General features: G+C 39.4%; 3 protein-coding genes and 1 long non-coding RNA gene across 4 annotated transcripts; 1 reads left to right on the top strand and 3 right to left on the bottom strand.

Annotated features, from left to right (window-relative positions):
• Window positions 1-5,975: 5,975 nt before the first annotated feature.
• LOC104430160 (UPF0481 protein At3g47200) lies at window positions 5,976-9,071 on the bottom strand. Its single transcript, XM_010042949.3, has 2 exons — window positions 8,600-9,071; window positions 5,976-7,468 (listed from the first exon to the last, which is right to left on the bottom strand). The coding sequence occupies exon 2, from the start codon at window positions 7,414-7,416 to the stop codon at window positions 6,076-6,078; it is 1,341 nt and encodes a 446-aa protein (XP_010041251.1). The 5' UTR covers window positions 7,417-7,468; window positions 8,600-9,071; the 3' UTR covers window positions 5,976-6,075.
• Window positions 9,072-37,961: 28,890 nt separating this feature from the next.
• On the bottom strand, window positions 37,962-52,995 carry LOC104453474 (UPF0481 protein At3g47200). The gene is made up of 3 exons (XM_039317265.1): window positions 52,835-52,995; window positions 39,128-40,268; window positions 37,962-38,183 (listed from the first exon to the last, which is right to left on the bottom strand). The coding sequence occupies exons 1-3, from the start codon at window positions 52,993-52,995 to the stop codon at window positions 37,962-37,964; spliced, it is 1,524 nt and encodes a 507-aa protein (XP_039173199.1).
• A 1,780-nt stretch (window positions 52,996-54,775) lies between these two features.
• Window positions 54,776-57,010, top strand: LOC104430259. Its single transcript, XR_722579.3, has 4 exons — window positions 54,776-55,223; window positions 55,354-55,482; window positions 56,223-56,328; window positions 56,584-57,010. It is a non-coding gene; the product is annotated as an uncharacterized LOC104430259 (long non-coding RNA).
• A 5,966-nt stretch (window positions 57,011-62,976) lies between these two features.
• LOC120295747 (UPF0481 protein At3g47200-like) lies at window positions 62,977-64,335 on the bottom strand. Its single transcript, XM_039317250.1, has one exon. The coding sequence runs from the start codon at window positions 64,333-64,335 to the stop codon at window positions 62,977-62,979; it is 1,359 nt and encodes a 452-aa protein (XP_039173184.1).
• Between the last annotated feature and the right edge of the window lie 7,754 nt (window positions 64,336-72,089).

Here is a 72,089-nt window from a genome sequence, read left to right as displayed (position 1 = left end):
GAGGCATATTCAATCTTAGGTAATGGAAGTGGCCCTTCTGTGGAACAAAACCCAAAATTTCTAACGTTTTACTTATGTTTTAGTAACTATTGCCGGGTTCCTCTCCCACCTCTTTTCTCCCTTTCTCTCTCTACCTCTCTGAACTTTACAGCAGTTTTAATGTCAAATTTGTACTCATTCAATGTGTTTTCATTCAAAGTTTTAGCACTTTGCATTAACTACAAGACTTGCTCTCACAGGTGCCTAATCTGAGTTTCTTCAATAGATTTACATTGTCTTTGTACGGTGATGGTGTTGGAGATGTGTGCCGTCGAAAGATAAATCCGTAATTACATAAGGAGATCCTGGCATGTGCTTATCATAAATTAGTGCTATGTGATTCGATGATTGGCTACCGATCATTTTGCTTAGATGCAGTTATAGATCCGTTCTTAAAGGATGAGTCTATGATTATCTCTACCAACCACGCTTTGATAAAATGCCTTGATTTCTGATTTTTGTTTGTTTTGGAGTTTTATGGGCTTATTTTGTTACTGTGACTTTTGAGATTCATTTTTTATGTATCATTTGGTAATGAATGGAAATTTCTTTTTGATAAAAAAAAAATTATGTTTTTGTGAGTATCCATTGACATAAAAAAAAAAAAAATTCAACCAAGTTGAAGGGGGCGATGGGGCACAGTGGAAATGAAATTAGACTAGATTCGCACAATGGAAGTTGCACATCCATTGGCATGCAAAACATAGAAAGAATTCTTTCGATTCATATAATTTTTCAAAGAGGAAAACTACGATAAGTGAAAATAAATATATTTATATGCTCAAGATTGTAAACTAGTAAAGAATTCTATGAAAATAAATAAAATCAATTAGTCATAAAAAAATCATGTAAAATATTTCAAAATATTATGAAGATGATAATGGAAATAATTAAATCACAGCCTTAAATATTATTACGGCTTGCATTACGGTGTCTAGTGCAATGAGGCAAAGTTAGGGCTCAAGAGAATTTGATCGTTAAATTATAATTCTCGATATGTGATCGGTTTGATGTTTGAAAGAAGGAAAAAAAAAAAGGAGGAAGAGGATGCAATCATTAATAGTAACAATCGGGTCCCAAGGGTAGCCTTGATTCCAGTTGAATAGGTTGACTATCACTTTTACTGAGTCTACTGTTCCGCTGCGCGAGTAAAATCTCCATTATATTTTCAATATGTAAAATATGATTTACAACTTCTCTCTATCGGATCAATCATCAGTAACTCTCCAACGCAATAGCGATTTTACCATTTTCAAATCTAATGCACATTAGCGTAGCTGCAGTTCTAGATTTGACAAGCGGGCCTCTCTTAATTAATAACTTAAAACAGGATAATGATTTTTACCATGCTCGTATTATAGAGTATATTTCAAAGTGTTTAAAATTTTACACGTGAGCCCATCAGTTAATTTGTAAAACCAACAAGATAATAAAATTGATTTAGCGGACGTAAGTATACGTGTGTTCATTCATGCGTATCATGTAATTTTACCATCAACATGCATAATTATGACAAGCTTAATTGGAACGCGATATTTCATTCACAAATGCAATGATGAGCTATTTTATACCAATGAAGAATAGATGCCAATTTTTTCCATAAACAAGTCGGTTTTATAGAATAAATCACTTTTTAGATAATTTTTATAATTTTCAAAAATTATAACGTGTACAGGGCCTACTCCTATTTTGTCATGGCTGCGCAGCTCCTTATTTACGTAGGAGCTATAAACGTTTTTACAGACTAACGGCCTTTGCGGGTCTCCACTCCAAACTCATAAGAGTGACGATAATATATTAAAGTTGGCTAGACAAAATACTATTGAAATATTATTTTTAGAATGTCACGTTAGCATTAACCAATTAAAATTGGTCAAATGGACTGAACTGATACAAATGTAAAAGGTTTATGACTGAATTGGCAAAAAAATAAAATTTAAGATTGAATCGATATGATTGCAATAAATTTAGGACTTCTTTTGGTGATTTTCTCAAGCTCAAGTGATGATTGTGGATGATAATGGAGTCTTGATAGTGTAGCTGCAGTTTTCACATGAGTGAGTGGAGAGAAAGAAAAAAGAGAGAAGGAAATGGGACAACCAAACTTTACTAATTTCACTAAATTCGAAGAATTATCAAGTCCGAGTTCTCATATGGCAAACAAATATTAGCCCCTAAAATTAAATAATTTGCTTACATTGCAAATTTGTGATTGTGAAAATCTTGTGAACCATGTAAGACTCAACTTATACTTTCTTGACAAAACATGATGGGTGGTAATTGAAGCTAATAGTACTAAACGCAGGAGTTGCTTGAAGATGGCTTAGAGGGCAGCTGCCTCTCCTTTCGCTACCCGTCCAACCACCATTATAGATGACTACTAGAAAAAGGGCATATCACTAAATTTGGTAATAACGTAATGGATTGCCTCTTCACCCACTTAAGTCGCTTGCATTTAACATAAAGCCAAAAATCATGTGCAAAATTGTGTTTCCGAATGATTATTGAGATTGGATCGGTTCAATTCGGGGGAATTAATCTAGAGAATACTTTCGGATAAAAGATATGTAGATAATAGAATAGGTACATGGACCTCATTGAAAAAAATGGTATCTTAAGCTGCTATTGTTTAGTGGCTACAAAGCATGCTCGAAAGTAAAATCCAACTTTAAAAAAAAAAAAAAAAAAAAAAAAAAAAAAAAAACAAAAACAAAAACATAGCCAATAAGATACAGCATGCATATAGGCAATTCAATATTCAACTCGGAAATGTTAATCTAGACAATAATTTTGGACAAAAAAATAAATCTTGATAATACATTAGTAACACTAACCCCATTGAAAACTTAAGCTGTTAGCGTCTAGTGGCTACAAAACAGATTAGAAAATAAAATCCTATGTAAAAATAAACAAGGCAAATAAGACACGGCACATGTGTTTCGATTAGGAAGAATTATTCTATAAGTTACTTTTGGATAAAAAGAAATCGTAACGTACACGAACCTCTTTAAAGTGATGGGTCAATTCCATAAAAAAGCACGAACTTTAAGTGTTGTCCCAAATCTGGCTCGAACTTTATTTTGTCTAAAAAAAAAGCACGAACTTTAGGTGTTGTCCCAAATCTAGCCCAAATTTTATTTAAGATAAAATAAAGTAATTTTATTACAAATAGGCTTCACATCTCTATTTAACTACAAGATGCACACGCTTTTAATATCTTGCTTTAAGGCAATATAATATTCTGCTTTCAACCTAGCTTCTAACATTGCAAACAGTTTGCCAATTGTTAATTAATCTAATCACCCTAGCTATGTGCCTCATCCCTTGAAACTGAAGCTGCTGAATTATTTTTCCCATGAGAATTATCTGTAAAGTTCATCTCATTGGAAGGTAAACTTAGATTTAACATTTCCTCCAAACACTTGAATGCAGAATCGTTTTGCTATGTTGGATATTATTGCTGACGTGGAAATGCCATGTCGGATGATTGTGGAATGAGGGTTAATGGATGGCCAGATTTGGGACACAAGTGAAAATTTGTGCCTTTTTTTTAGACAAAATAAATTTCGAGCCAGATTTGGGACAATACTTAAAGTTCGTGCTTTTTTTTTAGACAAAATAAAGTTCGGGCCAAATTTGGGATAACACCGAAAGTTTGTGCTTTTTTTTAAACAAAATAAAGTTCGGGCCAGATTTGGAACAACACCTAAAGTTCGTGCTTTTTTATGGAATTAGCCCTCAAAGTGATGGCATCATAGGTGGCTAGTGCCTAGTAGCTACAAAAAGCTCTGGAAAATAAAATCATATCATACTAAGGCAAGTAAGGCCTAGAGCGGATGGGCAAATTCCTCGTGGTGCACGGATTAGTCGATAATTGAAACGAGTTAACTATCTTTTAGAATTATGTAAATGCTGAAACCTGGGACCCACATGGAGGTCCATTTTTTTTTTTTTTTTTTGTCGGAGTGGAACTATATTAGAAAGCACAGAAAGTCTGAGTACATAAGACTCAAATCCGAACAAAGTAAAGCCCATGAGGATTCCGGAGGGTTGGACAACCAATTGAAAAAGAGTGATCCATTACGACAGGCCTTTGCAAGCCAGTCCGCGACCCGATTTAGTGGGCCGGGTTTAGATCTTTGAAGCCCCACATCAGTCGCTCTTTCTCTTACCAAAAAAGAATATCGTCCTTGTAACATAGCATGGCAATCGAACCCCTTAAGCAACGCGCTTCGTTCCCCACGCCATCATCCCATATGTTCGATTCAAGAACACAACTTGGAGCGCTGGCGTCTGACGTGGTGCAGTTTATCAGAACGCCGGACTCCCCCCGCACCCCATCCCCCTCCCTCGGGACCGTGGCCCAGCCGCCAACCAACCCCCACCCTGTTCCTCCCCTCGCTCCGGCTGTCCTGTTGCTTCTGCCCCCAGCTTCAGCCAATCTGCTCCGAGGCATCGGCAGTGCCAACCCGTAGTTAACGTTCGGCTGGTTCGCAGAAGGGCCCTTGGGGGACTCGATCAAATCTGTGTTTTTTTCACCATTTTTCCTTCTTCTCATTTTTTTTTTCTTTTTTTTTTCTTTTTTGGGGGGTAGGTCTCTAAGGATTAAGCGTGTGGTTTCTTTCTATTTCTAAGTCTCACTCCACCTTTTATTTCTAGTCGTTTGGTCTTCTCCTCCACAGCAAAGATGGGTGCCATCAATTACAGATTTGTTTGTCCCAAATATCCATCTGAAGTATGTCGTCTCACTTTATACAACAATTCTGTAAACCTGTTTTTGCATCTCGAATTTCTCTAATCAATATTTCCAGTGAATTTATGCGAATTAGTTGATTGCATGCGACATACCAGAGGCAGATTAAACCTTAGATGATGGAAGCGCTGTTCTTTGGAACAAAAACCCGATTAAGTAATGGTTTACTTAGGTTTTTGGGAGCATTTGTTGATGAAAAATTACGTTGGCCAAGTTAAAGGAGGGTGATGTAATGCGGTGGAAATGGGGGCCAATGACTAGCGTCTACGGTGGCCAATGACAATCAGTGGTCGGCTGGTGTTTGGCATTCGGCAGCAGTGGGCGATGATGAAAGTGAATAATGAGAAAAGTTTTTATTTTTCACTTTTATTTCAGAAATAGAAACATTAAAAATTCAAACTTATGATTTTTGTTCCAAATCTTATTCTGAAGTAGAAATTTATTCGAGAAATAGAAAAATAAAATTGTATTATAGACGGATTTTTGTTCTAAACTTATTTTAGGGAACAGAAAAATTTTAAAAACAGAGATATAAAGAAAGATAATGATTATTATGTGCATCCTAAACTGGCCAAAAATTTCAAAAATAAATAAATAAAACCAACAACATAAAAAATACTACCTAAAACTCTTGGAAATATCAAGTTGATAAGGAAAATAAATCCAATGATGAGAGTGAATATTATCACGTCTTCCACCACGGTGTCCATTGAAGTCGGACACAGTGAAAGAAGCAATGACCTTTACGATGGGATTTTTTTTACGTGATTGGTTTGACATTGGAAAACATGTCTAGAAGAGGAGAAAAAAAATAAAATGAGAGTGAATGAGGGGGAAAATTAAGTCTAGGTGTCAACTGATGGGGCCTCAAGGACTTAAGGGTTGAGTCGTGGTGAATAGTTAAATCCCTAACACCTCGTTCAAGTCCATTTTCCCAATTCGATCCCTAACGCCTCGCTGTTTCAATGGTCCATTAGCGATTATATCTGCCTTTGAGCCGACAATGATCATGCGTCTAAGAAATCTCTATTTGTCAACTTCGATCAGTTGCGCTAACATTAAATTCTCAAGTTGGTACAGTGCTCTTCGTCAAATTTGCTAATCTATTTGCAGCGATGAAGATGTAATTAAGTTTAAGCAATCCAAAATGAATTAAGAGTACAGTAGCCAAAAGCAAAACCCGGATATGAACCACAAATTTTACTGGTCTGATTTCTCCAAACTAACTGGATGGTACATCAACATCATACATATCGCTGAAGCTGTGTCGCAGAGCCTGGTCACTACTTGGGATGATAATAAGGGTAAATGGTGAAGAAGGCCTGGATAACTGTAAGAACTAGGAGAATGAAAGCAGCAGCCGCCGAAATGAAGGACCAGGGGCTGCCAAAGTACTCGCGCTTGATTCCCGCCCATCGCAACCGCCACTTGTTCCGATGGTACTGGTTGACTTGCCTGAATACCTCGGTCAAGTAGTTCAACTCGATATCGAACTGGACATCCTTAGCAAGATCATTGAAGAACCTGGCGACCTCCTTGTCGGCCCCGAGAAGGTTCATGATTATGCCGCACTGAGACAGGGCCACTGCATCCGCCGCGGTGCCCATGAGACATCTCATGAAGACCACGTAAGTGCTGATGTGCTTGGAGCAGTAAAGGTAGCACTGCTCATAAGCCACGCAGTTGAGGAAGAAGGAACTGGTGAAAAGGTCGAGAGTCAAAGGACAGATCCGGAGCACTCCGTGATCAAACACGACGTCTATTAGGTTCTCGCTCTTCCTTGGTTCAAACTTTATCCCCACCTGAAGCAGCTGATTCGCAGAGGAAATCAGTTGCAGCAACTCTTCATCGACCTTGACCTCTGGGGATTTTTCGATGCCCAAATGGCCGACCAAGCACAGTCGGAACAAGTCGAGCAAGTGCGTGATATTGGGGACTCTGTAGTGCTTCTGGAGATGTTCCTCAGGCCATTGAAGCGCGCGGTTGAAGAACTGTAAGGCGATCTCATTGAGGGAGCGGTTGGCATCAGAAGGAGAATTGGATAATGCATAGATCTCTTGAAGAACGATGAACGGGATCTGGTTTTCAATCAGGAGGAGGTCAATCATGAGGGACGATACAATCCATGGCGTGAAGAACAAGGGGTCGTCATCATACTGTGTAATCTTCTCGGTGGGGACGCGGACGGAGAGGACGCGAAATAACTCGATGAAACAAGCATCGAGAACCATCATCTCAATCAAATCCGAGGTTTCATAATCGAGGGCCTCTGAGTAGCTATTCCGTATGTTGGTCTCCAGCGAGGCAACAGCCGTGAAGTAACCATCCAGGCCCCTGCGACCTCCGGTCCGATCGAGCAGTGTGGAGAACACTCGAGTTTTGTGCTGCTCAATCAACTCCAACTGCTGTTTCCCGTGATGGTACGGGCCAATGGACACAATCTGGGGCTTGTAAGCGTTGGGGTTGCTCTCCACCTGGCTCTTGGGCGCTCTAAAGATGTAGCAAGAGTAGGTGCCGGCCGAGGGCCTCAGAAGAGCCGGCTTCTGCTGAAACCGGTCCTCCACGCGAGAAGACCAGCTGCGCCCGGTCACCGTGATTGCACAGTGGTTACTCTCTCCGTTCATTCTGGTTTTGGGGGTTGATTCCGGCGAGTCAAGCTTTCAGGAGCCGCATCCCCTGAACATTTTTCCGAGTGGAACGTTATGCTGATGCAAAGCATTGTGATGTAATCTGCTTCAATAGACATTACCATATTGGAGGGTCGGAACATCGTGCCTAGCCCCAGTGGGTACACAAGTTCCTTAAAAAAAGACTCTTTCACGTCATTATCGTATTGTGTCAACGAAAAAGGAGTCTTACCGCTTGGCTGTGCCAGTTAAGCTCCAAAATATATTTTACATGTGTAAAATATTACTGCTGACATTTTTGTCCGATCAATCATTAGTAATTCAAACAACGATTTTACCTTGATCAAGTTGCGCATTAATAGATTGCTAAGTGCTTTTAGATTGGACAATAAAAGGCCTCTTCGGTTGTTTAGAAACTTAACAACAAGATAATGATTTTTCCACTCATATTTTACAGTAGATTACAAAGTGTTTAAAATTTTCTCAAGTGGATCCATCAATTAAACACATTAAAAGGTTAGTCATGCTACGTTATCCAATCGACATCCACATTAGCCATAACCAGCCAAAATTAGCCAAAAAGACTGAATTTGTACTATGTCAAAATTTTTAGGATTGAATTGGCACAAAGTCAAAATATTTAAGTTCTCGGAATTTTTAAATTTTTCTATTCTTAAAATAACTTTTATTCCGAAAATAGGTGTTCGGGCCGGGCCCCTGAGCCTGGTCCGAATATGGGCCAAAATCTGGTCTCACGGATTTGGGCCACAAAGAAGATTAGGCTCAAGGTACCACCGGAGCCCTTTATCAATAATGATTTAGGTCCAGCTCAAAACAAATTCGGCCCAACCTAATTTCAACGACGTCCTCTTTAAGGACGAAAGCCCAACCTAATTTCAAAGTGAGCACAACTAGGACATCACCAGGAACCGCCTCAGTCCCACTAACCCCCGGACCACCTCTATTAAACACGTTTCACAACTTCATGAAGACATTTCAACAAACAGCTTATATGCATTGAAAGGCTTGAATACAGTGATCAGCATTTAGAACAGTAACGAGGTCACGAACCATCTACTAATGACTCGGATTTCTCAGTGACTTCCACAAAAGCATCACGAATACCGTTCGGCCTTGAGTCTTACCAGAAAAGAGGGCAAAACATGGAAGGTGGTGTTACCTTGCAGAGCAGATATTCTTGACTACGATCACCAGTCCAATCAGCGCTTGGGAAATTTTGGGACACGTCGCTTGTGGGGGTGAGCACGGGCTTCGGATTCGAAGAGCTCGGTTCGAGTCTCTGAGGTCGAGGGCCAGGCCGAGGGGGGCCCTCTTCGTGGCGGCCGAACTGAGAGAGTGACAGGAGACGAAGCGGCGACGGCAAAACTCGAGGAGACGATGAACAGCGGCGAAAGGCGATCTCGAGTGAGAATCGGGTGAGGACGAGGGAGGAAAATGGTTTTTCTCCAGAGAAAGAATGCTCCGTGAAGATGGTGGTCTTCCTTCTCCGTGAACGGCAAGACCCCTTATTCCACAGCACGTGACAGCCGTTTCACACCCTCCGACGAGTCATGCACGCGGCCAAGACTGAGAGGAGGAGAGAGAGACGGCCGGAACGCGCTCTGATCCTTAATTTTCAAGTGGGCCATGGCCTACTCTGGCTGGATTTTAAAATGTCTTAACAACTCATTTATAGCTAGGGGCGAACCAGGAATATTTGGACCGAATCGAACTAGCCGATTTTGGAAGGCTCTCAAAGAGGGCGGTCCGGTTCCCGGTTCCCACTTTTGGAACCAATGGCCGGTTGGTCTAGTTCTCGATTTCAAGGTGGAAACAGGACCGATCGGACCGGTTAATCATATATATATAATTTTTTTAATAAATAAATCTTAATTCTTCCCAATTTTTCCTATTTTTCATTTTATTTTTGCCCAAAACAACAAATTTACCGATTTTGCCAGACCGATTGATCAGTCCAATTTCCAATTTCAAGACCGGTCAGTCCGGTTCCCAATCCCGGAATCTGGGAATTAGTCCTCCCGGTCCAATTCCAAGTTCCATCTAAGAACCGAACCGGACCACGGATCGAGAACCAATCGATTCTATTTATAGCCTAACCCCAAATATGTGGATAGTGCATGTCCTATTTTGATAATTCTAAAGTGTTTTGAGATTCTCTTCTTTTTTTTCTATTTTTTTTTTCCGTTTAAAGTGAGTGTTGTAAAGTGATTGCACATAATTTAAACTAAATTTATAAGTGAAAAAAAAAAAAAAAAAAAAGGCTAAAATGAGACAAGAAGACCTTTCGGTTGCCCCTCTCACTGAATTTCGGATACATGGCTGGAAAAGTTCGCCTTTATTGATTGTTAGCTTAGCTGCACGCTAAAGTTGCTGGCTTTGCCATGAAATTGAGGTTATGGTGTTATGGGTGCGGATGAAGCCGTTCAAACGTCAATTCGGATTAGGATGTTTGTTGCATTTGCTTAAAATATAGGTGAATTCTGAAGGGATCGGTGATTTGTTTAGTCTTGTACCGTGGAATGTACATTTCGTTCAGGTCGAGCCCCTCTCCCATGACCAAGAGCTTCACCAGCGTAGAGGAAGAAGAAGAAGGAAACTGAGGGGAAAGAGAGAGAGAGAGAGAGAGTTACGACAGCAGCCAGAGAAGAAATGGAACAGCCCGCGGGACCACGTTAACTTGACAATTCGGGACAACCTCTGGGCGAGCCAGGAAGAATCGGACAAGAACAGCTGGAACTCACTTTGCAAAGCAGACGCGCTAGTCAAAAAGATACTTTGCAAATTAGGGGATATGCATGATCCGGGTGGGCGGTTTCGACCTAGAACCGAAAACTGCTCGTTAAAGATTGGTTCCAAAAAATTAAAATCGGAATCCACCCATTAGTTATATGGATCCACCCAAGAATCGGACCACTGGTCCGGTTTTGTTCCTAGATGAATCCATGGAACCGACATCACAATAATAATAATATCATTATCTCGAAAGCTCCGATCTTGACGGGAAACAACTTTGGTTTTCAACCAAAATTGCTGGTTCTTCGTCACCTGACCTATTCTTCTTCTCCTCCTTCTGCAACCCTGCTTCTTCATGTGCTTGTTTTTCGCTCACCAATCGCTTGACGTTTTGTCAAGGTGCGCTTTGGACTTTTTAGCTTCAATGCCTCTCCATTTGGTTTGACTGGAGATCAACCCCTCTTCATTTGGTGCACTTTGGACTTTTTTTCCCACTTTAATTAATTTTTTTGATTATTTGATTTGGGTTTATTAATTTGTAATTTCATTTTTTTAGTATTAAAAATTAATATATTATTTTAATATAATCGGTCTGGTCCGGGTGGGCGGGTGGATGGATCTGCCCATGGAATCGGGAACTGGATCGGTACCCACTGGTTCCCATAAATTGAAACCAGGAATCGGACTGGTTCCCTCAAGAACCACCAGTTTCGATTGGTTCCGGTCCGGTTTCGCGTGGTTCGAGCGGATCCCAGTTCTTTTACACACCCCTATTGCAAACCAATGCGCTAAGAATTGTACTGAGCTCTGGTTCTCCAATAATTGTCCTCTTTTGCATGGAGGTCACCTTGTTGTACTCTGATAATTTGTCTACTGGTTCATCTTGATGGGGCAGCCCGGATATAGATGGGTATACTTTTATTCTTTCACATCAACAAAGTGACTCGGTTGGTGAGTTATTTGAAGGAGTAAAAATGAAATGTGATCTGCTTGGGCCTTTTTTTGCAGCGTTGGTTGGGTCGATTCTTCTCTCTGTGCTCGCACGCAATTCTGTCAAGGGCAACAAGAAGAGCACACATCGTGATGACCGAGTGCACTTTAATTCAATTTAATTATTTTCCCTTTCAGTCGGAGGGACCTATAATCACTTATGAAAATCTTTTTAAGTACACTTCTGAAATAATTATTTCTAGTAATATATTTCACCAGTCTTTTCTGGTGCATGGCACGGGTCTATATGCTAGTATAATGTCAACTATTAAGTTCATTTATTTCTTTTTTCCTTGCTTTTAGATACAAATATTAATTTCATGCCCAAAAAGGACTGTATTATAGAGGTAATTATAGTTTCTGTTTCAGGAAAAAAAATCAAATGAAAATTTTCTTTACACATAGAAGATTTCCGTCGCCGTCCACTCTTGAAGCTTCCTAGGATTTGCATAGACTCAGCAAAGTAGGACACTAATGATAATTATTCTATTTTTTTACACAAATTCTGGCCAAAATTATATTTTTTTATTTATATTCTCTAGATGAGTTTTTAAATAAAAATATGCGTATAGACATAAAATTTCTATTTTTGGAATGAAAATTTGTTTGATAATGGTACAAAATTTCTCCTTTCTAGATGATTGATGAGCAGTGAGGGGAGGTGATGGGTGGGCGGTTGACTAATAGCAATGGTGAGCAAGAAGAAAAGTTTGTATTTCTCATTTTTGTTTAGAAAAAAAAAAAATTGTTACTTATCATTTATAATCCAAACTTATTTCTGAGTTAAAAAAATTTTATGAAATAAAAAAAATACTTTACCAAATAGATTTATATTCAAAAATTATTTTTAGAGCAGAAAAATTAATCTGACCATAAATAGAATGGTTATCATGTACGTCATTAACAACATACCTCATTTTAGGAACAAACATAGTTTGCTTAGTAAGGCTTCATTTGGAAACATTTCTATTTCTTAAAATTTATATTCTTTTGTTCTCCGAAATAAAATATAAATAGAAATCAGTTTGATAACATCGCTTAACTTTTCTATTATTTGTAATAGAAAAGTAATTAGGGAATAGATTAGGAATAGAAATAAGAAGTAGAAAAAAGTTATTTCTTATTCTCGGAAACAATTTCTGAAATAAGTCTTTTTTTTTTCTTTTTGTTCTTTCTCTTCTAACCACTTGCCACAATGAATTAAAGAAAAAGAAAAAAAAAAATCGATCAAAAATTTAAAAAAAAAAATTGTTTACATCAAGTGCGACGTTAGCAATTTTTGACAAAAATTGACCGCAATCACTTAATTGGCGAATTGTCAAGAAGTTTGGAGCTAAATTGACTCAATTGAAAGTTTTAAAACTGAATCGACACAAACCTGATAGGTTTAAGAATTTTTTTGGCAATTTTCCTTATTTGCTAATGGAAGAGAAGGGAAATGATTATCAAGCAGAGGAGTTGCTTGAGGATGGCTGAAAGGCCAGCTGCCACTCTTTTTGACGAACCCCGTCGCATGTGCCTAGTGGCTACAAAGAGACGTTGGAACATAAAATCCCGCGTAGGGAGAGAAGAAGACAATGACATCGCGGGCCTGAGCAAGTTCCACGAAACCTCGGATAAATAAATACTCAAAAATAGTTAATTACTTGTCTGAACTATATAAATGCCGGTGGAACTTGGAACGCGCTGGCAGATCCACATTTATGAAATTATCAGTTGCTCTTTCTCTTGCAAAGGAAGAAAACTGTACTTGAGACGTAACATGGCCACCGAGTCCATCGACGAACGAAAGCAACGAGCTTTGTTACACCCACCCCACCCGGACCCCCACTCCGAGTGCAAAAACATCAAAAATGGCTATGCGCAATCTCAACGGCGAAGAGCGGCCCCGCGATCTACACCCAGCAGCTACTCTCCCCACAGAGACAGCCGTGTCCGGCCAAGCCACTTCACAAAGGTTTCTGAACGTGCCGGAGGGTTCCAAAGGCCAAGGGCGGCCCCGTGAGCTACACCCCCACGGCGCAGCCAGGTTGGGTATCCCAGCGGCGCCCCAAATACAAAACTCCTCTGCCAAAAACCAAAAGCCCTCCGGCGCAGCTGTCCCCCAAGTTCGCCCGTCCCAGCCTGCCCCCCAAAAACAAAAGCAGAAACCCTCCCCAAGTTCGAAAGTCCTGCCGCCCCCAAGCCGGCCCCCAAAAGAAAAACACCCCCAGCCCCGCCGCCATTCCCAGGTCCGGCAGCCCAGCCAACCCACCAACAACGGAGCCCCTCCGCACCCCAAGCTAGGGGTGTCAAAAAAGCCCGACCCGACCCGACCCGAACCGACCCGAACACGAACCGAACACGAAACAAGTAGTATACTTGTTTCGGGTCTTGATACTGTTTGAGACACAGACATAAAACAAGCAATAAAGATATGTTTAGGGTCGGGTAGGGTCGGAACATTGTTCCACCCGAAACACAATAACTCCAAATCCAAACATAAACAGTAAACACAAACACGTTCTCATCTTTCTCGGCTCCACCTTCTTCTCCGACGACACGACTATGCCTACGCTCACGACCGCCGGAACCGTAGCCACCGCCGAATCAGTCGATCGTTGCCGTCCGTCGACGCGCCTCCACCTCGCCGTCTCCGTCGCCACCCCTCGTCTCAACGTCAGAACCCTAGCCGCCGCCGAATCTGTCGATCGTTGCCGGCGACGCCGAGGAGGAGGACGAGTCGGCTCTGACCCCGAGCTCCGATCTGCTTCCGTGGAATTTCAAGGTTCGCTTCTCCCCGTAGTCCTCGATTACACTCTATATAGGTTTGATCCACTGCTTCTTGATTTCCTAGGTTTTCATTTTTGTTTTGTTTCCTGCGAGTTGTCTGGTTTTCATGTCGAGCGAGTGCGGCAGTTCTTGTTCTGCCGAAATTTATAGCTAAAATGATTGATGGGTCTCTCTGCGTCGTCTTCTTTAGCTTTGGATGATTTCGGGACGTCTTCTTTAGCTTTGGATGATTTCGGGAAATGGGGTGAGTCGTCTGGTGGAGTTGGATTTAGGAAGCTGAACAAGAATCGGAGAGTTGCCGTCGGATTTGTGTAATTGGTGTTTGCCAAGAAAAGAAGAGATTCGGCAGCTTGACTTATGAGAGAGCATCTTTTCTCTCTTTCCAGGATTAGGCTAGAATGAAGGAACTGCGAAGATGCTCGCGAGAGAAAAAGTGCTGCAAAATGTGCCGTCTTTTTGTGCTAATTAGGTGATGTGAGCTGTCAGGAGTACACTTGTTTCTCATGGAAATGTGATTCCTTTTTACTGGAGAGTGGAAGGCTGTGAATTGAAGTTAGATCTTGCGCATAAGTTTAAGTACCCCGCTTCTGATTTTCGTGTCTCTGAAAAGAAGCAATTTCACATGTAAGAACAAATAAGACACGACGGCTTGACAAATTAATTTAGGTTCATATCCCACATGACATGAGTGATATCCATAATGGAAGCAGATAGCGCATATTTTTTTATCGCAAACAGACTGGGATCTACAAGCACAAAAGAAAGTTCATTTTTGCAATGCAAAGGGAAGTAGTAACAGAGGCCTATATTTTCTTTATATGACATACCTCCCTGTTTATTGACTCTCCCTTGAAAGCCACATTCTACTCCTTGGCGAAACACTACCCAATCCTGACAGAACAAAGCATAGCTGAATTGTACTTTAAACAAAACAACAGACAACAGAAAAGAAGAAGAGCAGACAAAGAACTTATCATAGACTCTCACAAAACCATCAACCAATTTATTGGTACACGAGTGCTTTCTTTCGTGTTACTTCTTGATGTCTTGTTAGACTGGTAGCTGGAGTTCCATCATAATTATCTGGTATACATTGAGATAAGCATTCGTATTCTCAATGGAAGTTCCAGGTCGCGGACATCTTAATTTTGTTGTTTATGTAATTGAAGCAAAAAAGGTCTTTGTAGATAATCTAGTTTCTTTCTAGATGAAGTTGCTAAATTACTGTTTTTGTTTAAATATATTAGCCATTGTGGCAGATTCTTTACTTTGTAGATAGAGTAATGGGAAATGAATTTATAGTAAGAGGATGTATGTTGATCAGATTTACTTTGTTTGGAAGAACAGAATATTAACTAGGCCTCCTCCTCATGCGTCGATGGAGATCGACTATTAGTTTTGTCCTCCCTTTTTGGCATGTTGGTACATTGAAAACAGATATGTTTTCTTTTCCAGGTTCAAAGTGATCATTTCGAGGAGTTTTTCGCCCTTGAATTAGACAAACATGGTTATGAAGCCTTATACAAGAAAAAAACGATCAAGGTTATTCATGGACTTCTCCTTTAATGTTGTCTTAGGTTTCACGTCATTTTATTTATTTATATGTCCATTGTCTGTAGGTTTATGGTGGGAATATCAATACAATAGATGGTTGTGCTACATTTTTCACAAAGACAGGTTTTCTAATGTAAAAAAATACGAGGTAAAAGAGTTGCTGCATTTGATGTCTTCTCCATCTCTGTATCATTAGAAGCTAAAGGCTTCAATGTGTCTATGCAGGTTGCAGCAGAGTCCTTGACAGAAGCATTGGTTCCAAGCACCCAGAAGAAAGCTGCTTTAAATCGATTAATTAAGATTGAGAAGCTTCGTGATGAAGAACTGCAGCCTCAAATTCTCGAGCTTTTAAAAGGATTTAACGAACCCCAGAAAAAAAAAAAAAAAAAAAAAAAAAAAAAAAAAAAAAGAGGAAACCCAGTAACCCGACCCGAACCGACCCGAAACACATAAGACCATCTTATGTGTTTCGGGTCGGTTCGGGTTGGGTCACAGTCTATGAGCATTGTGTTTCGGGTCGGGTCGGGTAACAACAAGACCCGACCCGACCCGACCCGACCCATTGACACCCCTACCCCAAGCGGGCCCCCCAAAAACACAAACCCCGTCCCGATCCTCCTCCTGCTTCTGTCTCTAGCGGCGCTTCGAGGGATCTATGATGGCGACTCGTGGTCAACAATTAGCTGGTTCGCAGAAGGAGCCTTGCCGGATTTGATTAGGTGTATGGGTTATTTACATTATTTAGTCTTGTTTGCCTTTTTCTTTTTTCTTTTTTTGTATATTAGGCTAAGGATTAAAGGTGTGTTTTTTTTTTTTTTGGGTATCCCATGTCTTTCTCTCTACCTTTAACCTAGTGATTTGGTCTTATTCTCCACAAAATAGGTGGGTACCACTCATTAGAGTTTTGTTTTCCCAAATATCTGCTTAAAATTTGTTGTCTCACTTCATATATCAATTCGGTAAATCGATTTTGCATTTCAAATTTCTCTAATCGATCTTTCAAAAGAATATTTGTGAACTAGTTGATTGCATGCACCATACGACAGGCAAATTCAACCTTAGCTGATGGAAGTAGCCGTTCTATGGAACAAAAACCTAATTATGTAATGGTTTACTTGGGTTTTGGGGAGTATACATTGACAACAACTATATCGACCAAGTTGAAAGGGTGATGTAAAGCAGTGAAATGGGGATAAACCAACTTATATTGCACTAGATTCGTACAATTGAAGTTGCGCACACATAAACGAGCAAAACATATAAAATTTTCTCTCAATTCATTTAGTTCATCAAAAGGAAAATTACAACATATGAAAATGAAGCATATATTTATACGTGTGAGATCCTAAACTAGTCAAAATTTTTATAAAGATAAATAAAATCAAGTTGACATAAAAAAATAATATCATGTAAAAATTTTCTGAATATTTAAAAATGATCAGGGAAATAAATTAAATCACGGCCTTAAGTATTATCATGTCTTGCGTCACGGTGTCTAGTGTAGTCGGACAAAGTTGAAGCAAGCAAGTGCCCAAGGAAATTCAAACGATGAATTATAATTTCATATATATATATATATATATATATATATGAAGAAGAGGGAGAGGATGTAGTCATTAATAGTTGGGTTGTCGACCGGTGGGGCCCTAAGGGTGTTCTTGATTCCGGTCGAGTCGTCTATGACCTTTTCTGAGTCTAGTAATCTGGCTCGGGCCTAATTTAAAAAAAAAAAAAAATTAAGGCCAACCGAACTGAATGGTTTGTCCGTGCCAGCTTGGCCAAAGCCCAAATTTTGAAAGATATAAAAGATATTGTTTATGATTATGAAATTTCAAAATTGTGAAATGAATTCCTGAAAGGCTAATATAAATTTTCTTTATAAAAAAGAAGAAGAAGAAGAGAGTATAAATTTACCATGAAGTTAGAGATCCCACACTTTGGCATGAACAAGGAATAATTTTTTATTCAAATGAAATTCCATAGCGATAAACACAATATATGAAATTTATTCAAAGCTTGTTTAAGACCCTTTTCAGTCCACTTCACAATGGTCCGATTAGCGGTCGCTGCTATTTTTGAGTCAACGATGATGATGCATCTAAGACATCTTTATCTGTCAATTTCGATCGGCTGCAATAACATTAGAATTCTCTAGTTAATAGAGTGCTCTTCGTTATATTGTTGCCTTTTAAATTAAGGGTTATGGACTCGTTCCATTGCTAGAAATCTTAACTGCTGTGATGAAGATGTATTTAACTCTAAGCAATCTAAAACGAATTAAAAGGAGAGTAGCCAAAGCAAGACATAGAAATAAGGGACAAATTTTACCGGTCTGATTGCTCCAAGTTCAATTGATAGTGCTATATATATAGTGTTGCAGAGCTTGGTTAATTCTCGGAACGATAGTAAGCGTAAATAGTGTAGTAAGGCCTGGATGAAGGTAAGGACTGGAAGAACGAAAGTAGCAATGGCCGAAATAAGGACCAGGGGCTGCGGAAGTACTCGCGAGTGATTTGCATCCATCGCACGTTCCACCCATGGCGGTGGTATCGGGTCACTTGCCTGAATAACTTGGCCAAGTGGCTAGACTTGATATCAAATCAGACATCCTTAACAAGATCGTTGACGAACCTCGTGACCTCCTCCTAGTTTAGGGAGTTGAAAACTGATGCTCAAAACCGTTTTCTTCACAAAAATTTTAAAAACTCTGATTTTCGAACTCTCCCCATGATTAGTTTTGATGCAAGAGAGAATACCTTCTTTTTTTTTTTTTTTTTTTTTTTTTTCGTTTTGAATGTTTTTGATAAGTTTTGAAAAATGAGAAAATGCTTCATGCTTGTGCGTAAGGAAGAAAACCCACCTATAACTTGTGTAATCATCGACTACTACCAAGTAATACCTTTTACCTCCCAAACTTTGCATTCTTGTAGGTCCAAAGATGTCCATATGAAAAATTTTCAAAGCTTTGTTAGTACTAACAAAGTTGATGGGCTTGAATGAATTCCCTACCTATTTGCGTAGGGCATAGATTGAGCAAACTTCAAATCTTTCAAATCTAAGATCCGGTAAACCTCATGCCAATTTCTTTGAGGAGATTTTCGCTATTTGCTTGGTGCTTATATGCCCAAGCTTCTTGTGCTGGAGGCCCGATTCATCCTTGATGGAGATCGACATTGAGCATCATCAACAATTATACCTAATATATAGATATTTCCGTGTCTTCTCCCAGTAAATGACTACTTTAGATCTTTGCTTGTGCCTGAGCACTTGTCTCCTTGAAAGCATATTTTGTATCCAGCATGACATAGCTGGTTGATACTAATTAGATTATAGTTTAGACTTTGACTTTTGACAAGAGATACATCTTTTATTGTCAGGTTTCCAATCTCAACAATTCCTTTACCAATAATCTTCCTTTTGGTGTTCCCTCCAAAGGAAACACTTCCATCATTAAATCTAGTGAACTTAACAAATTTGCTTGGATCATCGGTCATATATCCCGAGCAACCACAATCGAGGTACCACTTGTTTCTCTTTTTCTTTGGTACCTACAAAGGTTAATGCAAATTCATGTCTTCTTTGGTACCCATATCTATTTGGGTCCTTTCTTGTTAGAAGGATTGGCCATGCTTCGAAAGTTCCTCCGAATTGGCTTCAAACCTTTGGAACAGTCATTTTCATAATGATCATGACTGCCATAGATTGAACATTTTTAAGAAGGTTTTTATCAACAGGCTTTACAAATTGTTTTCTAAAATGATTTTCATAGAAAACTTTAGGAGGTTTTTGCTTCTTCCTCTCTTTGTGAGTCGTAAAATCATTTTCTAAAACCCTTTTTTTTTTTTTTTTTTTAATCCAAGTTATGATTTGTTATAATATGGGATTTGCATGGACAAAATATGTTCCAAAGTTTTTGAGCCAATTGAAGATCTTTTTGCAACATCTAAAATTTCCTTTTTTAAAGAATCATTTTCTTTTGAGACAGAATCATGATTTTCTTTTGTTTGAAGAATATCCTTTTCAAGACACTCAATTTTTCTTTTTGGAAAAAAATCCTGTTGTTCAATCTTGAGTTTTCCTTCTTCAATTCTAAGAATTTTCTAAGCATAGTCTTATAATCAATATGTAATTCTTCAATGTAATTAGATATTTCAATCGAAATATCAAAATTACTTCAAATTATTCTTCAAAGTCAGATTTTTCCATGAGACAAATGTTGGCGTATTCTTTATCACTTTCTTCGCACTCAATGTCACTCCATATTTCGACCTTCAGTGTTTTCTTTGTCTTCTCATACTTGCTCTTCTATTTCTTCAGAATAGGGTAGTTTGGTTTGATATGTCCTCGCTTTTTGCATTCCAAGCAAACCGCATCTTTGTTTTCCTCCTTGTTATTGAAACTTCTCTTATGCTCAGAAGTTTCGAAGGATTTTTTTCCTTTAAACTTCCTTCCTTTTCTAGCCATTTTTTGAAGCCTTTTTACCATAAGAGATATCTCCTTATCGTCTTCGTCATTTTTGTCTAAATCTAAATCATCAGAGTCAAGATTAGATTTTAAAGCTATTGATTTCTTACCTCTTGTGTCTTATTCATTTAGACATTCTTCTTCATAGGATTGAAGTGTTCCTATGAGTTCATCCACAGAAAGAGGTGATATTCTTTGAGTCTCTCAAATTGATGTCTTAATGTTGTTCCACTCCTTTGACAACCCTTGAAGGATCTTGTTCACTTTCATTGGATCTGATATAGGTTGCCCTTGGTATGCCAATCCATTGACAATGTTAGTAAATCTGTTGAACATGTCAGTTATGGATTTTTCTAGTTTCATTTTGAAGGGTTTGCATTGTTGGAGAAGAATGTTTATTTTCATCTCCTTAACCAGATCAGTTCCTTCATATGTCACTTGCAATCTATCCTAAATTTGCTGATTCATAAGAAGAGATTCGATTATATTCAGATGAAGATAAAGAGCAATACAAAGAGTAAACAGCTTTAGTATATAGTGCTTCTCTTTTGGTTATATCCACATCAGATGAAGCTGAGATCTCGGTTTTTTGCCGCCTTCTTTCGAAGAAGCTATAGGTCTCACGCCTTTTAGAACCACATCCCACTCCAAGGGATCCTTGGATCTAATGAATGCTTTCATCTTATTCTTCCAGATATTGTAATCTTTCCCATCGAAGTATGGGGGTCTAGTATCACTGTCCTTCCATCGACTTGGCGCAATATTGCTAGTCATAGATAGATCGTTAACTCAGAAGTAGTATAGCACTTTAATAAAGAGTAACCGTTCTCTAATACCAATTGTTAGGCTAAAATATCACCTAAATGGGGGGGGGTGAATAGGTGATTCTGCAAAAATGAAAAAATTTAAATAAATATTACAACAAGACAACTTCGATAAAGTGGTCGATCTTTTACGAGTACACAATTTTACCACAATAATTAAAAGAGTAAGGGATAGAGAATTGCACACCAAGATTATAGTGGTTTGGCTTTTGCAAGCCTACATCAACTTTCCCGCATTACAACCTATACGCTAAAATCCACTAGTAAGATTGATTAGAGGTTACAAGTCTTGAGCTACAGAACATAAGTTCATGTGAACAACTCCTCACACTCTTGGCCTCTAAAAGGGTACATAGTAGCGCTCAGTAAGACGAATGTATGAGAACACAAAGCATTCTTCAGACTTTGGAATCAAAAGCTTTAATTCTCGTAAATGCAAATTCTTATTCCTTCAGCTTCAAAACCTCCTCTTATATTCCTCCTAGTCCAAGCTGACTATTGGACAAGTCTCCAAGAGAATCATCCAGCCAATCTACCCGTTGGCCTTGGATATGGTCAAGAAGATTTGATTGCTTCAAGATCGCCTAGGATGAAGCTTCCCATATGTATTTGCCACCCATACAACAAATCGGGGTTTCAAAAGTTGAATGTTTATGTTTGGAAAGAACAATTTGCCTCTAAAGGATTGTTTTAGGAAAGTTGGATTTCCAAAAGATATTAGGGAAACTTTCCTTTTGGAACTCTTCATAAATATGGCACGGAATCTGGCTAGCTATTGCACAGGTGATTTACTCATTCCTAGTTGTTTGATACAATGCACAAGAATGGAATAATAATCCATGACTCTGATTTTGATTGAGATTTTTTGATTATATTTCATCAAACTTTTCACCTGAAAACTAATTTTGATTCGAAAACAAAGTCTCTACAGTTTTGTCTATCATCAAAACCACTTAGGGAATGTTTTCTCAACAGCGCATAGACGTTCATATATTAAATTATCTCTCTCTTTCTCTTGCCAAAAAAAAAAAAGGATATTGTCCTTATAATATAGCACAGCAATCAAACCCCTTAACCGACGTCCTTCGTTCTGTGGCACCCCTCGACACAGCCCCCGATCCGCTAGGGTCTCTACAATTCGCTTACCTTTCGCTTATCCTAACAACATGTCACTCCGATACCATTTGAATTGTAGTGGGTCATAAATCATGGGGGTTTGCATCATCTCAATCGGTCCCAGCGCAATTCATATAACGGAAGCATCTCGACATCTCCATAACATGTACTCAAACTAAATAATACAATGCAATGCACACCAACTACACTTTTCATATATATAGTAGCTAATGCCGAACCACTTTTATTTACATATTGTGATGGACATCACGAGTTGGTACAACAAAAGGCCAAGGCTTTAACTAAGCTCGGCTATAACCCAAAAGAACCCGACTCTACATCAGACATGTACATTAATCCATCATCCAGTGTCGGCCATCCAAAAAATGTCATCCTCTACCAGTCACATGCTCTAATACACCTAGCCCGATGCATCGGCCGGTGGCAGCGACAGCATCCCCATCATCATCCTGTCGCGTCAAACATGCACGGATAGGAACTCCTGGACTATAGGGCCATCAGGTAGACCCACATCATACATAATGAAAACACGAACATGTATAAACATCAGACCATGAACACCAACGCAAGGGTGCTCCGAGCACTCAACCTCAACATTAGACGGTAAGCCATAAAATGTACCACGCGTGACAGGTGACATAGGCATCTCTCAATCTGAAATGTTAGTCCCCAAAAGGGGTAAGTACAATCACTCAGCAGTAAAGATCCATCAAACTACATAATACAACAGGCAGGACAACCACAATTTCATGTGAAATACACATATCATCCATGTAATCATGCTTGTATTTCCATGAGATTCATTCATCAAGGCAATTTATATTCCATGCCATACGCACATACATGCGCACGATTCATATCATCCATACAATCATGTATATATCCCCATGAGATCCATTCAATACCTTCATGATCGCATTCTTAATGCCATATAGTATCAACTCAATTTCATAGGCAATTTATGCATCATGCCATACACACACACACACACATGCACATGATTCAATTCCCTTTTTAATTTTCAAAAGGATCTCTTTTTTCTTCTAGGGACCAGTGTTTGCATCCCTCATATATCGCTCGCACCCAACCTGACATTGCGAGGAACCTCTGGCACACACCTCCGGGCATCTGGCACACACCTCCAGGCATCTTGCACCCCAACTGGCATCACAAGGCCATCCGGCACACACCTCTGGGCATCTCGAAACTCCCCAGGACATCCAGTACACACCTCCAGGCATCCGGCACACACACTCCGGGCATCCCGACACTCCCGGGGCATCGTCGGCTCACACCTCCAACGGTATCATTATCAGAGCCATAAGGAAAGTATAGATAGTCTTTGTAAAAACATACTCTCATATCGAGAGCCATTCGTTGGCATCCTTCTTGTTTCTACAGAGTGGTCCAGGCTGTAAGTCCCTGAGTGGCTGTTAGACCGTTGGTTTAGCTCAGAACGGTTCTCAAGAAGGAACAGTTCCGATCTTAAGTATGAGTTTACATAGAAGATCTACATCTTCCTCTAGTTCTCTATCACAAATGGACTCAGATCCAAGTCCTATACATAGAGAAGAAGTAAGGATAGAAGATTTCAACAAATCTATAGAAAATTGGGAAATTCCTAAAATACAGCTTAAGGAAATATACAAGCAATCAAAGCTTAAGTTTTTCAAAAAATCAGACTATGTCATAACTACTGAAGAAAGAGATGTTCCTCTTTCTAATTCTTATGAAAAATTACATCTTTTGAACAAAGAGTCTATTCTAAAACATAAACAAAAATACAACTATATTCATATAGGACTAGTCCAAGTAGGAGTCAAACCTCTTACTAAAGAAGGCCTTAATACTTCCATTCTCTTAGTCTTACGTGATTCACGTCTTTTAAACTATGATGAATCTATTCTTGGTACTGTAGAGACAAGTCTCTGCAAAGGACCAATACATTTTGACTGTTACCCCAATTTCTCTGTTTCCCTCAAAGATAAGAACATCCTTAAAGCTCTAACACTCCAAATCAAAACCCATAATTATAAAGTAGCAGATGGATCTATTCCTTTAGCCCTTGTCTATAGAATTCATTACAAAGCCATGTCCTCCGCTTTTGGAGAAAATGCTTTCAAACGTAGTCCAAGAGGAGAAACACTCCTTCTCCAAACTGATATTTCTAGAGCAAATACTACAATTCCTAGGTCTATTAATTGGAACCAAGTTACTTTACCAGAACAATGGGAATTAGAAAACCAAATTCCCAACAAGTTGTTCAGAATACGAGATCCTACTAATGTCATTCAACATCCAGAAGGAAGAGTGACCATTAGATTTCCTAGAAGATCATTCGATTCAAGATCTAGTCCTTCATTTCATAACTCCTACACAAGGTCCGTAGATCTTAATCCCAATCTTCCTCCTATAATCACCATTCCTCCAAGTACTCATAGAAACACTCCTCCTCCTAGTATGCATAGGGACACTCCCACACATGATACAACACTTTTACCCCCTTCCACTAGTAGAAGTAATCATGAGACACCTCCTGAACCGGAAATTAGTGGTTTAGATAATAGATCAGGGATTTCCAGGCCTATTTATCAACAAAATCAGCCTGAACCAACCCTAGAAAATACAGATTCTCCTCACCATTCTCCTACTTATTCGCAAATGATAGATGCCGAGCTTAATGTTTTAGAAAAACATTTTGAGCCTAACAAAGCTTTTCTTAATAAAGAATTTAACTCTGAAAACAACAAACAAATTAGAGAATGGTTCTTCAAAACCTTTGCTGATAAAGCAAAAGACATCAAACAAAAATATTACGACTACATATATGAATATGAAGTCCATATATTTTTCTTTGATTGGCTAGAAGAACAATTCCTTGAGCCAAAAGAAATATTTATTTTAGATCATCATTATAAGTGGAAACTTGATAATGGTGAAACCATAGAATCCAATCATCCACCCCTTAGGAGAATAAAAATACAGCATGGAGATAGCGAGGTTACAGCCACTCCCTTTAGACTTCCGACAAAGGAGACTCTCTCTACACCCACAAAGTTATTGAACAAAACAATTTTACTAATCAACATTTAGTAACCATAGGAAAACAGTTGAATAGGATAGAATCCACATTTCGAATCCTACCCACTCATTACACCACAAGTTGACACACTCAAAAAACCCATTTTTAAAGCCTTTGAATTTCCAAAAAATCTTAGCCCAAAGTTTGCTAAAGCTATAGAACAAAAGAAAAAACTCTTAGGAAAATCAAAGCTAGAACCTGATCCTATACTAGACACTCCTAAATTCCAGAATCTTATCATTAGAGACACTCCGACCAACCCACCATTAATACTCGACCAAACCCTCGATAATCTCGATAATGAGTCAGTCAATGAGATTAACGAGACTCAATTGGAGACAACCCCAAAAACTTTATTATAGTAGAGCTACCCCACCAGACATTGCCCAAGAAGAATCATCGCAAAAAATACAAAATAAATACTCTCCTGACGCCATCTATGAATGGAACATTGATGGTGTTGCAAAAACCAATATTATGAACATTCTTAACAACATGGTCATGCTTGCTAATGCTTACAAAACACAGCAAGATGTTTCTGACCATGCTGTTGCTAATCTTTTAGTAGCCGGATTTACTGGACAACTAAAAGGTTGGTGGGATAATTACCTGACAAATGAACAAAAGACACAAATTTTAACTGCTTATAAGATAGATGATTTTGGTCAACGCATGGATGATGATCAAGGACATCTCATCCAAGATGCGGTCAATACCCTTATCTATTCTATTTCACAACACTTTGTAGGAGATCCTTCACACATTAGGGATAGAAACCAAGATCTCCTTTCCAATATGCGTTGCAAATCCTTAGGAAGATTTAGAGAATACAAAGAGCTTTTCTTTCAAAGGGTTCTTATTAGACCCGACTGCAATCAACCCTTTTGGAAAGAAAAATTCTTAGCAGGTTTACCTCAGATTATAGGTGACCAAGTTAGAGATAAAATTAGAGAAGATTATAGCGGTCAAATTCCTTATGATCTCCTTTCTTATGGAGAAATAGTCTCTTATGTTTATAAACAAGGAACCCAAATGTGTAATACAATCAAATTACAAAGACAACTCAAGGAAGAACAATCCCTCACCAATAGAAGTCTAGGAGATTTTTGTGCTCAATACGACCCCTCTTATAATGAAAAAACAAAATCAAAATGTAAGGGAACTTGTCCTCCTGAGAAAGAAACAAAGAAACATCACAAAAAACCTCCATTTCGTAGAAACAAACAAAGACAAGAGAATAACCAAAATAGACCTCAATCTGATAGAAAATTTTTTAAAGACATTAAATGCTATTCTTGTGGTAGAAAAGGTCATATTTCAAAATATTGTAGGATTAACAAAAAATTGAATGAACTTTCTTTAGATGACAATACTCTTAATCGCTTAAATAACATCTTCATAGAAAATGATGATACTTCTTCCGATGAACTTCTTGAGGAAGAAGGTCTTCGATTAATGAGATAGAATCCTCTTCGATTCCGAATACGAAGATGCTTCACCAGAAAACCCATTCCCGAAGTAAACGTCTTAACAAAAGAAGAAGAATTCCTTCTCAAAGACTGCCGACAAAATACTTGACCCCGAAGCCAAAAAAGAATACTTAGATAGACTACACTCTTCTATGAATATTACTTCCAAGCCTAATACTTCTTACAATCTTAGAGACATTCTAAATAGAAACAAAAACCCCAATCTAGACCCATAAATATTAATGACCTTCAAAACGAAATAAAACAACAAAAATTGGAAATACAAGCCTTAAAAGAAACCCAATCGAAATGAAACAAGAAATTTCTGATATAAAGTCTCTTGTCATAAAAGGAAAAACAAATATTGATGACCAAAATGAAATCACTAGTACCCCAAATACTTCTGATCCAGCCTTTCTTATGTTGTTAACAGAAATCACATCTAGGAAATGGATAATAAATATTAAAATAAAAATCAATAATGAGTATATTATTGAAACAACGGCACTCTTTGATACAGGGGCTGACCTCAATTGTATCAAGGAAGGCCTTGTTCCAACAAGATACTTTGATAAAACATCCGAATCCTTAAAATCAGCCTCAGGAGACAAACTAAATATACAATACAAGTTACCCGAAGCTCTAATAATAAAAGACCAAATGTATTATAAAACCTCTTTTCTTTTAGTTAAAAATATGAGGCAACAAGTAATTCTTGGGACTCCTTTCATACAACTAATACAACCTTTTACAGTTACTAACGAAGGTATTGAAACCCATGCTCTAAACAGAAAAATCACCTTCAACTTCATAACAAAACCACAAAAGAGAAGCCTAAATATTTTACAAGAACATTCTATTTCAGAAATAAATTGCCTCATAAAAGACAAAGAAAATCAACTCGAATTCTTAAAAGAAGATTTAAAATTCAAAAGAATAGAAGAAAATCTTATAAAACCAAACATCATAGAGAAAATAGCTTCCCTACAAAAACACATAGAAAAAACTATATGTTCTACTCTACCCAATGCCTTTTGGGAAAGAAAAAAAGCATATTGTTGATTTACCTTATGAACATGACTTTTCTGAAAACAAAATACCTACCAAAGCTCGCCCAACACAAATGAACCAAGAAGTTTTGAAATTCTGTCAAGCAAAATACAAGATCTCTTAGATAAAAACTCATAAGAAAAAGCCAATCACCTTGGAGTTGTTCTGCTTTTTATGTCAATAAAAATGCTGAACTTGAAAGAGGAGTTCCCAGATTAGTCATTAATTATAAACCTCTTAATACAGCCCTTAGGTGGATAAGATATCCTATACCCAATAAAAAGATTTGTTAAACAGACTTTGTAGATCAAAAATATTTTCAAAATTTGACATGAAGTCGGGATTCGCAAATACAGGTCGTGATAAGGATAAATACAAGACAGCCTTTACAGTCCCTTTTGGCCAATATGAATGGAATGTTATGCCATTCGGCCTCAAAATGCCCCTTCAGAATTCCAAAGAATTATGAATGAAATTTTCAATCCATATTCAGAATACATCATAGTTTATATAGATGATGTTCTAGTATTTTCTTCCAATATAGAACAACATTTCAAACATTTATCTACTTTCATAAAAATAATAATACAAAATGGTCTTGTAGTTTCTCCTACTAAAATTGCACTCTTCAAAACAAAGATTAGATTTTTAGGCCATTACATTCATTTAAATACTATAACCCCCATTGAAAGATCAATCTCTTTTACCGATAAATTCCCCGATGAGATTAAAGACAAAACTCAATTACAAAGGTTTTTGGGTAGTCTCAATTATATTTTAGATTTCTTTCCCAATATAAATATCCTTTGTAAACCTTTACACCAAAGGTTACGTAAGGATCCTCCACCCTAGACCTCTGTCCATACAGACATTGTCAAACAAATCAAAATGCATGTGAAAGATATACCATGCTTACACCTTGCTGACCCTTCCACTTTCAAAATAGTTGAAACAGATGCCTCGGGAATTAGGATATGGTGGTATTCTCAAACAAGTCAATAACAACAAAGAACAAGTTGTTCAGTTCATTTCAAAACATTGGAATTCCACTCAACAAAATTATTCGACAATCAAAAAGAAATACTTGCTATAGTTCTATCTATATCAAAATTCCAAGGAGATTTATTAAATCAAAAATTCCTCTTGAGGATTGATTGCAAATCAGCCAAAGACGTTTTACAAAAAGACGTTTTAAACATTGCATCAAAACAAATTTTTGCCAGATGGCAAGCCATACTTTCAGTATTCGATTTTGACATTGAATTTATAAATGGTTCTTCAAATTCATTATCTGATTTTCTCACAAGAGAATTTTTACAGGGGATACAATCATGCCAAGATCCAAAAAAGACAAAGATAAAGGCAAAGGCAAAGCCACTGCCGAACCCTCCAATACACCACCAAAGCCAAAAGGCTTAACATCCGTCAAGACATGGCTCCAAATGGCAGAAAACAACCAAACATTCTTACAGCAAACACCTTTGACAACAGAACCCATATCATCTGAACCCATGCTAGCCCTTAATCAACTAGCCAACATACTACCAAAAGAAACAATATTGTTACTTGCCCAGTCTTTACAAAACGTAAAGAAAGAGCCATCCAATGCCATAGAGGTAAGCAAAAATCCTTCCCCGCTTGCTACACAAAAACAAGCGGAATACAAAAGAATTTCGAGTGAGGTGGTTATTAGGCCTCGAGCAACCCCTCCTACTCAAAGATCAAAATTTTTCCCCAAAACATCTTTCCAAAAATATTGATCGTGGAAGATGGATTCTTCGATGAAGATCCAATAAAATTTGCAAAAAACATATTTCCAAAAATTGGCTTTTCAAACCCCACAATACAAACAAAACGCTTGCTTATTATGAGCAAATTTTAGTGGAAACAGAATCGGCAAGGTTCACTCACTTTGCTGATAAAAACAATTCAGAAAACATCCTTTATTCCACTATATCCATCAGTAAAGTCATACACCCCTCACACTGGGGAGCCTCACCCCATACACCCAGAAAATTCCAAACCAGACTTACCCAAAGCCTGCCATACTCCTCCTCATATACATATTGGGACTACCAACAAGCTTGGTGGAACGTCTTTTTCAGACAGAATACAAATTTCCAACACTCCTGGTTATTATTCTTCAAAGACAACTTCCCAAGACAAGGCCTACCAAACTGGTTTGACTCCTGGTGGGATCTCTTTGGTCCTTTAGACATAATATTACACCCCACAATCAAACAAGGATACAAGGTTTTCAAAGTGAACACTTCATACCAACACCTCATGATATAAGGTTCCCATGCCTTCGCATTTCTTCATAATATTCAGAATCTCTTGGGTAACAGCATGGGAATTTGAATACAATACATCCAATAAACCAGGTGTACCAGTACTTGTCCGAAAATACAAAACAAAATGGTGGGATGGATTCAGATTTTTTGATCAAGGATCCGAAGCTGCGGTTAAAACATGGCTAAATAGCCAGAAAACCCAAATAATCGCATCCCCATCAAATACATCGTTCTTACAGGAAAAATCCATGGCAAGTGCAGCACTTGCAGCAGTCCAAAACAGAGAGGAATACTGCAACATCCTCAGAACAATGCTATCGGAAGCGGAAGAATCACAATGTGGATCTTCCAAATCTCAAGACAGTCAAGACGGATCCTCCCAGTCACATCACGGTGGAAACACTAATGAAGACGATCTGCTACGGGATCAATCTGGACAGAGATTAACCGAAGACATCACATGCCAACACTATTACGAACGGCGCAAAGGCTATACACCGTAGCGTAATAGACATACACTGTTCATACACTGTTCACTATTCACTATTCACTTTACACTTTGTTCACTCGCATCTTCACTTTACACTGTTCAGCACTGTAGCACCCACTATAAATATACCCTCTCAACATAGAAGAAGGGGCTCGAAATTTTCCAGATTTCTCTCTTCTTCTTCTCTCTCTCCCACTTGTAACCCATCACTCTCTCCATCTCCATCCTCATCTCTTCCATCTCCAAGCTCTCTTACCTTGTATCCCCTGGTTTCAAAGTAAGTTAGTTTTCACATACATAGTTTTATACAGGGTTACCAACTTACATGATAGTTGGTTAACCATTTCTTGTAATACACATCAATACTCCCTGGAGTGCGGATTACCGCCCTAGTGGATGACTTGATGCTTTAAGTTTCTGCATCTTTCAATACATGTAATTTCAGCTTTTCAGCTTTATTTAATACAAGTTCAGACCACCTTAATGGTTGGTTTTTGTTTATGCATACTCTTACTTTATATCTTATATATTGCTTTCGGTCTTTACATTATTTTTAATTCTCGCGATTTTATTTAAGTCATTTACTTTTCTGTTCTCTCATACATCTCCTTTCTGATACATCCCTCTACTTTCATATAGATCTGTTAATCTCTATACTTCCTTGTTCTCTCATATAGTACTCCGATCCTAACCCCTTTATGGTATATATATATATATATATATATATATATATATATATATATATATATATATATCATTTTGGAAGATACCATTTGATGCAATTATGCCAAAAGTTTCATGAAATTTATAAAATTTCATCAATTTTGATGTCATATGAAATGAAAAAATGTCACCACACATGTCATATAAATAAAAACTCAAGGTATCATATCTCATAGAGCAATTCATTTGCTTTTGAAAATAGAACAATTTTCGGATAAAACAGAATGCACTTCTTTAATAAAAATTCTGAAAAATTAGTAAAAAATCTCAATAAATTCTGAAAATTTAACATGTTATAAATGAGATATAGAGAAAAAGGTTTCATGAAGAACTCCATGTCAAAATAACTTCGTACGAGTCGCTACGGTCCATGCATCACAGCCTTAAAATTTCAAACATCACCATTGCACAGTTTTATTCACAAATTCGGTATAAACCTTAAATCAACTCATAAAATTCTGAAATTTTGATATGTTATAGTCAAGACCTAGAGGTAAATTTTTTGTGAATAACTCAAAGTCAGATTCATTATATATCATGAGAAAAATTCACCAAAACTCCCCTAACCCTCAGTAAAGATTTCCAGATTTAACACTTCAAAGAAAAATTATTTCACCGATCAATAATTGTCCGTTTCTTCTCAAATTTTATTATGTTACTCCTCAAGATGTCATCTACAACTTTTAACGAGAAAACAAGATCAAATTCTAACTGGATAATTTTATAAAATTCACGGAATCGCAAGGGGTCAGACTGTTCTTACATGCAACAACTTACTTATTCTAGGAGACTACCACCATTCACTCGAATTTCAGCATCCAACATCACAACTCAAGCATCGAGTTCACAAAAATGAGTAAGCAAACGGCGACTTGGGGCTTCGGCGGGCTCGATCGATGGCGGTGCTAGGCGGTGTCGACGGTGGTGGCTGCTGGTGCACACACGGCGGGGCTGGTCTCCTTCCTCCCTCGCCGAAACACCCACACGAACAACTCTCTCTCTCGGATTCTCTCTCGCTCGCCCGCTCGGTCTCCTCTCTCTCGTGAACACTCTCTCCCCCTCTCTCTCTCTCAGTTGCTGCCTTGTCCATTTCGCCCCTCTCTCTCTCTCTCTCTCTGTTTTTCTTCCTTTCACCAGTAATTATGAGGTTTTGCATGGCAATGACAAGTGGTAGTTGGTCTTGGACAAATGTAATAGAGCATGCAAACCTCTCTTGCCACTTGTCGATTTTCATGCAAGGATAATGGGCCTCATTTGGGCCGGGCTTGGGCCAGCCTTGGTCGTCCGAATGGGGAAAAACGGTGGGCTGGTTTTTGGGCTGGTTCGGCCTTAAGAAATCAGCCCACTCCTTCTCCTATTTTTCCATTTAATCCCCACTTATATAAATACCTAATTACAAATTTATATGGCCATAAAAATTTGTAACATAAATCAATAAAAATCCAACTTATAAAGTACAAGGCCAAGAACGAAATTTCCTTATCAATTTTATCCTTTAATACAATCCTTATATCACACATGGACATAGGATACATTTACAACAAAATAATTGTCCATTAGATGCTTGGCCTTGATTAATTGAAATCCATCGGTCTAATGACTATAATATAGTCTGATGGCACTTCCATCACCTATTCATGGGTCGCAGTGCACCTAGAGATTGCTATGAAATTTTTAGGATGCCACACGTTCCCCACACCGTCATCCCATATGTTCGATTCAAGAACACAGTTCAGAGGCCTGGCCCACGACGTGGTGCAATTTATCAAAACGCTGGACTCTTATGCCCCTGATTACGACCCAGCCAACGCCCCCAAAACCCCAACCCCCACCTTAGTACTGCCTACTCTCCGGCTATCTTGCTGCTTCTGCCCCCGGCTTCGGCCAAACTGCTCTGAAGCATCTCTAGCGGCAACTCGTAGTAAACGACCAGCTGGTTTGCAGAAGGATCCTTGCCCGATTCGATCAAATGTGTGTTTTTCTTCAACATTTATCCTTTTTCTTTTCCTTGTATTTCAAATAAGGATTAAGTTTGAGGTTTCCTTGTATTTCGAAGTCTCTCTCTAGCTTTTATTTATGGTCATTTGGTCTTCTCCTCCGCAGCATAATTGGGTGCCATCAACTAGAGATTTGTTTGTCCTAAATAACCAATTGAAGTATGTCATCTCCCTTTATATATCAATTCAGTAAATCCATTTTTACATCTCAAATTACTCTAATTGATATTTTGAGTGAATGTTTGTGAACTAGTTGATTGCATGCACCATACCGAAGCAAATTCAACCTTAGTTAATGGTAGTGCCGTTCTTCTAAACAAAAATACAATTTATTTATGATTTACTTAGGTTTTTGGGAACATGTGTTGACAAAAATTAAATTGCCAAATTGAAAGGGACGATGTAATGCGGTAAAAATGAGGATAAACAAAATTAAATCAGACTAGATTTGCACAGCCATAGTTGCACATCAACATGCAAACACAGAGAAACTTGCTCAATTCATTTAATTCATTAATGAGGAAAACTAAGTTACATGAAATAAAGTATACTGACAACTCTATAAAATAGAGTTATTTTACCTATTTTAGGTAATAAATAATGCAATATCTATGAGAAAATATTTGGACTTCTTTTTTATTATTCGAATTTTCCTTGTTTATGTAGAATAATGAGATATGGAGAAGATAAGGAAAAGAATCGCAAAAATCAGGAATTCAAATCAAAAAGCAGTGGAGGATGGATATCAAATCAGGGAATCTTTGATTTTGTTCCCTAATGTTATCTCGTAAGCGTTGAGAGATAGATATCAAATCAAAGATCCTCTGATTTACTCCCTAATTTTATGCGCAATTGCTCGGATCTTGGATATATCCTATAAATAGAAGAACATTGATAGCTAAGACATCAATTAGATTTTTGTTAGATCGTTTTTTATTGTTCTGAGAGTTTTTCAAGTATTTTGAAAAGAAGATAAAAGTGATGACATAATTCTTATTCTTTGATTCAAGATGTTGGGTTTGATTTTTATTTTTATTTCTTCTTCTACTATGTTTTAATTTTTTTTGTTAGGACTACAATGTAGCCTAACCATGATGATGTAAATTTCATGATTTTTATGTTTTGCAATTGATTTCATTCATGTGAGTTATACATACATACATACATACATACATACATACATACATACATACATACATATATATATATATATATATTGGTAAAGAATGTGAGTTATATATTATTGTGCATAATGCTTTTAAGTGACCGGCCACCACTTGAATGATCTTATATGCATATTTGAGACTAAGAAATGATAATATGCAATTGCTCATATATAACCATGAATTAAATGTGGATATATACCACGTTATTTGCGTAGCTTTCAGTGATAAGGTGATCCAAAAAACTCATTGTGAGTCCGGAATATTCATAGTTCTTAATGCATTCATGTTTATTTTAATTCATATAGAGATATAATGAATGAATAAACTAAGTAGGTTTGTTATACCTAGAGATAGGATAGTAAATAGACTAGAAAATTCCGCTATCACATGTTTGATATCGTTCTTGTATCTAGAACAATCTGAAATTCATATCTAGTGCTTATGGTGAAATCGGATGCTCTAACATATTTATCTGATTGATTCACTACATTTAGTCTCCAAATTTTGTTGTTAATTTATTCTCAATTATATTTTGATTTATTAAATAAATTTTGGAATTAATCTATTTTAGTATTTAATTAGTTTATTAATTATCAATCTCTATGGGATGATATTATTTCTTATCATTATATTACTTGTTCGACATATTTACTCGTGTTTAGAATTTACGAACATATACATATATAAGCGATGCCCTAAACTAGCAAAAAATTACAAAAAAATGGTAAAAAAAAAAAATCAAGTAATCATACCAAAACAAACATCTAAAATTCTAAAAGAAATATTAAAATTCTTAAATTAATCAAATCATAGTCTAGAAAGTGGAAATTCAAATACATCAAGTAATTGATTTTCTAAATATAAGTAAAGACCTAAACTACTATGCGCAGCCTATCCATGATTCTACTAACTAATTAGTTACTCTAATTAATTCTCTCTTGTTTGGTTTTCCTTTATTTAAAAAAAAAAAACTAATTGTATGAAATTCTACTTTAAATTAGCATGCATTGTTCTTATGACATATGACATACAATTTATATGACATAATTGTAATGAACCAGCTGCCATTTACTAACTATTAAAGTGTCGCGTGCTTTTCACTCATCTAAGTGCCAAAAACCCGGTCGCCAATGAGCTCGAGCCTTGACCGACGACCTCCGCTTCAACGATTAGAACATAGAGAGAGAGAGAGAGAGAGAGAGAGAGAGAGAGAGAGAGAGAGAGAGAGAGAGAGAGAGAGAGAGAACGTCCGAACCCTAAAGAATTGAGGGTCAAGCAAGCGTGTGGGGTCGTGGAGATAAATTTTCCATGCATGGCGCTTCATGTTTTGTGTTTCTGATCGTCAAATTGCGACGATGAAAAACTACGAGTGTCTGTTTTGATTCTCTTATTTTCTAGGGTGCAGAAGGAGAAATTGGAGTCCCCGAGCGAGCATTACGAAAAATATGATTGGACGGTTTGATGTCGCCGTTGACGATTTGATCACTCGTTTCGTTACTTGACTTCCGCTAGGGGTCGATGGTGATACGAATGAATAGTGAGTCCTCACCTAGTACTTTAAATTGTGAAAGGGAAACCCAACATGCATGATAGTAATGATGAAAAAATGGGGATTGTCACGGATTCATCTTTAATATGTTATATCCTTGAATTGTCAAATGCTTAGTGTATGTAAGATGGTAGTTGGGAAAAAGGAATGTTTACCGTTGACTTAAAATTTTACTTTAGGCCCTTGAACTTGTACATTCTTTCAATTAAATCCTTGAACTTTTGATAAATTTAGTCAAGTCCTTGAGCTTGTGTCAATTTTCCAGATAAGATCCTTCGTGCTGCCAATGCAATTAATAGGAGTTGGCGTGCCCGTCGGGGCTGATCAGCCCAATGTGGAAAACTTTTTACACTGTGGACTAAATGGGGGAGACTAAGACTCCAGAATTAAGTACCACGCGACCGGCAGAATCTTGCAATTTCTTAATATGGGCCCCTGAGCTTATTACGTCTGACTCTTGCTAGCTTTCGATGCTGATGGGTTTGATTAGAAAAGCTAGGCAAGTTACGAGACTTTATTCGACAAATTGACAATATTAGGCGATTCAAAAGAGCTTAAGTCGCTGTATGGTCACGATCCTAATCGATCAGCCCGTGACACAAAAATATCGTTCTTGTAACATAGCACGGCAATCAAACCCCTTAAGCAACGCGCTTCCTTCCCCACGCCATCATCCCATATGTTCGATTCAAGAACACAACTTGGAGGGCTGGCGTCTGACGTGTTGCAGTTTGTCAGAACGCCGGACTCCCCCCGCACCCCATCCCCCCTCCCTCGGGACCGTGACCCAGCCGCCAACCAACCCCCACCCTATTCCTTCCCTCGCTCCGGCTGTTCTGTTGCTTTTTTTTTTTTTTTGGGGGTGTAAGGATTAAGCGTGTGGTTTCTTTCTATTTCAATGTCTCCCTCCACCTTTTGTTTCTAGTCGTTTGGTCTTCTCCTCCACAGCAAATATGGGTGCCATCAATTAGAGATTTATTTGTCCCAAATATCCATTTGAAGCATGTCGTCTCACTTTATACAACAATTCTGTAAACCTGCTTTTGCATCTCGAATTTCTCTAATCAATATTTCCAGTGAATTTATGCGAACTAGTTGATTGCATGCGACATACCAGAGGCAGATTAAACCCTAGATGATGGAAGTACTATTCTTTGGAACAAAAACCCGATTAAGTAATGGTTTACTTAGGTTTTTGGGAGCATTTGTTGATGAAAAATTACATGGGTCAAGTTAAAGGAGGGTGATGTAATGCGGTGGAAATGGGGGCCAATGACTAGCATCTGACAGTGGCCGACGACAATTGGTGGTCGGCTGGTGTTTGGCATCCAACAGGAGTGGGCGGTGGGCGGTGACGAGAGTGAATAATGAGAAAATTTCTTATTTTTCACTTTTGTTCCAGAAATAGAATCATTAAAATTTTAAATTTATGATTTCTGTTCCAAACTTATTTTAGGGAATAGAAAAATTTTAAAAACAGAGATATAAAGAAAGATAATGGTTATTGTGCGCGTCCTAAACTGGCCAAAAATTTGAAAAATAAATAAATGAACCCAACAACATAAAAAATACTACCTAAAACTCTTGGAAATATCAAGTTGATAAGGAAAACAAATCCAACGATGAGAGTGAATATTATCACGTCTTCCACCACGGTGTACAGTGAAGTCGGACACAGTGAAAGAAACAATGACCTTTACGATGGGATTTTTTTACGTGATTGGTTTGACATAGGAAAACATGTCTAGAAGAGGAGAAAAACATAAAATGAGAGTGAATGAGGGGGAAAATGTAGTCTAGGTGTCAGATGGGGCCTCACGGACTTAAGGATTGAGTCGTGTCGAATAGTTAAATCCCTAACACCTCGTTCAAGTCCATTTTCCCAATTCGATCCCTAACGCCTCGCTGTTTCAATGGTCCATTAGCGATTATATCTGCTTTTGAGCCGACAATGATCATGCGTCTAAGAAATCTCTGTCTGTCAACTTCAATCAGCTGCGCTAACATTAAATTCTCTAGTTGGTACGGTGCTCTTCGTCAAATTTGCTAATCTATTTGCAGCGATGAAGATGTAATTAAGTTTAAGCAATCCAAAACGAATTAAGAGTACAGTAGCCAAAGCAAAACCCGGATATGACGCACAAATTTTACTGGTCTGATTTCTCCAAACTAAATGGATGGGACATCAACATCATATATCTCTCTGAAGCCGTGTCGGAGAGCTTGGTCACTTCATGGGATGATAATAAGGGTAAATGGTAAAGAAGGCCTGGATAACTGTAAGAACTAGGAGAATGAAAGCAGCAGCAGCCGAAATGAAGGACCAGGGGCTGCCGAAGTACTCGTGCTTGATTCCCACCCATCGCAACCGCCACTTGTTCCGATGGTACTGGTTGACTTGCCCGAATACCTCGGTCAAGTAGTTCAACTCGATATCGAACTCGACATCCTTAGCGCAATCATTGTGAAATAGCTAGTACGAGTACCTAGAGGGGGGTGAATAGGTATACAAAAAATTTCTCGAAGCTTGTACGATATTTAAACAATTAGAGAATTTGCAACAGTTAAAAATTCAATCGCAAGACTGAGTAAGGAGAGAATTGAACACTCGGTTTATAGTGGTTCGGCTTGATTCAAGCCTACGTCCACTCTTCGCACCGACGATTGGCTGGATTCCACTATGATCAAAGAGTTGTTACGGTGTTGATCTTCCTTGATTTCTAGGTGTAGATGATCTACCACACTCACTCAAGGCGTCACCAAGTACAAACACTCTCGTATACAATTTCGCTCGCCTCAACTAACAATCAAGGATCTTCAGACTCTGGAATTTTTCTATCGATCACCCACTTAAAACAACTAGAACGTCTTCCTTTTATACTCCTTCATGCCATCATAGCCGTTGGCACTTACCAAAGGAATTCCTCCAATCTACCCGTTGGACGGAATCAATCAAGAAGATCATCCGAGCTATATAAGGAATCGATGATAGCCCATCAATCCCGTTCGCCCATACAATCGGGATCTCGGTTTCCAAGAATAGAATAATTCAAGATTATTTCGTCGACCATCGGATCTTCAATCGATCTTAGATAAGAATTAAAGAATCCGAAATGATTATCCAACCAAAGAATCTATTCCAGAGGATAGGATCAAATCCTCAACCATAAACCTCGGCTTTGGATTTCCTTCAACACTGGTTTAGAAAGACTGTCAATGAGAATAATTTTGAGTCTTGAGTCTTGAGTCTTGAGTCTTGAGATAACAAAGTCTTGAGACTATAAAGTCTTGAGACTTTAACTATCGATATCCAGACTTAGACTGATAGAAATGTTTTGTCAGCTTCAAAATATTCTGGAAAGATTTCTCCAACACATTGAAGAACCTTATGACCTCCGTGTCGGTCCCTAGAAAGTTCGTGATTATGCCGCACTGAGACAGGGCCGCTGCATCTGCCGCGGTGCCCATGAGACATCTCATGAATACCACGTAAGTGCTGATGTGCTCGGAGCAGTAATGGTAGCACTGCTCATAAGCCACGCAGTTGAGGAAGAAGGAACAGGTGAAAATGTCGAGAGTCAAAGGACGGATCCGGAGCACTCCGTGATCAAACACGACGTCTATTAGGTTCTCGCTCTTCCTTGGTTCAAGCTTTATCCCCACAAGAAGCAGCTGATTAGCAGAGGGAATTAGTTGCAGCAACTCTTCATCGACCTTGACCTCTGGAGGTTTTTCGATGTCCAAATGGCCGACCAAGCACAGTCGGAACAAGTCGAGCAAGTGCGTGATATTGGAGACACTGTAGTGCTTCTGGAGATGTTCCTCTGGCCATCGGAGTGCGCGGTTGAAGAACCCTAGGGCGATCTTTTCGAGGGAGTGGTTGGCATCTTCAGGAGACTTGGATAATGCATAGATCTTTTGAAGAACGAAGAACGGGATCTGGTTTTCAATCAGGAGGAGGTCAATCATGAGGGACGATAAAATCGATAGCGTGAAGAACAAGGGGTCGTCATCATACTGTGGAATCTTCTCGGTGCCGATGGTGTGGATGCGAAATAACTCGATAATGAAACAAGCATCGAGAACCATCATCTCAATCAAATCCGAGATTTCACAATTGAGAGCCTCTGAGTAGCTATCCCGTATGTCAGTCTCCAGCGAGGCAACAGCCGTGAAGTAATCATCCAGGCCCGCACCACCTCTGGTCCGATCGAGCAGTGTGGAGAACACTCGAGTTTTGTGCTGCTCGATCAACTTCAACTGCTCTTTCCCGTGGTGGTACGGGCCAATGGACACAATCCGGGGGTTGTAAGCGTTGGGGTTGCTCTCCACCTGGCTCTTCGGCGCTCTAAAGATGTAGCAAGAGGAGGTGCCGGCCGAGGGCCTCAGAAGAGACGGCTTCTGCTGAAACCGGTCCTCCATGCGAGAAGACCAGCTGCGCCCGCTCACCGTGATTGTGCAGTGGTTGCTCTCTCCGTTCATTCTGGTTTTGGGGGTTGATTCCGGCGAGTCAAGCTTCCAGGAGCCGCATACCCTGAACATTTTTCCGAGTGGAATGTTATGCTGATGCAAAGCATTGTGATGTAATCTGCGTCAATAGACATGACTCTATTGGAAGGTCGGAACATCGTGCCTAGCCCGAGTGGGCACACAAGCTCCTTAAAGAAAAGACTTTTTCACGTCATTATCATTTTGCGTCAACGAAAAAGGAGTCTTACCGCTCGGCTGCGCCAGGTAAGCTCCAAAATATACTTTACATGCGTAAAATATTACTGCTAACGTTTGTGTCCGCTCAACCATTAGTAAATTCAAACAACGATTTTACCTTGATCAAGTTGCACATTAATAGATTGCTAAGTGCTTTTAGATTGGACAATAAAAGGCCCCTTCGGTTGTTTAGTAACTTAACAAGAAGATAATGATTTTTCCACTCATATTTTACAATAGATTACAAAGTCTTTAAAATTTTCTCAAGTGGATCCATCAATTAAACACATCAAAATGTTAGTCGTGCCATGTTATCCGACCAACATCCAAATCAGTCATATCCGGCTAAAATTAGCCAAAAGACCGAATTTGTACCATGTCAAAATTTTTAGGATTGAAAAAGTCAAAATGTTTAAGTTTTTGGGATTTTTCAATTTTTCAAGTTTTAAAATAATTTTTATTCCAAAAATAGGTATTCGGGCCGGGCCCTTGAGCCCGGTCCGAATATGGGCCAAAATCTGGTCTCACGGGTTTGGGCCACAAAGAAGATTAGGCTCAAGGCACCACTGGAGCCCATTATCAATAGTGCGTTTGGTTGGTTTTTTTCGAAATCTTGCAAAGAATTTTAAGTTAAAAGATTTTTTTAAAATTTATGTTTAATAAATTGTAGTTTGAAAGTCTATTATGGACCAAGATAAAATTTATAAAGGACTTTAGTGATTAATAATAAAATAATAATAATAAAATAAAAGAGTTCGCCGGCGGCCTCAGCCAGCTCCCAGAGACGACCGGCGAGGGTTGCTGGGGTCGGGCGACCCCTAGTGGCTCTTCACGGAGGTCGCAGGACCTTGCGGCGACCCAGATCCGGGTCCACCAGAGGTCGAGCGACCACCTCGCAGCGATCAGATTTGGGTCGCGCCGGTCGCCGCAAGGTCGCGCGACCTCCGACCACCTCTATTAAAAGGCTTGAATATAGCGATCAGCATTTAGAACAGCAACGAGTTCACCAATCATCAACTAATGACTCGAATTTCTCAATGACTTTAACAAACGCTTCATGAATACCGTACGGCCTTGAGTCTTACCAAAAAAACAGGGCAAAGCATGGAAGATGGTGTTACCTTGCGGAGGAGATATTCTTGACTACGATCACTAGTCTAGTCAGCGCTTGGGAAATTTGGGAAACGTCGCTTGTGGGGTGTGAGTACAGGCTTCGAATTCGAAGAGCTCGGTTCGAGTCTGCGAGGTCGAGGGCCGGGCCGAGGGGGCACTCTTTGTGGCGGCCGAACTGAGAAAGTGACAGGAGACGAAGCGGCGACGGTGAATCTCGCCGTGACGATGAACAGCAAAGAAAGGTGATCTCGAGTGAGAATAGGGTGAGGACGAGGGAGGAAAATGGTTTTTCTCCGGAGAAAGAAGTCCGTGGACGGCAAGACTCCTTCTTCCACAGCACATAACACGGTGACAGCTATTTAACACCCTCCGACGCGTCTAAGAAGAGAAGAGAGAGAGACACGGCCGGAACGCGCTTTGATCCTTAATTTTCAAGTGGGCCATGGCCTACTCTGGCTGGATCTTAAAACGTCCAACAACTCATTACAGCTGGCAGCGAATTAGGAATCACCCAAATCGGACCGAACCGGCCAGTTTTGAAAGGTTTCCAAAGTAGGCAGTTCAATTCTCAATTCTCACTTTTAAAACTGGTAGCTAGTAGGTTCGTTTCCCGATTTTAAAGTAGTAACGGGACCGACCAAACCAATTAATTATATATATAATATTTTTAAATTTCTTAGAAACAAATCCTAATTCCTTAGTAACGGCAAGACTCTTTCTTCCACAAAGACGTAACACGGTGACAGTGTTTCACACCCTCCGACGCATCGAGAAGAGAAGAGAGAGAGACACGGCCGGAACGCGCTTTGATCCTTAATTTTCAAGTGGGCCATGGCCTACTCTTGCTGGATCTTAAAACGTCCAACAACTCATTACAGGCTGGCGGCGAATTAGGAATCACCCAAATCGGACCGAACCGGCCGGTTTTGAAAGGTTTCCAAAGCGGGCGGTTCAATTCTCAATTCTCACTTTTAAAATTGGTAGCTAGTAGATTCGTTTCCCGATTTTAAAGTAGTAATGGGACCGACCAAACCAATTAATTATATATAATATTTTTAAATTTCTTAGAAACAAATCCTAATTCCTTAGTAACGGCAAGACTCCTTCTTCCACAAAGATGTAACACGGTGACAATGTTTCACACCCTCCGACGCGTCCGAGAAGAGAAGAGAGAGAGACACGGCCGGAACGCGCTTTGATCCTTAATTTTCAAGTGGGCCATGGCCTACTCGCTGGATCTTAAAACGTCCAACAACTCATTACAGCTGGCGGCGAATTAGGAATCACCCAAATCGGACCGAACCGCCGGTTTGAAAGGCTTCCAAAGCAAGCGGTTCAATTCTCAATTCTCACTTTTATAATGGTAGCTAGTAGGTTCGTTTCCCGATTTTAAAGTAGTAACGGGACCGACCAAACCAATTAATTATATATATATATAATATTTTTAAATTTCTTAGAAACAAATCCTAATTCCTTAGTAACGGCAAGACTCCTTCTTCCACAGCACGTAACACGGTGACAGCTGTTTCACACCCTCCGACGCGTCTAAGAAGAGAAGAGAGAGAGACATGGCCGGAACGCGCTTTGATCCTTAATTTTCAAGTGGGCCATGGCCTACTCTTGCTGGATCTTAAAACGTCCAACAACTCATTATAGCTGGTGGCGAATTAGGAATCACCCAAATCGGACCGAACCGGCCGGTTTGAAAGGTTTCCAAAGCGGGCGGTTCAATTCTCAATTCTCACTTTTAAAACTGGTAGCTAGTAGGTTCGTTTCCCGATTTTAAAGTAGTAACGGGACCGACCAAACCAATTAATTATATATATAATATTTTTAAATTTCTTAGAAACAAATCCTAATTCCTTCCAATTTTTTTTTTTTGTGACCCAAAATAGCAAATTTATTGATTCCACCAGACCGGACCGAATCGGTTAGTCGGTCCAGTTCTCGATTCTAGGACTGGTCAATCTAGTTCCTGATTTCGAAATTTGGGAATCAGTCCAATTTTCGATTTTACCTCAGAATCGAATTAGATCGAGAACTGATCAATCGTATTTATAGCCTAACCTAAATATATGGGTAGTGCATGTCCTATTTTGACAATTCTTAAGTGTTGAGATTCCCTTTTTTCTTTTCTTTTTTTTTTTTGTTTAAAATGAATGTTGTGAAATGATTGCACATAACCTAAACTACATTTATGAGCCAAAAAAAAAAGGGGGGGCTAAAATGAGACAAGAAGACCAAACTTGACCTTTCACTGAATTTCGGATGCATGGCTGGAAAAGTTCGCCGTTACTGACTTTTATCCTAGCTGCACCCTAAAGTTGCCTTGCCATGAAATTCAGGTTATGGTCTTATGGGCGCGGATGAAACCGTTCAAACGTCAATTTGGGAAAGGATGTTTGTTGCATTTGCTTAAAATATAGGTGAATTCTGAAGGGATCGGTGATTTATTTATTCTTGTACCGTGAAATGTACATTTCGTCCAGGTCGAGCCCCTCTCCCATGACCAAGAGCTTCAGCAGGGAAGAGGAAGTAGAAGAACGAAACTGAGAGGAAAGAGAGAGAGAGAGAGTAACGACAGCAGCCGGAGAAGAAATGGAACAGCGCGCGGGACCGCGTTGATATGACAATTCGGGACAACCTCCTATTTTCTCTGGCCGAGCCTGGAAGAATCGGACAAGTACAGCTGGAGCAGACGCGTTAGTCAAAGGATACTTTGCAAAAATGTAGTTTGCAAACCAGACAAGCTAATAAATGTACTGATCTCTGGTGCTCCAATAATTGTACTCTCTTGCATTGAGGTCGCCTTGGGGCAGCCCGGATATCGATGGGCATACTTTTATTCTTTCACATTGACAGAGTGACTCGGTTGGTGAGTTATTTGAAGGAGTGAAAATGAAATGTGATATAGTGCTTGGGCGTTCTTTTGCAGTATTGGTTGGGTCGATTCTTCTCTCTGTGCTCGCACGCAATTCAATCAAAGGGCAACAAGAAGAGCACACGTCACGATGACCAAGTGCACTTTAATCCAATTTATTAATTTTTAATGTTTTTCCCTTTCAGTCGAAGGGGCCTATAATTACTTATGAAAATCTTTTTAAGTACACCTCTGAAATAATTATTTCTAGTGATATATTTCACCAGTCTTTTCTCGTGCATGTTACGGGTCTATATTCTAGTATAAAACAGAAATCTATTTAATAATTTTTTTCTACTTTTTATTTGTACAGGAGTTGCTTGAGGATGGCTGAAAGGCCCGCTGCGTCTTTTTTCGCGACCCCTGTCGCTTGTAATCTAATTTGGTAATAACATAGTGCCTAGTGGCTACAAAGAGACGTTGGAACATAAATCCTGCATAAGGAGAGAAGAAGACAATGACATCACGGGCCTGAGCAAGTTCCAAGAAACCTCAGATAAATAAATACTCAAAAATGGTTAATTACTTGTCTGAACTATATAAATACTGGTGGAACTTGGAAGCGCTTGCAGATCCACATTTATGAAATAATCGGTTGCTCTTTCTCTTGCAAAGGAAGAAAACTGTATTTGTGACGTAACATGGCCACTGAATCCGCCTACGAACCAGGGCAAATTGATTCGTTATACTTAGGAAGGCAACTGACGATGGTAAGAAAGAATGGTGACCGCGGCGAAAAGCGGCCCGAAATTCCACATTCAGGCGGAGGAGGAGCCTCGGGTGGCCCAGCGAGTACTCCCCCCACAAGGACAACCGTGTCCAGCCAAGCCGCTTCACAAGGGTCTTCAGGACAAGCGCCCCCCTCGCGCAAATCCTCCTGCTGCATCTGCCTCTAGCCCGCGCTCGGAGGGATCTATAATGGCGACTCATAGTTATCAACCAGGTGACCTGCAGAAGGATCCTTGCCAGATTTGATCAGATTTATTTGAGTTTTTTACAATAGTTACTCTTGTTTGTCTGTTTTTTCTTTTCTTTTTCGTATTTTAGGCTAAGGATTAAGTGTGTTTTATTTATTTTTATTTTTTTTGTATTCCATATCTCTCTCTCTCTACCCTTTATTCCTAGTCTGGGCTTCTCTAATCAATCTTAAGAGAGAATATTTGTGAACTGGAGGATGCATGCATCCCACCAGCGGCAGATTCAATCTTAGGTAATGGAAGTGGCCCTTCTATGGAACAAAACCCAAAATTTCTAACGTTTTACTTATGTTTTAGTAACTATTGCTGGGTTCCTCTCCCACCTCTTTTCTCCCTTTCTCTCTCTACCTCTCTGAACTTTACAGCAGTTTTATTGCCAAATTTGTACTCATTCAATGTGTTTTCATTCAAAGTTTTGGCACTTTGCATTGACTACAGGACTTGCTCTCATAGGTGCCTGATATGAGTTTCTTCAATAGATTTACATTGTCTTTTTACGGTGATGGTGTTGGGGATGTGTGCCATTGAAAGATAAACCCATAATTACGGAAGGAGATCATGGCGTGTGCTTATTGTAAATTAGGCTATGTGATTCGATGATTAGCTACTGATCATTTTGCTTAGATGCAGTTATAGATCCGTTCTTAAAGGATGAGTCTATGATTATCTCTACCAACCATGCTTTGATAAAACGCCTCGATTTTTTGTTTGTTTTGGAGTTTTATGGGCTTATTTTGTTACTGTGGCTTTTTAGATTCTTTTTTATGTATCATTTGGTAATGAATGGAAATTTCTTTTTAACAAAAAAATTATGTTTTTGTGAGTATCCATTGACATAAAAAAAAAAAAATCAACCAAGTTGAAGGGGGCGATGGGACATGGTGGAAATGAAATTAAACTAGATTCGCACCATGGAAGTTGCACATCCATTGGCATGCAAAACGTAGAAAGAATTCTTTCAATTCATTTAATTTTTCAAAGAGGAAAACTACGATATGTGACAATAAATATCTTTATACGCTCGAGATTGTAAACTAGTAAAGAATTCTATGAAAATAAATAAAATCAATTAGACATAAAAAAGATCACATAAAATATTTCAAAATATTATAAAGATGATAATGGAAATAATCAAATCATAGCCTTGAATATTATTACGTCTTGCATTATGGTGTCTAGTGCAATGAGGCAAAGTTAGGGCTCAAGAGAATTTGATAGTTAAATTATAATTCTTGGCATGTGATTGGTTTGATGTTGGAAAGAAAAAAAAAAAGGACGGAGAGGATGCAGTCATTAATAGTAACAGTCAGGTCCCAAGGGTAGCCTCGATTCCGGTTGAATAGGTTGACTATCACTTTTACTGAGTCCATTGTTCCTCTGCGCGAGTAAATCTCCATTATATTATTGATATGTAAAATATGATTGATGACTTCTCTCTATCAGATCAATCATCAGTAACTCTCCAACGCAATAGCGATTTTACCATTTTCAAATCTAATGCACATTAACGTAGCTGCAGTTCTAGATTCGACAAGCTGGCCTCTCTTAATTAATAACTTAAAAACAGGATAATGATTTTTACCATGCTCGTATTCCAGAGTATATTTCAAAGTGTTTAAAATTTTACACGTGAGCCCATCAGTTAATTTGTAAAACCAACAATATAATAAAATTGATTTAGAGGACGTAAGTATACGTGTGTTTATTCATGCGTATCACGTAATTTTACCATCGACATGCATAATTATAACATGCTTAATTGGAATGCGACATTTCATTCACAAATGCAATGATGAGCTATTTTATACCAATGAAGAATAGATGCCAATTTTTTCCATAAACAAGTCGGTTTTATAAAATAAATCATTTTTTAGATAATTTATAATTTCCAAAAATTATAACATGTAAAGGGCCTACTCCCATTTTTATAATGGTACTCCTGTTCTTCAGAACAAAAACACCATTACGTAATGGTTTACTTAGGTTTTTGGGAGCATGTGATGAACAAAATTAAATTGGCCAAATTGAAAGGGACAATGTAATGTGGTAAAAATGAGGACAAACCAAATTAAATCGGACTAGATTTGCACAACTGTAGTTGCACATCAACGTGCAAGCATGGAGAAACTTGCTCAATTCATTTAATTCTTTAACGAGGAAAACTAGGTTACATGACAATAAAGTTTACATTTATATGCGATACCCTAAACTAGTAAAAACAATTTAAAAAAAGTAAACAAAATCAAGTAATCATACCAAAACAAACATCTAAAATTCTAAAAGAAATATTAAAATTATAAAATTAATCAAATCACAGTCTAGAAAGTGGAAATTCAAATACATCAAGTAATTGATTTTCTAAATATAAGTAAAGACCTAAAATACTATGCATAGCCTAACCACGATTCTACTAACTAATTAGTTACTCTAATTAATTATCTTTTGTTTGGATTTCCTTTATTTAAAAAAAAACTAATTGTATGAAATTCTACTCTAAATTAGCATGCATTGTTCTAATGACATATGGCATGCAATTTATATGACATAATTGTAATGACCTAGCTGCAATTTACTAACTATTAAAGTGTCGAGTGCTTTTCACTCAGCTAAGTGCCAAAAACCCGGTCGCCAATTAGCTCGAGCCTTGACCGACGACCTCCCCTTCAACGATTAGAACAGAGAGAGAGAGTGCCAAAAACCCGGTCGCCAATGAGCTCGAGCCTTGACCGACGACCTCCCCTTCAACGATTAGAACAGAGAGAGAGAGAGAGAGAGAGAGAGAGAGAGAGAGAGAGAGAGAGAGAGACGTCCGAACCCTAAAGAATTGAGGGTCAAGCAGGCGTGTGGGGTCGTGGAGATAAATTTTCCATGCATGGTTTCCATGCATGGCGCTTTCATGTTTTGTGTTTCTGATCGTCAAATTGCGACGATGAAAAACTACGAGTGTCTGTTTTGATTCTCTTCTTTTCTAGTGGTGCAGAAGGAGAAATTGGAGTCCCCGAGCGAGCATTACGAAAGATATGATTGGACGGTTTGATGTTGCCGTTGACGATTTGATCACTCGTTTCGTTACTTGACTTCCGCTAGGGGTCGATGGTGATACGAATGAATAGTGAGTCCTCACCTAGTATTTTAAATCGTGAAAGGGAAACCCAAGGTGCATGATGGTAATTGTGACGGCCCGAGCGGCGGTGCGCGGGGAGGAGGGATGGCGGTGCGTCCGCGCCTCGGTCCCCGGACGTGCGCAAGGAAGGGGTCGCTGTCCCACATCGCCTAGGGAGAGAGTCTTGGGCCAATTTATAATAGCTTGGGTCCCTTAATATGTGTGACGCGTTTTAAAACCGTGAGGACTCAGTGTCCAAAGCGGACAATATCACACAGTGGGACCCAGGATGTTACAAATGGTATCAGAGCTGACTCCCGACCGCGTGTGGGGCCACAGCGAGGGCGCTGTGCTCCCAAGGGGGGGAGAGTGTGACGGCCCGAGCGGTGGTGCGCGGGGAGGAGGGATGGCGGTGCGTCCGCGCCTCGGTCCCCGGACGTGCGCAAGGAAGGGGTCGCTGTCCCACATCGCCTAGGGAGAGAGTCTTGGGCCAATTTATAATAGCTTCGGTCCCTTAATATGTGTGACGCGTTTTAAAACCGTGAGGACTTAGTGTCCAAAGCGGACAATATCACACAGTGGGACCCAGGATGTTACAAATGGTGTGTGACGGCCATAGCGGCGGTGCGTGGGGAGGAGGGATGGCGGTGCGTCCGCGCCTCGGTCCCCGAACGTGCGCAAGGAAGGGGTCCCTGTCCCACATCGCCTAGGGAGAGAGTCTTGGGCCAATTTATAATAGCTTGGGTCCCTTAATATGTGTGACGCGTTTTAAAACCGTGAGGACTCAGTGTCCAAAGCGGACAATATCACACAGTGGGACCCAGGATGTTACAGTAATGATGAAAAAAACCGGGATTGTCACGGATTCATCTTTAATATGTTTTATCCTTGAATTGTCAAATGCTTAGTGTATGTGGGACACTCAATATGTATATAGTCTCCTTGACCATTTCTCCAATTACCCGAGGTCACATCTAATGGGAGAATTACCCAAAAAAAAAAAAAGGACTTATTGCATTTGTGCAAATTCAATCATAAACATTTTGACTATTTGTTAATTGAGCGCAAAATTTTTTAATTATTTGCCAATTGAGTTCTTCCGGCTAATTTTGGCTAAAATTGTTGATGTGGACATCAACTGTCTTATATGACATAACTAACTCTGACGTGGATATTTAAAAAAAAATTAAAAAAAAATCATTTTTTTTTCTCTTTGCTTTTTTTTTTCATTATATTGAATTGGTATAAATACAATAAGTTTATGACTTTTTGGATAAATTTCCCCATATGTAATTATGAGCTCTCAAAACTTTTGTTGTCTATTTCCAAATATGAACGAGTGATGATAAAATTTTCGTCTCATCAATACCTCCAAACTTATATCAATGACCCAAATTTACTTTCCACGGGGCTTCTATCCATAATGGCCGTTAAAAATATGATATGGCAGTATTTGTGGAGATCGCCGGGCATAAGGCTGCCACTTCAGATTTCTAACGGCCATGCATGCCGGCACGCGGGGTTTAAATAGCTATATAGACGGAAGGTATTTTCTAGTAATTGGCACAAGTTTGAGATATTGGTGGAATGAAAATTACTTAGGAATATTGGCACCCAACGAAAAAAAATTATAATTTTAGGTGTGATTATCGCTTTCCAATTGTGAGAGTTAACATCGCGTGAGACAGCGGTATGCGGTGAACGATAAAGTGTGATCGAGTAGAAAAATTCACTCAGTTATTTAATAGTACCACGAAATTCCTTTGTCTGGAGGATCAGTTTATGTTTTTGTAAGCTAATCAAAAGGACTAAAGGAATATCACTCGAATGTTGGCCGGATTAGATTCCTGATGAGAATTTCATCCCCACAGCACACGTTAAGAATGAGGCACGCAAAGAAATATCACTGATTAATCCCCAAGGGATTGACTTATTTATTGAGAAGTTACGTGAACTAGGCACACAAGATGAGTTCGAATCTTTGGACCACTACGTGTAATTAGCTCAATAGTCGAGCAATCAACCAAAGTTTCAGTTCTTTTGTTAGGATTCGGTGTACAAACACAACGAAATAGAGAGTAAAGGTGAGAAAGATAAATTGAGACATGAGATTTATTCTAGTCTACCTTTAAATTAGGGCTACATTCGGTGGAGAATTATGTTATAATTAATACCTCCCAGCTCTCAATTACAAAACAAAGAGATTATATATAGGCAACAGCAGCTATATGGCCCAAACCCAAACTATCAATAAAATACAGAACTAATGTAGTCTCGTGCCTTCTCTTGTAGTTCATGAAGTTAGTGGGGGTATATAATGGATCTGGGGCTGTCTCGAGGGAAGTTCCAAAGCTTACCATGCAAGCAATTAATTAACCCTAACGAGTCTTTATGCATGGACAAATCTCAGCTAGAACAAGATGTGATCGTTAGGACATTGTAGTCCATTATGTGGGTGTGGGTGTGTATATATATGTAAATCCTTTTCTTCTGTTTACCAGTTCGACAAAGAGAATGGTCGTCTCGAGGGAAGTTCCAAAGCTTACCATGCAAGCAATTAATTAACCCTAACAAGTCTTTATGCATGGGACATACCATAATTAGATGGTAAGGACGCGATGGTTTTCGCTAATAGACAATATTTCTCCGGACAAAGCCTAACTTTCGTTACTTCTGAACTAATTTATTTATTTTTTGCTGCTTCTGGTGACATGGCCGAGGGTTTTGTTTTGATGAGAAATTTACTGTAGATGGTAGTTGGGAAAAAGGAATGTGTACCGTTGAGTTAAAATTTTACTTCAGGCCCTTGAACTTGTTCATTTCTTTCAATTAAATCCTTGAACTTTTGATAGATTTAGTCAAGTCCTTGAACTTGTGTCAATTTTCCAGATAAGATCCTTCGTGCTGCCAATGCAATTAATAGGAGTTGGTGTGCCCGTCGGGGCCGATCAGCCCAATGTGGAAAACATTTTACACTGTGGACTAATGGGGGAGACTAAGACTTCAAAATTCAGTACCACGCGACCAGCAGAATCATGCAATTTCTTAACATGGGCCCCTGAGCTTTTTACGTCCGACTCTTGCTGGCTTTTGAGGCTGATGGGTTTGATTAGAAAAGCTAGGCAAGTTACAAGACTTTATTCGACAAATTAACAATATTAGGCGATTCAAAAGAGCTTGAGTCGCCACACGGTCACGATCCCAATTGATTAGCCCATGACACAAGCAATTCAATAGACAGATCATTCAATGAATTTGTCTTCTGAAGCCTTAAGCATCATTTGAACCAACATCCTTGGACCAAAGCGAATGCAATAAAGCATTAAGGAGGGAGTACGCGATAAAGGATTTTCGCCGGAAGAGAGGGGAGAGAGAGAGAGAGAGAGAGAGGAAGGCCGGGGCTTTTCGGAATTCGGATGGGCCCTTCCATCTAATGTCGTGGGTTTCCTTTCCTAAGGGGTCTACTTATGCAAAGTGGGTTGATGGGTCTAAACTGATATTAATGGGCTGCGCCCATGCATTCACGGTCAATTGAACTGAAGCCTCCTTATTTTTTTAATAGTTATATTATTATTTATGACAAAAAATGCATATTTGATTTATTGGCAAAAATTCAGGTATTAACAGTGATGATGTGGAAAACAAATCAAATTGTGGCCTTGAAATATTGTCACGTCTTGCAACGTTGCGTCTGGTGAAGTCAGGCAAAGCTGAAGGAAACAAGTGCCGAAGAAAGTGTGAATGATAAATCTAGATATGTGATTGGTTTGATGTAGCATAACATAGGCCTCAGTTTTTCAAAATCTAGTTCAATCTGCATGAAATCGGAATCTAGGGAACCCCTTCACTTCATTAATGGTCTAATTAGCGATCACTGCTGCTTTTGAGTATACAATGATCATGCGTTATGAGAATTCTTGATCTGTCGATTTTGATCAGCTGCACTAACATTAAGTTCTCTAGTGAATATAGTGCTCTTTGACGAATCGTTACTTTCAAGTAAGATGTAATTAAGTTCAAGCCAATTAAAACGAATTTGGAGGACAATAGCCAAAGCAAAACTTAGAAATGAAACACAAATTTTACTGGTCTGATTGCTCCAAATTTGATGAATGGTAAATCAACATCATATATCTCTCTGAAGCAGTGTTGCAGAGCTCGGTTAATCCTCCGGCGTAGAAGGCCTGGATGAAGGTAAGGACTAGGAGAATAAAAGCAGCGGCAGCCTAAATGAATGACCAGGGGCTGCCGAAGTACTCGCGCTTGATTGCCCATCGCACCTTCCACTGGTTCCGGTGGTACCGGTCACTTGCTCGAGTAACTCGGCCAAGTGGCTAGACTCAATATCGAACCGGACATCCTTAATGAGATCGTTGAAGAACCTCATGGCCTCCTCGTCGGTTATGGGGCACTGAGATGGGAATGCCACATCGCTCGCCATCATGAGGATCACCTAAGTGGTGGTGATGTAAAATTAACGTGGAATCTAATTGAGATATTGCAAATAGTCAATGCAAAAATCACCAAACAAATAAACGAAGAATAATAAAAATAGCAAATTTACGTAGTTCAATCCGAGTTTTTGTATTTATATCTACAAGAAGATTCAATGACAAATAATTTCACATACATATTTGAAGGTATCGGTCATTTTATAGAAAGCAATGGACTATGATTTGAGGATTCGATTATGTATGGAGGAGGGGTTGTTCAGCATCCACACCCTTCTAGTACTATATTTTCGGCAAAAGAACGCTTCAAGTGCCATAACTTTGGCCAAAGGACATAAGTGCCATAACTACGAAAGGTACACTTAAGTGCCAAATTCGAAAAAAAAAAAACGGATCACTTGAGTGCCACTCCGGCCAAAGTCCGGCCAAAACGCCAACGTGGCGTTTTCCGGCGCGCGCCCAAAACGACGCCGTTTTGCACACGACGTGGCCAAAACGGCGTTGTTTTGGGCGACGTGGCAAAAAGAAAATTAAAAAATTAATTAAATTAATTTTAAAATTAAATTTAGTTAAAAATAATAATTTTAAAATTAAATTTATATAAAATATTTTAAAAAATAATAATTTAAAAAACTTAAAAAAATTATAAAAAAAAAAAAAGGGAATGGGGGAGGCGGGCGAGGGATCGGCCCTCGGCCCGCCACCATCCGCCGCCCCGCCGCCACCGGGAAGGGCCGGCGACGGCGGGGGGAGGGTCGGCGGGGTCGCCGGGCCTTGGCCGGGGCGGCGACCCGGCCGACCGGCGCGGGGCTCGCGAGCCCTCGCCCCGGATCCAGCGAGGTCGGCGGCCCTCGCCGGCCGGCCAAGGGCCGCCGCCCGCCGGGTCGCCCGACGGGCGGCGGCCTTGGCCCGGCCGGGCGAGGCCGCCGACCTCGCCGGATCTGGCGAGGCCGCGCGCCCCCGATCTAGCGGCGAGGCTCGCGGCCTCGCCCGATCCGGCGGCGAGGCTCGCGAGCCCTCGCCGCCCGGTCGGCGGCGAGGGCCGCGAGCCCTCGCCCGGATCTAGCGGCGAGGGCTCGCGGCCCTTGCCCGAATCCCGCCGGCGAGGGCTCGCGAGCCCTCGTCGCCGGCCGGCCGGCGAGGGCCGCGAGCCCTCGCCCGAATCCAACGGCGGGCTCGCGGCCCTCGCCCGGATCCGGGCGAGGGCTCGCGAGCCCTCGCCGCCCGGCCGGCCGGGTCGGCCCCTGGCCGGGCCGCGACCCGCCGACCCTCCCCCACCGTCGCCGGCTCTTCCCGGCGGCGGCGGGCGGCGGCGGCGGGCGGGGTGATCCTCGGCCGCCTCCCCCTGTTCCTTTTTTTTTTTTTTTTTTTTTTTTAATTTTTTTTTAAAAGTTTTTAATTTTTAAATATCATTTTTAAAATATTTTAATTAAATTAAATTAAATTATTTATTTATTTATTTTGTTCCACGTCGTCGAAACGACGCCGTTTTGGCCACGTCAACGTGCAAAACGGCGCCGTTTTGGCCGGATTTTGGCCGGATTGGCACTCAAGTGATCCTTTTTACTCCGATTTTGGCACTTAAGTGTACCTTTCGTAAGTTATGGCACTTAAGTGTCCCTTTGAGCAAAGTTAAGGCACTTGAGGGGTCCGCACGTCCTATATTTTCCAATCAAGGTTGCGAGGCGCACTCATCAAACAGTTTTTTGAAACTATAAGTAGGGGTGAGCGCGGTTCCTATATAGAACTAGGAACCGGAGAATTGAACCGGAGGGTAAGGCTCCAAAAAAAAACTTCACTTCACTTCACACTTTCCCAGTTCTCTGAGTCTCTCCCGTTCTCTGCCTCTGCCTGTCGCCGACGCTGCTCACCTTCGACGCCACCGCCGAACGATGCTCGCCCTCGATGTTGCCACCGGATGCCGCTAACCCTCGATGCCGCCGTCGAACGGCGCTGGACGCCAGTCGCCCTGCACTCACCTCGCCCTTGCCTCCCTCGACGCCGTCACCTCTTGCTCACCTCGCTGCTTAGCCGCCGCCAGACACCGGTCGTCCCGCCGCTGGACGCCAATCGGCCCGCGCTCGCCCCGCCCTTGCCTCCCTCGACGCCATCGAGGGAGAGATGGCTGTGGAGAGCATATCTCAAAGGAGGATTCGGTCTCTGTGTCGTCATCTTTCACCACAAGCTTATGATGCGAGCTCACTTCTTCAACCAGTCAGTACGCTCTCTCTCCCTCTCCCCCTTCCCGCGCGTGTCGCTTTTGTTTCGTTTGCGGAAAATGTTCGATGTAGTTGGTGCTTAGTTGATATTATGATTTTTTTTTTCTGTTTCTGGTTTTGATGATGAAGACTGTAGTGAGAGCAAAGCAATTAAGCCTTCGAGATGGTAGAGAAGCTGTGGTAATCGTTGGTATGGTGTTGGACATTCATGCCCTACCTTTTTCTCCTCTTGCTCCCGGAACCACAGCCCCTGGCAAAGTAAATTTATTTTTCTTCGCTTATCTATTTGTTCAGTCATTTTTATTCTATTTTGAATAGAGTCTTTTGTGGGATGTTTACCTTGCTTGTAATGCGAGTTTAAGAATGAAATTTGTCAGTGCTGGTTGCAAAAAATTGCCAGATTGGGCATCAGTTTTTGTGCTCTTAGTCTGGATTTCAGTTGAATGAGAGGTGGGAGTACTCTAATTTGGTCCATTTGGGGAAATTTTGAAGTTGCTGGAGTAATCTAACGTGTGCTAGTCTCTGTAATATGGATTGATGCTCATCTCCGTCGATGACATGGAGAACCTAGCTGAAAATGATAGGAGAGCATCATATAAAGATAATGTAGGAATGGAGGATAGACCGACTAGTCATATAGAATGAGATAGGTTGAATCGCAGAAACATTAGGATTGTGAAGATAGACGCACAGTCTTGGGTCAACTTTTACCCATTTAAAGATACGTTTGTAGAAGGGAGAAACTGGTTTAGAAGCAGGTGGTTTTGTCTTTGGAGGAGTGGGTTTCTGCTTGGATGATGGTGGCGGAGAAGGTTTTGGAGATGTGTAATGGGAAGTTGCAGAGCAAAAAACAGGATGTGGGCACTTACCACTATATTCTCCAAGGGGTCCAATGGTTGTGTCTCTGTCTCTTCCTCTTTGAAAAATTTCATGCTCAGATGAGCTGCACTTCTTTCATTTACACATTTTTTCTGCTAACTTGGGGTATTGCAATGCAGCAATATGCTAAGAGCACAGAGATGCTGCCCTCATGCAGGAAGTTACGAAGCTTTTGAAGAAGAATAACTTGTTATTGCAACCCAGCACGGCCAATATTGTCTTCAGGTCACTTCCGTGCTGTTTATCCTGTTTTCGTGTTGTTTATCCTGAGAAGGAGTTATCATGTAGTAAGCCATTATTGCACTTAATTGTGTGAAATGTACTGCATGGTTATCATGCAATTTATCCAATTTATTAGTGTCTTTTATATATGATATAATCAACTTGTTTTTATATTAATCATTGTCTACATTGCTACTCTGAATCTAATAGTTTACTCATGTTATTTGATATCCTTTTTTTCATGGAAAAATTTTGCAGCATTTGTAACGATATAGACCATTGGGGGTTGCTCACAAAGTAATCAAAGAGATTTGTCAAGGGTGGCGTGAAATTGCATAAAGCTGCATTTGACATATGGATGGAGTTTGCTGCAAAAGTAGGTGCGAACCACTCACTCTGTCTCCCTTTGCTCCTCTCAAGCCCTTGTCCCTCAGCAATTTTTGTTTTCCATTTCTTCCCACAAGTAGTTTTCTCATCCAAGTCCCGCCACTTACTACAAAAGATGGGATGTGCTTGGATATATTCCTCTTTGGCCATTTTTTCCTTTCTGGAGATTTATGTGATGCTGGACAGGTATGAGATCTTCTAGGAAAGTTCCACCAGGTCGTGCCTGACGACGTGGTAGATATGTATGAGTTCTAATTGTTGAGTGTATACATGTTCAATTTGACTAAGAGATAGTTTGTTTCGCAAAAAATATTTTCCAGAAAAATATCTTCCTTATTTTGCAGTGTTTGGTTCACTTAGAAAAATGAGTCAACAGTCCGATAAAAAATGTTTTCCTACCGAAACTTAAATTCAAGAAATGATTTCCTTTTTGAAAGAACCTGAAAAGGTTTTCGAAACACGACTAGATATCGGCATTTAGACTGGAAACTTTACGCTTAAACACGAAAATCCCAATGTTGATTTTCGAGTCAGTGTTTCCATCAGATCGTGCTTGAGACCTTAGTGCTTGGGCCTAGGCGCCCAGCACCCACACCTAGGTCCATTGAGGTTGGGCTCAAACCCTTGGTGCCCATACTCAATGCTCTGACACTTGAACTCGACATAAAGGCCATGCTCAAATCCCCGACACTCGAGCTCTAGTCCCGACCTTCAAGCCCAATGTTCGCAAAAGCCATGGGCGAGTGCTCAATGCTTGAGCTTGGGTCCTTGTTAATGAAACACTTGTTCTTATAAAAATATTTTTATAAAAAGAAAATGAATTTTTAATTAAAAATTTTGATTTTTTTTTATTTTTAATTTTCTTTTATTTTTCCTTTTCTTTTCTTTATTTTTCCTTTGTTTCAATCGATCACCAATCATGATGAATGATCACGATGACAGCAGATAAGCTCAGGCCTCGCCAAATTGGCTGAGCTTGTAGCCTTCGATGTTGAGGCTCAAGCTCACTTAAGGCTTGTAAACTCAATTCTCACTAGATTGGGCAAGCTTGTGGCCTTCAGTAGCAACGCTTGAGCCTTACCAGATCATATAGCTCGCAGCCTTTGGTGAGGAGGCTTGAGCTTGCTCGAGGCTAGCAAGCTTGCGACCTTTGGTAAGGAGGCTTGAGCCTCTTCACATTTCACATCAAGCAAGCTTGCGGCCTCTAACAATAAGGCTCGAGCCTCATCAACCTTGGGCGAGGCTAGAGTTAGTCTGTGGCAACTATCACCATGGCTAATGATTAGCCAAGGAAGAAGCACAAAGGAAAAAAAAGAAAGAAAGGAAAGAATAAATATATAGAAATATATAAAGTCGTTTTCCTATAAAATAGCTTTTTGGAAAATATTTTTCAGAAATAGTATTTTGTTTGTGAAACAAACATACCCCAGATGACATTACACTTTATAATGCGTGAACAACTTTGAAATGATGGAGCGATATTCTTATTTGGCCTAGTTAGGCAAATGTATTATCATCCCTTTGGCCATTTATGAAACTGGGTTTTAGAAATAAATAAATAAAATTAGGAAAATATCTATAATTTTGGAAACAACTTTTCAGAAAACATGACGTGGGTGAAGCCTCTGTTCACGGTCGGCCAGCCATTAACCCTTCGGCTTAGATGTGCTTGGACTCATGGGTTGTCTTCCATGCAGCGTTTCTCTAATGCTACAATTAAAACAGACTTAACAATACTCTAGAGAAAAATATAAAATCTCCTAAATTTGATCTAGCGGAAAAACAACTGCACTTTTTTGGAATTCCACCTATTTATTAGAAGAATGACAGCCTGGACCAGTAGGGTAACTACTACATCTTTTAAATATCTAAATTTTAATTTGAGCACTATAATTGTCATGACGCTAATCGAGGCAGACCTAGGGGTGGTTTGACGGATTGCTGAGTAAGCGGAGATAGCCCCCTCGCCAGGAGATGCTGAGTCTACGCATTAATTTTCCTAAACCTTATGAATCGCGACTTAATGATTTATAAAATGAGAGTAGAACTGCTACTGACCTATTTTAGGTCAGTTAGAAGTCAAGTTATATGTAGGGGCTCATCTTATTTATGCAAACCAAAGGTTTCGAATCAGGGGCTTGGTTATGCTTATTTTACCATATGCCCGTTAGTGGCACCTTCTGTCTTTTAGAGGAAAAAAAAAAAGCTGTTTAATCCAATCTTTTTCATTTTTTTTTATTCCTAAATATGCATATATATGTTGTCATGCATAACTGCACAATCATAAAATAAATAAATAAATAATAATAATAATAAAAATAATAATAATAATAATAATAATAATAATAATAATAATAATAATAATAATAATAATAATAATAATAATAATAATAATAATAATAATAATAATAATAATAATAATAATAATAATAATAATAATAATAATAATAAAGCAAGGTGAATGTGAAAAAAAAGAAAAATAGTAAAGTGAGTTGTATTGGCAAATTTAAAACATGATCTCATCATAGGATTCTTGTGAAGTAAGGGCCTATATGGTAACATTTCAATTTCTCCCAATTTCTATTCTTTCGTTCCTCGAAATAAACTAAAAAAAAAAAAAAATCCGTTTGGTAATACTAACTTACTTTTCTATTCCCCGGAAAAGAAAATTACTCGGTGAATAGATTTGGAACAGAAATTAAAAAAAAAAAAAAAAAAAAAGGTAGCTTTTTGTTCAGAACAATTTCTAAAAATAAAGCAATTTTTTCTTTTATATTTTACTTGTGTTCTTCTTCCTTGCCGCGGCCACCACCGGCCACCTCCAATCACCCGCGGCCATCGTCAGCCGACCGCCATCATTGCCGCCTCCGACCGTTATCGTCGTTGTCGCCTACCGTCATTGCCGCAGCCCTCGATCCCCAACGACCGTCGTCACTGCTGCTCGATCGCCGACCATCGCCTCTGCTCTCCATTGCATGGTTGCCACCCATAGCCCATCGGCCACCCCCGCTGGTTGACGATCGCCATCAACCGCCGTCACCTTGCTCGACCATTGGCGGCTTGTCGTTGCCACCATCGGCTGCCGTTGGCCGGTCCACCATCGACCGCCGTTGGCCGGCCGTTGGAGGCAAGCGAGCGATCGTGGGAGGGGATGGCGGCCGGTGGGCTGTGGGCGACGGTCGTGTGGCGGTGATTGGCGATGACAATTGGTGGTCGGCGATCCATGAACAAGAAGAAAAAAACAAATAAATACAAAAATTTATAAATCCTATCAAATGCATTTTTATTTTTTTTTCTATTTCAAGAGTATAAATTTTGTATAGTTACCAAATGCATTATTTTATTCAGAAATTGTTCCCTAAAGTAAAAATAAAAAAGAATTATTTCTAAAAAGAAATTGTTCCCCAAAGTAAAAGCATTATCATGCACCCCTAAATGTGCACAAAGCCTAAAAGAAATCTTCTATCTTACTCAACAAACTTTGAATTGACACACACAAAAAAAAATTAAAATAAGCTAGACTAATCATATCAAAGTGCAAGAAATGACTAAATGCAACTGAATGATCTTCCTTTCTTGTAAAAAAAAAAAGAAATATATATTTGCCATGATGGGGCTATGAAGCAAATCATAAGTATATATACTTGAGACAGATATGCTATCTTACAAACATGGCTACCTTAGCCTTTCAAAAGGGACTATCTTTTAGTCTCTTAAGTACCATGAAACTATTTCATAAACTTTAAAGTTTCAGATGATTTATGATCCACAGAATTCATAAAATGATAAGTGGAGAGTGTATTTATAAAATCTCATCATATCAAGCAAGTGGCGTGCTCTTTATGCTAGAACCGGATCATTTGAGGGAGGAGGATGAGGAAACTTTTAATAAGATGTGCGGAAAGCAGACACGATTTTATTACTTCAGGAGATCCTGCCTTAAACGTTGCATCTTTGTGCCTCACACAGGCATCAGGGGAAGGGAAAGCCAAACAGTCACGCAAAAGACAGCAAACCCGTGATACAACACTCATGGCCGACAATTATTTGTGACAGGCAGTATGAACAGTGACTTGAATAGCGACCTGTCTTCCATTTGCTATAGTATTGCTACAAAGAATGAACAGTAGTTTTTAATGCAATTAACATGTATGTTCATCGCCTACCAATCAGCTAAGTAGTATCGACACGCGACACGAACACGCGGCACGTCATAACACGACACAACACGTCGACACGACATTTTTTAAAAATAGAGAATTTCGACACGTTAGAATACGTTATATTAAATTAATATTTTTATTTTTAATTAATTTAATTTAAATTCATAAATAAATAATCAATTAAAAAAATAACCTACAATGAATTTATACTAATAATATTAATAAATCAGTTCATTGGAAATTCGAAAGACATATTCATAATTAATACGTATTTATGTTTGGAAATATATTTTTTAACTTTAACAAAAGTTATTGATAAAATCGATGACTAACAAAAAATTAGAATCAACTTATTTAAATAAATTCATGATCTTTTACAATAATTAAAATTTATCATTTAAAATTTAGTACTTTCATTTTTAAAATTATTTTTAATCTCATTTATTTATTTTTTCAATTAAAAAAATCTCCTCAAGAGATCCACCGCCAACCCCACTCCCTTCTTTCTCTCGTTTATTTCCCCCACCCCCAAATTTGTTTCAATTTTTTCCCTCCCTCCCCCACGTCAGACTTCCCCCACCCTCAAATTTATTTCAATTTTTTTCTCTCCCTTCCCCACGTCAGACTCTTTCCCTCACCCCCACATTTATTTCACTTTTTCCCCTCTCCACGTGACAGGCTGTCACTTCACTCCATCAGAGTCCCTCTTTTTTAATCTTTTTGAGCTTCCAAAATCCTAGCTAACGCGTAGCGCCTCCTTCCTCCTTCTCCTCGCCGCTCGCCGCTCGCCGCTCGCCGCACGACCCCTTCCTCTCCTCTTCCTCTCGATCCTTCTCCACCTCCTCGCTGCACGGCTCTCTTCCTCTCCTCTTCCTCTCGATCCTTCTCCTCCTCCTCCTCCACCTCACCTTTGGCCAATCCTCACTTACAGTTGCAGCTTCATCGCCGATCAGCATCACAGTGGCCGCCCTCACCTCAGTCTCTACTCTATCTCTGGCAGTTTCTCGCCGTCGCGGGTTCATCGTCGCTGCGGCCTCGTCTCTGCTCCCTCGCTCTCGCTTCCATTCGACACGCATGTCGAAACGTATCGAAAAAAGTTGAGCATGCGTTAACCGCGTGTCTGGACGTGTCCGACATGCTCCGACACGTGTCGGACACGTGTCAGACACGACACGGAGGCACGTTGCACGTGTTCGTGCTTCATAGTCAATCAAAGACCTATTTTGAGAAAGTCTCCTTCAATTACATTTGCTACAATATTACCACAAATATGGAACAATAATTTTTATTTATCTTAGAGGAAAACTATTGGTGTATTTATACGCATGAGACCCTAAACTAGTAAAAAGTTTCGAAAAAATAAATAAGACAAATTACATAAAAGAATAAATAAAATCAAGGGTTTTTTCTATTTGATTCCTGTCGAATGGGTCGGCCCTCACTTTTCGGGGTCTAAGGGGTATACTCGGCCCTAACAAAAAATTCAGCCCCAACCGAACAGAATGGCTTGTCCGTGCAAGGACGTGAATTACTGAATGGATAAAATCAATCATTTAATATATATATATATATATATATATATATTTTTTTTATACACGAATTATATCTTGAACTTAGAGATCCACATGGATCAGGGACAACTTTTTACTCAAATGAAATTCCAAAACGATAAACATAATTAAGGAAATTCATTTTCATTTAAAGATGGTTCTCAGCTTTGCAAAAAACCCACCTTTCAGCTAGTTTGAGTCCATTTTCCCCATTCCATCCCTAATACTTCGCTGTTTCTATGGTCCATTAGCGATTATTTCTTCTTTTGAACCGACAATGATCATGTGTCTGAGAAATCTGTCTATCAACTTGGATCAGTTGCACTAATATTAAATTCTCTAGTTAGTGCGGTGCTCTTCATCAAATTTGCTAATCTATTTGCAGTGATGAAGATGTAACTAAGTTTAAGCAATCTAAAATGAATTAGGAGTACAGCAGCCAAAGCAAAACCCGGATATGGAGCACAGATTTTAGTGGTCTGATTTCTCCAAACTACATGGATGGTACATCAACATCATATACCTCTCTGAAGCTGTGTCGCAGAGCTGGGTCACTTCTTGGGATCATAATAAGTAAAAACGGTGAAGAAGGCCTGGATAACTGTAAGAACTATGAGAATGGAAGCAGCGGCAGCCGAAATGAAAGACCAGGGGCTGCCGAAGTACTCGCGCTTGATTCCCGCCCACCACATGCGCCACTTGCTCCGGCGGTACCAGGTGACTTTCCTGAATAACTCGGTCAGGTAGCAATCCTTGATATCGAACTGGACATCCTTGGCAAGATCACAGAAGAACCGCGCGACCTCCTTTTCGGGCCCTAGAAGGTTCGTGATTATGCCGCACTGAGACAGGAACGCTGCATCCGCTACGTTGCCCATGAGACCACTCATGAGGACCACGTAACTGCTGACGTGCGTGGTGCAGTAATGGTAGCTCTGCTCATAAGCCACGCAGTTGAGGAAGAAGGAAGTGGTGAGAAGGTCGAGATTCAAAGGAGGGATCCGGAACACTCCGTGATCAAACACGACGCCTATTAGGTTCTCGCTCTTCCTTGGTTCAAACTTTATCCCCACGAGAAGCAGATGATTCACGGAGGGCGTCAGTTGCAGCAACTCTTCATTGTCCTTGACCTCTTGTAAGCGTCTATCGAGAATAGATAGGCCGACCAAGCACAGTCGGAACAAGTCGAGCAAGTGCGTGATGCGGATATGGATGTAACTCTGGAGATGTTTCTCTGGCCGTTGGAGCGTGCGGTTGAAGAACATTAAGGCAAGCTCATTGATGGAGCGATCGCCATCATAAGACCTGGATAATGCATGGATCTCTTCAAGAACGAAGAATGGGATCTGGTTTTCAATCAGGAGGAGGTCAATCATGAGGGCCGCTACAATCCAATTCGTCAAGAACAAGGGGTCGTCTTCATACTCTGGAGTCATCACGGTGGAGAAGGACCCCACGCGGAATAACTCGATGATGAAACAAGCATCGAGAACCATCATCTCAATCAAATCCGCGCTTTCACAATTGAGGTCCTCTGAGTAGCTATCCCGTATGTCAGTCTCCAGCGAGGCAACAGCCGTGAAGTAATCATCCAGGCCCGGGCCATCATCATCATCATCACTGGTCCGATCGAGCAGTCTGGAGAACACTCGAGCTTTGTGCTGCTCCATCATCTTCAACTGCTCTTTCCCGTGGTGGTACGGGCCAATGGACACAACATGGGGCTTGTAAGCGTTGGGGTTGCTCTCCTCCTGGCTCTTGGGTGCTCTGAAGATGGTGCAATATTTGGTGCCGGCCGAGGGCTTCAGAAGAGTTGGCTCCTGCTTAAGCCGGTCCTTCATGCGAGAAGACCAGCTGTGCTTACCCTCTGTGGCCACCGTGAATGTGTAGTGGTCGCTCTCTCCGCTCATTCTGGTGTTGGGGGTTGATTCCGGCGAGTCAAGCTTTCAGGAGCCGAATCCCTGAACATTTTGCCGACTGGAATGTTATGCTGATGCAAGTTCCTTAAAGAAAGACTTTTTTATGTCATTATCATAGAGTCAACGAAAATGGAGTCTTACCGCTCGGCTGCGCCAGGTAAGCTCCAAAATATGTTTTACATGTGTAAAATATTATTACTCACATTTTTGTCCGATTAGTAATTCAAACAACGATTTTACCTTGATCAAGTTACACGATAATAGATTGTTAAGTGCTTTTAGATTGGACAATAAAAGGCCTCCTCAGTTGTTTAGTAACTTAACAACAAGATAATGATTTTTCCACTCATATTCCACAGTAGATTACAAAGTGTTTAAAATTTTTCAAGTGGACCTATTAATTAAACACGTTAAAGGTTAGCCGTGCCATGTTATCCGATCGACATCCACAGCTCAGCAATATACAACCAAAATTAGCCGGAATGATTGAATTTGTGCTAGGTCAAAAAGTTTAGAATTGAATTGGTACAAATTCAAAATGTTTAAAACTAAATTGACATTTAAATTTTGGGGGCTTTTAAAATTTTCTATTTTTAAATAATTTTTATTCAAAAATAGGGATTCGGGCCGGCCCCTGAGCTTGGTCCGAATATGGGCCGAAATCTGGTCTCATGGGTTTGGGCCACAAACGAGATTCGGCTCAAGGCACCCGGAGCCCATTATCAATAGCGATTTAAGTCCAACTGAAAAGCAAATTCGGTCCAACCTAATTTCAACGACGTCCTCTTCAAGAACGAAAGCCCAACTCGTTCATGGCTCCCACCAAACACCTCAGAACATTACAAATATGTTTGCAACGTTTGGCCAAATGCCGAGACTCTTTTTTTTTCTTTCAAAATTATTTGTACCAATTCTTCAAATTTACGATTTTGTCCCTCATTAGTTTTTTTTTTAAAATTAAAAAATGACAAAATCCTTTGTCGGTCAAGCAAAGGGCTATGGCCGCCAACGAGCCAAACTTGATGCGTGGCGGCGATGGGTCAAGGTCGGCGACCCTAATGAGGGCTGTTGGAGGTCGCACGACCTTGCATGACCCAGGCTACATGCGGCCCAAGCAACCGTTGCCTAGGTCTCATGGCCTTAGGCAGCCCCCATTTGGGTCTCACAAGGGTCACGAGGGCTGCTTGAGGCCGCAAGACCTGGGCAATGGTAGCCCAAAGTTGAGCGATCTCTAGTGGCCCTTGCTAGGGTCGTGTGACCCTCACCGGAGGTTGCCCAATCTCAAGCAACCTTGATGATTGATCGCCGGTGGTCATAGCCCTTCACTTGGACTAGCAAAGTGTTTGGTCTTCCCTTTGTTTTTTCAAATTTTAAATATATTTGATTTTTTTAAATTATAAATAAATAAAAATTTTAAAAAATTTTAATCATTAAAGGGCTTCTCAAATGTGTTTTTTATTTTATTAAAATGGCATTTCTCTCAAATTATTATTGAAAGCATAGTTTATCAAAGGCCCTTTGTATTTACCTAAAACTCTTTATAAAGTAAGTTGTTTTACATTTTTCTAATAGGCTTTCAAAATATTAAATCAAACACACCTTATATGCATTGAAAGGTTTGGATGTAGTGATCAACATTTAGAACAGCAACGAGGTCACCAATCATCAACTAATGACTCGGATTTCTCAGTGACTTTCACAAAAGCATCACAAACCTTGAGCCTTAACCAAAAAACAGGGCAAAACACGGAAGGTGGTGTTACCGTGCAGAGGAGATATTATTGGCTACGATCACTAGTCCAGTCAGCGCTTGGGAAATTAGGAAAACGTCGCTTGAGGGTGGTGAGCATGGGCTTCGGATTTGAAGAGCTCGGTTCGAGTCTCCGAGGTGGAGGGCCGGGCCAAGGGGGGCATTCTTCGTGGCGGCCGAACTGAGAGAGTGACGGGAGACGAAGCGGTGACAGAGAAACACGCGGATTTTAAAATGTCTAACAACTCATTTATAGCCCAACCCCAAATTTAAGAGTCGAAAAAAAATGGGTGCATGTCCTATTTTGACACTACTAACTGTCCGAGTCTCTCTCCTTTTTTTTTCTTTTTTTTTTTTTTTTTTTTTTCGTTTTGAAGTGAGTGTTGTAAAATGATTGCACATAACCTAAACTAAATTTATAAGCAGAAAAAAAACAGCTGAAATGAGACAAAAAGACCAAACTTGACCTTTCGGTTGCCCCTCTCCCTGAATTTGGGATACATGGCTGGAAAAGTTCGCCGTTATTTATTTTTATTTTTTTTTGTTGGTCAGTTCGCCGTTATTGATTGTTAGCCTAGCAGCACCCTAAAGTTGCTGCTTTTGGTCTTATGGGTGCGGATGAAATCGTTCAAACGTCAATTTGGGAAAGGATGTTTGTTGCATTTGCATTTGCTTAAAATATAAGTGAATTTTGAAGGCGATCGGTGATTTATTTAGTCCTGTACCGTGGAATGTACATTTCGTCCACGTTGAGCCCCTCTCCCATGACCAAGAGCTTCACCAGCGAAGAGGAAGTAGAAGAACGAAAGTGAGGAGTGAGGGTAACGACAGCAGCCAGAGAAGAAATGGAACAGCGCGCGGGACCACGTTGGCAAGACAATTCGGTACAACCTCGTATTTGCTCTGGCCGAGCCTGGAAGAATCGGACAAGAACAGTTGGAACTCACTTTGCAAAGCAGATGCGCACGCAAAGCAGATAGTTAAAAACATGAACTCACTTGGCAAAGCAGATGCGCACGCAAAGCAGATGCGCCAGTCAAAGAGATTCTTTGCAGAGGAGACGCGCTAATAATTATACTTAACTTTGTGCTCCCATAATTGTACTCTTTTGCATTGAGGTCAACTTGTGGTGCTCTGATAATTTGTCTACTGGTTCATCTTAATGGGGCAACCCAAATATAGATGGGCTTATTTTTGTTCTTTCATATTAGCGGCGTGACTCGGTTGGTGAATTACTTGAAGGAGTAAAAATGAAACGTGATCTAGTGCTTGGGCGTTCTTTTGCAGTATTGGTTAGGTCAATTCTTCTCTCTGTGCTCGCACGTAATTCTGTCGAGAGCAACAAGAAGAGCACACGTCGTGATGACCAAGTATACTTTAATCCAATTTAATTTTTTCCCTACAAGTCGGAGGGGCCTATGATCCCTTATGAAAATCTCCTTAAGTACACTTCTGAAATAATTATTTCCAAGTAATCTATTTTACGAGTCTTTTCTCGTGAACAGCACAGGTCTATATGCTAGCTTAACGTCATCTATTAAGTTCATTTCTTTCTTTTCCCTTGCTTTTAGATACAAATATAAATTTCATGGCCAAACAGGACTATAATGACAGAGGTAATTATAGTTTCTCTTTCAGAAAAAAAAAAATTAAAGGAAAATTTTCTTTACACACGGAAGATTCCCATTGCGGTCCACTCTCGAAGTTTCCTTGGATTCGCATAGACTCAGCAATTTAGGGTACAAATGATAATTATTTTGTTTTCTTGACACAAATTTTGGCCAAAAATATATTTTTCTATTTATATTCCACAGATGAGTTTTTAAGTGAAAATGCACTTTTGATAAAAATATAAAATTTCTATTTGTTTGATAACGATACGGTATTTCTCCCTTCTAGATGTTTGGGTGGCAACAGGAGGAGGTGACAGAGAAGCAGTTGACTAATAGCAAAGGCAAGCGAGGAGAAGAGTTTTTATTTTTCATTTTTATTCAAAAAAAATTGTTACTTCTCATTTCTATTTCAAACCTATTTCTGAATTAAATTTTTTTCTTCAAATAGAAAAAAATAAAATTACGTTATCAAACAGATTTTTGATCATAAATAAAATGGTTATCATGCGCACGCTTCACAACATACCTCATTTCAGGAACAAACACAGTTTGCTTAGTAATGGTTTCATTTGGTAATGTTTCTATTTTTCCAAATTTTTGTCCTTTTGCTTTTCAAAAAAAAAAAAAAAATAGAAATCCGTTTGGTAATATATTTTTTTCTATTTCCTGGAATAAAAAAGTAGTTAAGGAATAAATTTGAAGTAGAAATAAGAAAAAAAAGTTGTTTCTTGTTCATGGAATTATTTTTGGAATAAGTTATTTTTTTTATTTTCTTCTTCTTTCTCTTCTAACTACTTGCCACAATGAATTAAAAAAATAAAAAATAATAAAATTTTCAAAAAAAATAAATAGAAAAATTGTTTACATCAATGTTAACTTCAACAATTTCCGGCAAAAATTGACCGGAATTACTCAATTCATAATTGGTAAATTGTCAAGAGGTTTAAAGTTAATTTGGCTTAAGTGAAAGTGTTAGAATTGAATTGACTCGAAGCTAATAGGTTTAAGTTTTTTTCTTTTTTCTTTTTGATAATTTTCATTATTTGCTAACAGAAGAGAAGTGAAATGATTATCAAGCACAGGAGTTGCTTGAGGATGGCTGAAAGGCTCGCTGCCTCTCTTTTCGCGACCCCTGTCGCATGTAATCTAATTTGGTAATAACATAAGGCCTAGTGGCTACAAAGAGACGTTGGAACATAAAACCTTGCGTTAAGGACTAAGAGAATAAGACAATGACACCACAGGCCTGAGCAAGTTCCACGAAACCTCGGATAAATAGATACTCAAAAATGGTCAATTACTTGTCTGAACTATATAAGTGCTGGTGGAACTTGGAAGGCGCTTGCAGATCCATATTTATGAAATTATCGGTTGCTCTTTCTCTTGCAAAGGAAGAAAACTGTACTTGTGATGTAACATGGCCACCGAATCCGTCGACGAACGAAAGCAACGTCCTTCGTTAGTCTTGCCAGAAGAAAAAACCGAAACCCCCTATTATGGCCATGGACGATCTCAACGGCCGAGAGCGGCGCAGCAATGTATGCCCAGGCAACGGAGCCTTGGGTGGCCCAGCGGCTCATCTCCCCACAGGGACAGCCGTGTCCGGCCAAGCCGCTCTACAAAGGTCTCCAGGACAAGCGTCCGCGCACACCCCCCGGCAAATCCTCCTGCTGCTTCTGCTTCTAGCCCGCGCTCCGAGGGATCTATAATGGCGACTCATAGTTATCAACCACGTGGCCCGCAGAAGGATCCTTGCCGGATTTTATCAGATTTATTTGAGTTTTTTACAATAGTTACTCTTGTTTGTCTGTTTTTTCTTTTCTTTTTCGTATTTTAGGCTAAGGATTAAGCGTGTTTTACTTTTATTTTTATTTTTTCGTATTCCATGTCTCTCGGTCTCTCTAACTTTTATTCCCAGTCTGGTCTTCTCTCATCAATCTTAAGAGAGAATATTTGTGAACTGGAGGATGCATGCGCCCCAACAGAGGCAGATTCAATCTTAGGTAATGGAAGTGGCCCTTCTGTGGAACAAAGCCCCAAATTTCTAACGTTTTACTTATGTTTTAGTAACTATTACCGGGTTCCTCTCCCACCTCTTTTCTCCCTTTCTCTCTCTACCTCTCTTAACTTTACAGCAGTTTTAATGTCAAATTTGTACTCATTCAATGTGTTTTCATTCAAAGTTTTGGCACTTTGTATTGACTACAGGACTTGCTCTTATAGATGCCCGATATAAGTTTCTTCAATAGATTTACATTGTCTTTGTACGGTGATGGTGTTGGGGGTGTGTGCTATCGAAAGGTAAACTCGTAATTACAGAAGGAGATCCTAGCATGTGCTTATCGTAAATTAGTGCTATGTGATTCGATGATTAGCTACCAATCATTTTGCTTAGATGCAGTTATAGATCCATTCTTAAAGGATGAGTCTGTGATTATCTCTACCAACCACGCTTTGATAAAACACCTCGATTTCTTATTTTTTGTTTGTTTTGGAGTTTTATGGGCTTATTTTGTTACTGTGACTTTTGAGATTCCTTTTCTATGTATCATTCGGTAATGAATGGAAATTTCTTTTTGACAAAAAAAATTATGTTTTTTTGAGTATCCATCGACATAAAAAAAAAAATCGACCAAGTTGAAGGGGGCAATGGGACACGGTGGAAATGAAATTAGACTAGATTCGCACAGTGGAAGTAGCACATCCATTGGCATGCAAAACGTAGAAAGAATTCTTTCGCTTCATTTAATTTTTCAAAGAGGAAAACTACGATAAGTGAAAATAAATATATTTATACGCTTGAGAGTGTAAACTAGTAAAGAATTCTATGAAAAATAAAATCAATTAGACATAAAAAAAATCATGTAAAATATTTCAAAATATTATGAAGATGATAATGGAAATAATCAAATCACAGCCTTGAATATTATTACGTCTTGCATTACGGTGTCTAGTGCAATGAGGCAAAGTTAGGGCTCAAGAGAATTTGATAGTTAAATTATAATTCTCGATATGTGATCAGTTTGATGTTTGAAAGAAGAAAAAAAAAAAAGAGGAGGAAGAGGATGCAATCATTAATAGTAACAGTCGGGTCCCAAGGGTAGCCTTGATTCCGGTTGAATAGATTGACTATCACTTTTACTGAGTCTCCCGTTCCGCTGCGCGAGTAAAATCTCCATTATATTTTCAATATGTAAAATATGATTGACGACTTCTGTATCGGATCAATCATCAGTAACTCTCCAACGCAATAGCGATATTACCATTTTCAAATCTAATTCACATTAGCGTAGTTGCAGTTCTAGATTCGACAAGCGGGCCTCTCTTAATTAATAACTTAAAAAGAGGATAATGATTTTTACCATGCTCGTATTCCAGAGTATATTTCAAAGTGTTTAAAATTTTACACGTGAGCCCATCAGTTAATTTGTAAAACCAACAAGATAATAAAATTGATTTAGAAGACGTAAGTATATGTGTGTTTATTCATGTGTTTCATGCAATTTCACCATCAACATGCATAATTATAACATGCTTAATTGGAATGCGATACTTCATTCACAAATGCAATGATGAGCTATTTTATACCAATGAAGAATAGATGCCAATTTTTTCCATAAACAAGTCGGTTTTATATAATAAATCATTTTTTAGATAATTTTTTTATAATTTCCAAAAATTATAACATGTACAGGGCCTACGCCCATTTTTATAATGGTACTCCTGTTCTTCAGAACAAAAACACCATTACTTAGGTTTTTGGGAGCATGTGTTGAATAAAATTAAATTGGCCAAATTGAAAGGGACAATGTAATGTGGTAAAAATGAGGATAAACAAAATTAAATCAGACTAGATTTGCACAACCGTAGTTGCACATCAACGTGCAAACATGGAGAAACTTGCTCAATTCATTTAATTCATTAACGAGGAAAACTAGGTTACATGACAGTAAAGTATACATTTATATGTGATACCCTAAACTAGTAAAAAAATTTTTTAAAAAAAGTAAACAAAGTCAAGTAATCATACGAAAACAAACATCTGAAATTCTAAAAGAAATATTAAAATTCTAAAATTAATCAAATTACAGTCTACAAAGTGGAAATTCAAATACATCAAGTAATTGATTTTCTATATATAAGTAAAGACCTAAAATACTATGCATAGCCTAACCACGATTCTACTAACTAATTAGTTACTCTAATTAATTCTCTTTTGTTTGGTTTTCCTTTATTTAAAAAAAAAAAAAAAAAAAACTAACTGTATGAAATTCTACTCTAAATTAGCATGCATTGTTCTAATGACATATGACATGCAATTTATATGACATAATTGTAATGACCTAGCTGCAATTTATTAACTATTAACGTGTCTAGTGCTT

The sequence above is a fragment of the Eucalyptus grandis genome, chromosome 1 (genome assembly GCF_016545825.1).
Source record: "Eucalyptus grandis isolate ANBG69807.140 chromosome 1, ASM1654582v1, whole genome shotgun sequence".
In the NCBI taxonomy this organism is placed as follows: domain Eukaryota; kingdom Viridiplantae; phylum Streptophyta; class Magnoliopsida; order Myrtales; family Myrtaceae; genus Eucalyptus; species Eucalyptus grandis.
This window is presented reverse-complemented; position numbering and strand designations above follow the sequence as displayed.

Bases quoted from the DNA above. Each gene is read 5' to 3' on its own strand.
- LOC104430160 (XM_010042949.3), bottom strand. From the start codon at position 7,416: ATGAACGGAGAGAGTAACCACTGTGCAATCACGGTGACCGGGCGCAGC.
- LOC104453474 (XM_039317265.1), bottom strand. From the start codon at position 52,995: ATGGCGAGCGATGTGGCATTCCCATCTCAGTGCCCCATAACCGACGAG. The intron at 40,269-52,834 runs GTGCGATGGGCA...AAAAATGTTCAG, and splicing joins ACCACCGGAACCAGTGGAAG to GGTATGCGGCTCCTGGAAGC. The intron at 38,184-39,127 runs GTCATAAGGTTC...GATTGCGCTAAG, and splicing joins TTCTAGGGACCGACACGGAG to GATGTCGAGTTCGATATCGA.
- LOC120295747 (XM_039317250.1), bottom strand. From the start codon at position 64,335: ATGAGCGGAGAGAGCGACCACTACACATTCACGGTGGCCACAGAGGGT.